This window comes from Salvelinus namaycush, chromosome 5, assembly GCF_016432855.1.
Source record: "Salvelinus namaycush isolate Seneca chromosome 5, SaNama_1.0, whole genome shotgun sequence".
In the NCBI taxonomy this organism is placed as follows: domain Eukaryota; kingdom Metazoa; phylum Chordata; class Actinopteri; order Salmoniformes; family Salmonidae; genus Salvelinus; species Salvelinus namaycush.
This window is the reverse complement of record NC_052311.1, coordinates 50,306,199-50,378,287: the sequence shown is the minus strand read 5'-3', so window position 1 is coordinate 50,378,287 and position 72,089 is coordinate 50,306,199. Positions and strand designations below refer to the sequence as shown.

The following is a 72,089-nucleotide window of genomic DNA, read 5'->3' as shown; positions in this document are numbered from 1 at the left end:
ATTCTTTAACCCATACGGCATGACGAGGTACTCATAATGACCCGATGTGGTACTAAACACGGTTTTCCACTCGTCTCCCTCCCGAATACGCACCAGATTATACGCGCTCCTGAGGTCCAGTTTTGTGAAAAACCGCGCTCCGTGAAATGATTCCACCACCGTAGCGATGAGAGGTAGCGGGTAACTAAACCCCACCGTGATGGAATTTAGACCTCTATAATCAATGCACGGACTCAGACCTCCCTCCTTTTTTTTCACTAAAAAGAAACTCGAGGAGACGGGTGAAATGGAGGGCCGAATGTACCCTTGTCCCAGAGATTCCGTGACATATGTCTCCATAGCCAACGTCTCCTCCTGTGACAATGGGTACACGTGACTCCTGGGAAGCGCAGCGTTAACCTGGAGGTTTATCGCACAATCCCCCTGTCGATGAGGTGGTAATTTAGTCGCCTTCTTCTTACAGAAGACGATAGCCAAATCGGCATACTCAGGGGGAATGCGCACAGTGGACACCTGGTCTGGACTCTCCACCGACGTGGCACCAATGGAAACTCCCAAACACCTACCTGAACACTCCTCTGACCACCCCTGGAGAACCCCCTGTCTCCATGAAATCCTGGGATTATGACTGGCTAGCCAGGGAACCCCCAGCACCACTGGAAATGCAGGTGAATCGATAAGGAAGAGACTAATCCGCTCCCTATGATCCCCATGCGTCACCATGTCCAGTGGAACCGTGGCCTCCCTGACCAGCCCTGACCCTAATGGCCGACTATCTAAGGAGTGCACGGGGAAGGGGGGATCTATCGGCACCAGCGCAATTCCCAGCTTGAGGGCGAGTCCGCGATCCATAAAGTTCCCAGCTGCACCTGAATCGACTAGTGCCTTATGCTGGGAAGAGGGAGAAAAATCAAGGGAAAAAATTTATACAAACATGTGACCAACAGGGGGCTCTGGGTGAGTTTGATGCTGACTCACCTGGGGTGACCGAGAAGTGTTCTGCCTGCCCTCTCGACTCCCAGAGGGACTCCTCCAGCACTGGTCGGCCGTGTGTCCTCTCCAACCACAGCTGGTGCAGGAGGAGCCTCCTCCTCCAGTACCCCTCGAAGCAGCCCCCCCTAACTCTATAGGAATGGGAGCGGGAGGGCTAGGAGGTGGAACTGACAGGACCCTTTCTGAACGCCCGCGGGCAGCTAGCAGATTGTCCAGCCGGATAGACATGTCTATAAGTTTGTCTAGGGAGAGAGTGGTGTTCCGACACGCTAGCTCCCTGCGGACGTCCTCCCGGAGGCTGCACCGGTAGTGGTCCATCAGGGCCCTGTCGTTCCACCCGGCTCCAGCGGCCAAGGTCCGGAACTCCAACGTGAAGTCCTGCGCACTCCTCGTCTCCTGCCTAAGGTGAAAGAGTCGCTCACCCGCCGCTCGGCCCTCCGGAGGGTGGTCGAATACAGCCCGGAAACGGCGGGTGAACTCCTGATAGTGATCCCTCGCCGAGTCTGGGCCATTCCAGACCGCGTTGGCCCACTCCAGAGCTCGGCCCGTCAGGCAGGAGACGAGGACGCTCACACTCTCCTCCCCCGAGGGAGTCGGCCTCACGGTAGCCAGGTATAACTCAAGCTGGAGGAGAAACCCCTGGCACCCAGCCGCCGTTCCATCGTACTCCCTCGGAGGCGCAATACGCAGTGCGCTGGAGCCGGACGCCGGGGGTGGAGTAGGTGGACTCGTCGGAGGCGCCGGAGGTGAAGTGGGGAGACCACTCCTCTCCCATCGGTCCATTCTCTCCATCATCTGGTCCATCGCAGACCCTATCCGATGGAGGATGGTGGCATGATGGAGAACGCGTTCCTCCATCGATGGAAGAGGGGTGGCCGCTGCTCCTGCTGACTCCATTAGACGGTGCGGGCTTCTGTAACACACTAGGCGTAGTGGGTGTGGAGTCAGGTGCAGGAGGCAGAAAGTTCAGAATAGCGCTTTATTACGCACAGGGAAAAGTAGTACTCTCCACGAAACTGGGCGTAATCAAACAAATGCCCAAAACAGGTAACTAAACAACACGCACTACCACACGTCAACACAGTGGGAAAAATAATCAAGCCCGCACAAGAGCAGGCGGGCCTACCGGCTTAAATAGCCCAACTCAAAATCTAAACAAGAAACAGGTGAAACAAATCAGACAAAACCAACAGAAAAGGGAAAAGGGATCGATGGCAGCTAGTAGGCCGGTGACGACGACCGCCGAGCGCCACCCGAACAGGAAGAGGAGCCACCTTCGGTAGAAGTCGTGACAACCTAAAAGTCTAGACGAGCCTAAAGTAGCTGAAAGCAAAATATAAAAAATGTGTTGGATGGGCATCAATTTTGTTCACTTTACTTTGAAATCAATAATCTCACATTCTCAAGCACTTTAATTAAAAGACAATAGTATTTGGACAATAGTCAACAGGTGAGAGGGAGCGCGAGAGACAGGCAGAAAGATAAAAGGCAAAAGGACAAAGAAAATATGAAGATGGAAGTCATGATGTCATACAGTTGGAGATCAGATGCGTTATCAAGGACGGTGACGCAAAGCACCAGTAGGTTATATGCACAAAAACAGATGATATCATAAAATGAAAAATAAATCAACAAAAGCAACATAACAGACAAGAGACAAGTCTATACAGAATATGATTAAAGAATGAAACACAGAAAGTGAAAGTGAAAGGGTGACATCATGATTGAGAAAACAACAACGAAACAAAACAGAAAATGCAAAAGTTGGCTAATGAAGGTATGGAGTGCAATCCTCCTCAAATTCCGTCACCTAATTATCTCATCATGGTGAGCTGTTACGGCATGTTTCGAAACTAACGCACATCATCTTCTGTCTGGAACAAACTGTCCGCTTTACCACTTTACATTTAGTTCCATAATACTGTCCTCATTCTGTAACAGCATGACATATGACCCCTGAAATGGAATGAAGTAGGATTACAGTGTCTGAATAAGTACATTAAACAAGTTGATGGGTTACAAAAGAATGATTTGCTCTAATAATAGCCGTGTTTGTTTTGCTTCAGTGGTATGCCATCATAGGTGACATACCACTGCCTAACGTTGGAGTCACGCCAACGTTTGACCCCTTCTCTGTGTTGTTCTGAGGATAAACTGACCATGTCATTTCAGCATTGCGTAATGTCTGTTAAAGGGGATGACGCCTCTCTGTTATGTAAGATTTCTCCTGCAAGCCGGGGCATGCTCCCCATGCAGGCACAGCCTAAAGTTGGATTCCTAACTGCTGTTTGCAACATGGTGTTCCTCCCTTGGCCAGTGATGCAAACGTTCCATTAGGCATCCATTAGTCTGAAGACAAGCTGAAACAAGTTCCTTTTCTATAATATTTGTCTTTGTCACACAGCTGGTCTCGTGGTCACTCCTTGGTGCAGGACAATGCACAGTAACAGTGCTGTCATATTAAGATTTACTTTATTTGTCAATTGCACACAAGGTCCAACCAAAATGTGGTTGTTTTGCAGAGGTGTGGAGGGCTGCCACACTGGGCGCCCAGGGAGCCAAAATTACAGGTTTTGGAGAGGTGTGGAGGGCTGCCACACTGGGCGCCCAGGGAGCCAAAATTACAGGTTTTGGAGAGGTGTGGAAGGCTGCCACACTGGGCGCCCAGGGAGCCAAAATTACAGGTTTTGGAGAGGTGTGGAGGGCTGCCACACTGGGCGCCCAGGGAGCCAAAATTACAGGTTTTGGAGAGGTGTGGAGGGCTGCCACACTGGGCGCCCAGGGAGCTGTTGTTGTTGGGGGGTTAAGAGCCTTGCTCAAGGGCACATATGGTACAGTGACAGTGCAGGCATAGACTAGGAGGAAAGATGGGTTGTGTAATAACATTGTATGTTTACTGTAGCTACATCTGATAGTCTATGTAGGTCATAGATATTAGACCCTGACCTGACCACTGAAATGACATTTTCGGCTCATGTCGTGTTCCTTTTTAGAGGGTTAATACTGGAGAATTGGGTAAACATAATTCCATGGGTTTGTGTCTGGTTTGAGGGCTGTGTGACTTGTGAATGTAGGGAGGTAGATCTTCCAAAGCAACACAATCTGTGGAACCTTGCCAAAATACCACAGAAATCTACCCATAATCCACCAGATGCACCAGATAAATCCTATGTAACTCCCAGCTGCAGCCTTGGGCACAATTGAAAAAGCATCACTAATAAAAACAATGAATCAAGTGAAGTGCTGGATGGATTTCAGGCAGAGCTCGTTAGTCAAAATTGCACAAGATTAGCCATAAAAAATTATGAGTATATTCAACACTGCACAAAATGAACAATTTCATTGCAATTAAGAAACCAGGAAAACATCCTGGTCCATCAATCTAAAAACAAAAAATCATGCCTCTGCAGGTGATTTGAAGGAACTGTGAGCTGCATGACTGCCACATGACTAAGAAGGTGTGTGCTCCATTCATTGTTCAATCTTTCACTTAAGAACATTTCAACCATTCCTGGACAGCCAATCCTTAGTTTGTTTTAATGGGTGTGGCGTGGCATAATAGCTCGGTTGCTATGTAAGATTCTAACCTTAAACTCAATATTAGGAGGGTGTCCTTAATGTTTTGTACACTCATTGTAGGTCTGGTTATATTTACTGAATAACATATATAGCCCATAAAGTGTGTTCATGTACTGTATGGTCTTGGATACTAAAAACTTTGAGATAAGAGGGTAACCCTTAGACACAAACCCATACCTTCATATAAGACATAAACCCATATATCTTTATTGACGACCGGAACACAACACACATTAACATTATTGAGACCATATCAAAATCTTGGGTTTGAATGTCTACACACATCACCTTGGCTTGGAGACCATATGAACATAGATGCACTCTACAAACCACTTTTCAGAGCCTTCATCCGCTCTTTTTGTGCATCTGTCCATTTACATTTGGTCACTGTGGGGCTCACGCAGGTTTAACTTCTTCTTTTTTTCAGCTCTAATCCTTCTCCCAGCTGTTGTAAACATGGGATCTGGCAGAGTGTCAGAGTAACTTACACAACAGACAGCAACACTGGGCTAAAGGTGCAGTGCTGTACCCGGAGACAGATACACAATTATGGTCCTTTATAGCTCTTCACAAACCTTTGAATATCCCTTAACTGGTTTATGTTTTGTAATGTGTTTTATAATCTGATGAAATTGGTCTCTACAATATGGTGATAATTTTCTGTAGTGAAGTATTAATGTTTGAAATATTTTTTCTACAGTTTCATGTCATTTAAAGATTGAATTTGCATTAGGGGAAACAGTGCCACTGCTCGCCCCAGCGCCGCTGTTATTGTTTTTGTTTTGTTAATGAAAATGGAGGATTCGGCAGTGTGGTATAAAAAATTGTGGTGCATATTCATATAGTCGCACTCTAACTCCTCACAATCCATAAAATATTTCTTCCTTACTGGTAAAAAAAATAAAAAAATGCTAATGTTTATTATCTGATCAAATTGGTCTTTATGATATGCTCACAATTTCCAGTAGTGGTGAAGTATTAATATTCTAAATATTTTAATTGTTTTCATACCATTTTATGTACTTAAGCACTTGAAGAGTTTATTTACAAAACACTTAATCCACAAATTTTTCACATTTGTGTTTTTTCATCAGAAATGATTGCTTCTGGGTACCTTCATGTGTCTGTAAAATATTGCTGTTCTCAGATTTTTTAATCATAGATTTTAGAGGTGTATGCTTTTTTTCCTTATATATACATTGTACATGTATATCCATTGTTTAGCTTAAATGGAATGTTCTTATCCTGTATATTTGTCACGATCGTCTAAGGGAGAAGACCAAAACGCAGCGTGGTAAGTGTTAATTTTAATTTAATAAATAAACTGAACACTGAAACAACAAAAAACAACAAAGAGAGTGAACGAAACGAAACAGTCCTGTCAGGTGCAGACACAAAACAGAAAACAACTACCCACAACACACAGGTGGAAAAAGGCTACCTAAGTATGGTTCTTAATCAGAGACAACGATAGACAGCTGCCTCTGATTGAGAACCACACCCTGTCAAACACACAGAAAAGAAAACATAGAACACCAGACATAGAATGCCCACCCCAACTCACGCCCTGACCAAACCAAAATGGAGACATAAAAAGGATCTCTAAGGTCAGGGCGTGACAATATTTGACAATATTTGAGTGATATGTGGTTGTCTCACCTAGCTATCCTAAGATGAATGCACACTTACTGTAAGTACTGTAAGATAAGAGCATCTGCTAAATGACTAACATGTCAAATGTAAATGTTTTACATACAGATATCATATTACTGTATTGAAGTATAAAAATAGATGTTGCTGTCACAAATGTATCATTTGTAAATGTCTTTATTAAAAACATAGTTATTTGTTACATTTGACCGTGTAAAACCTAGCAGTACTACTTATTTCTCTGATAGTGAGGCGGATATATAGCATTTAGCAAAACAGTTCATGTCTCTCTGACATGAAACCATCATGTGATTTTTTATATTTTGTACTTTCACCCCTTTTTCTCCCCAATCTCGTGATATCCATTTGGTAGTTACAGTCTTGTCCCATCGCTGCAACTCCCCTACAGACTCAGGAGAGGCGAAAGTTGAGAGCCATGCGTCCTCCGAAACAAGACCCTGCCAAGCCACACTGCTTCTTGACACACTGCTCGCTTAACCAGGAAGCCAGCCGCACCAATGTGTCAGAGGAAACACCGTCCAGCTCAAGTGATAGATTTTTGTCATTGAACAACCCCATGCCATGATTGGATTTATTTTATAATTTCTTTAAAAAAGAAAGCAAATTTACCTACATTTGTGAGAATATTTAAGAAATAAGGCCAGAGGGGGTGTGGTATATGGCCAATGTACCACGGCTAAGGCCTGTTCATGGGCACAACGCAATACGGAGTGCTAGGACACAGCCCTTAGCCGTGTAATACTGTGTCCTAGCACTCCGTATTGCGTTGTGCCTATGAACAGCCCTTAGCCGTGGTATATTGGCCATATTCCACACCCCCTCGGGCCTTATTTCTTAAATATTCTGGGTACTGGGCAAAATGGGTACTTTCTGGGCACGCATGGGTACTTTCCTCTTGTAAAAGCACAACTACCAAATAGGTATATGGGTCACTAACTTTTCCTGCTCCACCTCATAGCTTTCTGTGACATGATGGTTGATCTGAAACCTCTCGCTAACTAACTGTACACTCTCATACACTAATAGCGGTTTGCGTTACCGCATTCTACCCCTTTCGGAAATGTCTCTTTCAATTCCGTTGAGGGACTTTTTTCAGATTTCCAGCTGTCTTAACTGGTAGAACAAGCTGGCCCCCGTCCAGGACCCTGCCCTGAACTTTAGTCACTGTCACTAGACAGCTACCACCTGGCTACTCTACCATGCACCAGAGGCTGCTGGCCCTATGTACATAGTCATGGAACACCGGTCACTTTAAATAATCTTTACATACTGTTTTACCCACTTGATATGTATATACTGTATTCTAGTCATGGCCTATCCTATTTAACTATTGCTGTACATATACTATTCTTAGATATACTACATTCTATCCATAGGCTGTCTATATCGTCTATGCATCCCATCACATATATACAGTACCAGTCAAAAGTTTGGACAAACCTACTCATTCCAGGGTTTTTCTTTAGTGTTACTATTTTCTACATTGCAGAATAATAGTGAAGACATCAAAACGATGAAATAACACATATGGAATCTTGTAGTAACCAAAAAGGTGTTAAACAAATCAAAATAGATTATTCAAAGAAGCCACCATTTGTCTTGATGACAGCTTTGCACACTCTTGGCATTCTCTCAACCAGCCTCATGAGGTAGTCACCTGGAATGCATTTCCATTAACAGGTGTGCCATGTTAAAAGTTAATTTGTGGAATTTTTGAGCCAATCAGTTGTGTTGTGACATGATAGGGTTGGTAGACAGAAGATAGCCCTATTTGGTAAAAAACCAAGTCCATATTATGGCAAGAACAGCTCAAATAGACATGAAGGTCAGTCAATAATGAACATTTCAAGAAAACCATCAAGCGCTATGATGAAACTGGCTCTCATGAGGACCGCCACAGGAATGGAAGTCCCAGAGTTACGTCTGCTGCAGAGGATACGTTTATTAGAGTTACCAGGCTCAGAAATTGTGGCCCAAATAAATGCTTCACAGAGTTCAAGTAACAGACACATCTCAACATCAACTGATCAGAGGAGACTGCGTGAATCAGGCCTTCATGGTCGAATTGCTGCAAAGAAACCACTACTTAAGGACACAAATAAGAAGAACAGACTGCTTGGGTCAAGAAACACAAGCAATGGACATTAGACCGGTGGAAATCTGTCCTTTGGTCTGATGAGTCCACATTTTTGGTTCCAACCGCCGTGTCTTTGTGAGATGCAGAATAGGTGAACGGATGATCTCCGCATGTGTGGTTCCCACCGTGAAGCATGGAGGAGGTGTGATGGTGTGGGGGTGCTTTGCTGGTGACACTGTCTGTGATTTATTTAGAATTCAAGGCACACTTAACCAGCATGGCTACCACAGCATTCTGCAGCGATACGCCATCCCATCTGGTTTGTGTTTTGTGGGACTATCATTTGTTTTCAACAGGACAATGACCCAACACACATCCAGGCTGTGTAAGGGCTATTTGACCAAGGAGGAAAGTGATGGAGTGCTGCATCAGATGACCTGTCCTCCACAATCACCCAAACTCAACCCAATTGAGATGGTTTGGGATGAGTCGGACTGCAGAGTGAAGGAAAAGCAGCCAGCAAATGCTCAGTATATGTGGGAACTCCTTCAAGACTGTTGGAAAAGCTGGTTGAGAGAATGGTGAAGCTGGTTGAGAGAATGCCAAGAGCGTGCAAAGCTGCAAAGGGTGGCTTTGAAGAGTCTAAAATATAAAATCTATTTTGATGTGTTTAACACTTTTTTGGTTACTACATGATTCCATATGTGTTATTTCATAGTTTTGATATCTTCACTATTATTCTACAATGTATAAAATAGTAAAAATAAGGAAAAACCCTTGAATGAGTAGGTGTGTCCAAACTTTTGACTGGTACTGTATATACTGTATTTATACTCTGGACTCTGACATTGCTCGTCCTAATATTTCTATATTTCTTAATTCCATTCTTTTACTTTTTAGATTAGTGTGTATTGTTGTGTATTGTTAGATATAACTGCACTGTTGGAGCAAGGAACACAAGCATTCCACTACACCCGCAATAATATCTGCTAAATATGTGTATGACCAATAAAACTTGATTTGAAGTGATTAGGATGGAGTCACTTCCTCCTGGCCATATATGGCACTGACTTCCTGAAACAAACCCTTGTAAGTATGGTGTGGTGTTGCTACCAGGACCTGCATAATCCAGTCAAATCTGGTCTTCACAGGATTCAGGACTACTCTCTCTCAGTGTCAGCTGACAGTGTTTTTCCCTAAGGTGCCAACAAAGCAAAAACAGCACATTTTCTGAGAAAGGCGTGGGAACACTGTATTTTAGGACCAGTTGTAGTTAGCTAACTATGAGCTCAGGCAGGACTATACCTCACATTGCACTAATCCTGCTCCTCCTACCTTGCTGGTTAGGAATAGGAATAACCCTCCTCCACCTGCCACCCATACCCAAAACAGAACCAACTGGAAAAACAGAATGGGTGATTACAACAACGAATTGAGCATGTTGGATCTTGAAAGAGGATGCTAATTGCAACGGCATTGCCAGCTGTTCGTTTGATTACTAATGTTTAAATGTAAGGCTGTGACATATAGACATTCAAAGTAGTAAGCATAGCCCAAGTGTAGATCATCGTACAACTCCAAGGAACTGAAATTAACCTCAACTCGGATTCATAACTGAATTAGCCTCCAAACATCCACTTTAATTGAATTTGTCCTGCAAATCTAATCCCTAATCCAAACTTTTTAACAAATACACAAAGAAAGAGCTTGTTTTCCTCCAGTACACTGTTCCATTGGCTTTTGCTGGCAGCCTGGACAGATACTTCATTACCACACAGTTACAGTAAATACTTACCATTCCAAGTATTACTCACTAAACAAACAGTCACAAAAACAGTGTCTATCTCTATGTGTGTCAGAGAGAATAAACTATTTTTTATTATATTCCGGATGGTTCGAGTCCTGAATGCTGATTGGCTGAAAGCTGTGGTATATCAGACCGTATTCCACTGGTATGACAGAACATTTATTTGTACTGTTTTAATTATGCTGGTAACTAGTTTATAATAGTAATAAGGCACCTCTGGGTTTGTGATATTTGGCCAATATACCACGGCTAAAGGCTGTATCCAGGCACTCCGTGTTGCGTTGTGCGTAAGCATCAGCCCTTAGCCATCGTATATTGGCCATATACCACACCTCCTCTGGCCTTATTGCTTACACATACTGTCCATCTTATTCAGTGGGAAGACTATGTGATCGAACATGGTTTATCAAGAGCCATAACCAGAAAACAACAACACATCAGATGAGAGAGGAGCTGTGTGCGCTAAAACTCATTTCCTGGTATATGGCTTCACCACAGACAAGCCTGCTCTTGTATGCCTGCCTGCTGGTAAACTAACCAGGGTATATTTGCTTTAGGAGGAAGCAAACATCATGTGCAAGGAGTGGGGAGAAGAACAGAAAGCCTATGGGAAGAATAGTGGAGGCTGTGGAGAGAAGGAGAGAATATTGACTGACACTTCAATTTCTGTAAAGAATATTATATTTACTGTCAGTATCAAATGTCACTGGCTTGTCACGGCAAGGACAAGACAGGTGACTGTGACAATGGAGGGGAAAGGTGAAAAAAATCAGGAAGTAAATATGAATCCAGGAACACACAATGGGAAGTTTATTTGTTGAAGTTTGTTGGTGTGAGCTGAAATAGGTTTAAAAGTACTACCAGGCAGGCATGTTAGCTAGAATAACCAAATTAAAATTATATATTTTTATATAGCTACTGTGACAGAAAAAGAGATCCAAAGAGTTGGCTAGCCTTAGCAGGAACACAGTAGATGATTCAGGAATTTTAGTTTCAGTGAAGTGCCACTGTGGCAGTCTGATGCTCATGAGACTTCAATATAACTTTTATGGTGTGCTGTTGTGTGGTCATTTCCTTTTTATAGATAGCTATGCTTACTCATCCAAACCATAATAACCCCACTGGAATGTTCAGGGGGAATCATAGAGACTGGCCTTTAGTGCCACGGAGACTCAGTAAGGTAAAACACTGAATAGTGTGTGTGTGTGTAGCATAGTGTGTCTATAAGCCTGAGTGTGTTTGAAACTTGAGAGCCGCTTCCTTAAGAGAATGTGCGTGGGAGGCGAAAGAATGCGGTGAGCCGAGCCAACCTGTCATTTTCTGTGAACGTAGACGTAAATTCTCAGTCGACAGACTCCAACACAATGGCCTTTAATAAAGATAGCACTGAGTGGGAGAGCCACAAGTTGATCAAAAACACCTGAAGGCGGGTTTCAGTTCAGAGGTAAATACCAGACCAGTCCAGATCATAAGGAGGGTGTTTTTCCTTTATCAAATGAAAGTGGGAAAATACTGGTGCAAAGTACAACTTCAATCAATTAACAGAGGAAAGATCCCCCTTCTTGAACAAATTGTAAACATACCAAAAGAAATTGCTCCATTTCACTATGTACTTTTGGGATTCTGCAAAAAACACTCCGTTCTGTTCTCATTCATGGGATTCTTTGACATTTTCTCCTGGCAGCTCATTCAAGAAGGGCTATCTACACCCCCTCCCCCTCCTTGAAATCTAGAGGCAAGGTCAAGGAAATTGGATATAGGGATAGTATGTTGCTGAACGATCATTGGCTAGAAAACAGTTCCCTTATCTACAACTTTCATCCTAGTTGACTTTTATATGTTAGAACTTTTATATTGTGGTTTTGCATTGAGTATTTCTTGTATCTGTCAGCCTATCCTCTCTGCAATGTAATGTGTTTCTCTTCCCCTCAAGTATTTACTTTGTTCCCACATTGTTGTAAATTGCTTGTCCTGGGTTGTTTGGTTTCGTTTTCAAGGACCTGCTAATCTGCTGAATTCGTGTGTTGAAAAAAGAGAGAGAGAAACAGAGTGAAACAGTGTCCCTGTCAAACAACCTAAGGTTAACATGCGGAAAACATATTATTTTCATTCTGAAAAATCTACAAGCAAGTGATGACACGTTCTCATCATACATTATATATACAAAAGTATGTGGACACCTCTTCAAATTAGTGGATTTGGCTATTTCAGCCAAGCACGCAGCCATGCAATCTCCATAGACAAACATTTGCAGTAGAAGGCCTTACTGAAAAGCTCAGTGACTTTCAACGTGGCACCATCATAGGATGCCACCTTTCCATTAAGTCAGTTTGTCAAATTTATCCCTTGCTAGAGCTGCCCTGGTCAACTGTAAGTGCTGTTATTGTGAAGAGGAAACGTAAAGGAGCAGCAATGGCTCAGCTGCGAAGTGGTAGGCCACACAATTCATAGTGCCCACTGTAAAGTTTGGTGGAGGAGGAATAATGGTCTGGGGCTGTTTTTCATGGTTTGGCTAGGCCCCTTAGTTCCAGTGAAGGGAAATCTTAACGCTACATCGTGTAATTACATTCTAGACGATTCTGGCCTTCCAACTTTGTGGAAACAGTTTGGGGAAAGCCCTTTCCTGTTCCAGTATGAAAATGCCCTTGTGCACAAATCGAGATCCATACAGAAATGGTTTGTTGAGATCGGCGTGGAAGAACTTGACTGGTCTGTGCAGAGCCCTGACCTCAATCCCATCGAACACCTTTGGGATGCATTGAAACGCTGACTGTGAGCCAGCCCTAATTGGCCAACTTCAGTGCAAGACCTTACTAGTGCTCTTTTGGCTGAATGGAAGAAAGTCCGTGCAGCAATGTTCCAACATCTAGTGGAAAGCCTTCCCAGAAGAGTGGAGGCTCTTATAGCAGCAAAGGGGGACCAACTCCATATTAAATCCCATGATTTTGGAAAGAGATGTTCGATGAGCAGGTGTCCACATACTTTTGGTCATGTAGAGTATTTTGACATGATGTAATTTCACCAAAGTGTAAACATCAACTAAACAATATGATTTGGATCCATTCGAGATAGAGAAGACCAAGCCAAGCTGTCAACATTTGATTTTTAAGAGTAGCTTGTAGCTTTCCACACTATGGCACCAACAACAAGCACAGTACCAAGCAAGCCAAAGAGTAATGGTTTGTCTTTATCAGTACCTCACCTTTGCAGGTGCAGCCCCTAGCTGTTATTAGTAGTGCCTGGTTAAAAGAGTGAGCTATTAGCCATTGTGCTGAAGGCTAAACTTTAAACACTGATGCCATTAATGTGTGCTGATAACATGTGCACGTGTACATGCATTTGCATGGCTCAGACCAAAACAAATTTGCTTCAAAACAATGAGTCAAAGGTCGAAAATATGCAGATTCTGCTCAAGGATGTTTGTTTGATACACTCAACTCAATTCAGGAATCATATAGGATTAGTTACCCACAGAAAAGGTGAGCGGGTGTGGGATTGGCTTGAATGGGCACACACTCATGTCATAAATAGAGCTTTAACTATCAAACGGGTACTGTATATGGGCATTAAATTGTGAAATACTTCCGGGTTTTGATACCTTATTTACATGAATAATACATCTTTAAAATAGATGGGTTGAGCAGCAGGATGACAACAGTAGACAGTGGTGTTCAGTTCCTCTGTTCTGAGGTAAGTGGGGGTCAATGAAACTGCTGTTTCTTTATTGACTGTCTTTCATGTGTGGTCTTTGGGGTTGTTGTTTTCCCCCAATCTATGTCCACTCCCATGGGTGGGAGCCCTCCAGGAAGCAAAGCTTTCAGTGTTACTGATGGGAAAACTACCTCCATGTAAACTAGGAGAGCCACAAATAAACAAACTACTAAACACACACACCTTTGGGATTAGGGTGGGACAGTACTCAACATTTACCTATTTTGCAGTCACCTTCACCAGATACCACCTCAGCTTCTAGATGGTCAAAACAAACCATTCTGCATTGCAAACTGAAACCATTATAATCAATATTGAAAGCAGTGAAGAAGTGAAGCTATCATGCTTTTGTCAAACATATTCAACACAAAGTTTCTGTGCTGCTATTGGATTTACCTCAATCCACAGAAAGGGCGACCAATATAGGTTATCTTATGTTTAGTAGTACACTTAGCTGTGAAAAGTAAGAGGTTAATGCAGGTGAGCAAGCAAACACCAAAGTCAGTTACCATAATTAACATAGATCAAATCCTGCCTACACAGTAATTTCCCACGGAATATGATCCTGATAACAGCAGTATTCCTCTCATCTCTTATCTCCCTAACTAACTTCAAGCACCAGCTGTCAGAGCAGCTCACAGATCATTGCACCTGTACATAGCCCATCTGTAAATAGCCCATCCAACTACCTCATCCCCATACTGCATTTATTTATTTTGTTCCTTTGCACCCCAGTATCTCTACTTGCACATTCATCTTCTGCACATCTATCACTCCAGTGTTTAATTGCTATATTGTAACTACCTCGCCACTATGGCCTATTTGATTGCCATACCTCCCTTATCTTACCTCATTTGCACACACTGTATATATACTTTTTTTGTTATTTTTTCTACTGTGTTATTGACTGTATGTTTGTTTATTCCATGTGTAACTCTGTGTTGTTGTTTGTGTCACACTGCTTTGCTTTATCTTGGCCAGGTCGCAGTTGTAAACGAGAACTTGTTCTCAACTGGCCTACCTGGTTAAATAAAGGTGAAATAAAATAGTTCAGGCAGCGTTCCCATATGGTCATTTCCCAATCAATTTAATTTCTTAAGTTGAATGCAATGCAAATACTTTTGGTTTATGATGTCATAACAATATATTTTATTTACAGTTATTTATTTCTGGGATTGTAACGGTTTTCTTCCAGGGGTGAAGGAGAGGACCAAAGTGCAGCGCGGCTAGTGTTAAACATGTTTAATAAAGAACAAGTAAAACACTACAAACAACAATACAAAATAACAAATGTGCAAAAAACGACACAGACCTATCTGGTGCAGACAATCACAGAGACAGGAAACAAACACCCACAAAATCCCAACACAAAACAAGCCTCCTATATATGATTCTCAATCAGGGACAACGATTACCATCTGCCTCTGATTGAGAACCATATTAGGCTGGACATAGAAACAGACAAACTAGACACACAACATAGAATTCCCACCCAGCTCACGTCCTGACCAACTAAACACATACAAAACAACAGAAAACAGGTCAGGAACGTGACAGGGATAGTATCCCTCTTAAGACTGTAATGTATATACATCTTTGCAGACAAATATTTAACTTTTGAGCATTCATTTAGATTTACACTAACACCTACACTATCTAGTAAGAAAAGGAAGGTTACCACTTTATTTAATGGTATGAAAATGAACAGCTATTTACAGTATAGGAATTACATGGCAACATGGCAAGTAAACAATAATAACCCATTAACCCCTCATATGATATTCATTAAAACAAACATCATAGGCACCATTTAGTAGCAGTTAAAAACCAATAGTGTTTCAATCTTTTGCTAAAAGTACCAGTTGATACGACACATTTCCTAGTAAATACCAGGTAAATACCAGGTAAATACCAGCTAAACTATGATCAAATAAAGTGTTACCAACAATGTGCTGTTGAGGTTGGATGTCTATATGACATTCTTCCAACCACGTATTTATGATGTTTATAACATAGCTTATGATAAAAACTAAATGAGGAAGCAATACATTTAAAAAAAGCACATGAGACAAGTACAGGCCTACTGCTTTCCATTGACCAAAACTACCAACAGATGGTTAATATAAGGCTATAGGGTAAAGAAATAACTGGTGGTGGTGAATCACCAGCATTCAGTTAATCAAAATGTCCTCCAGTAACCTTGAGTATAACCTTGACTGTAGTTTATAGTCGACAATCAACATTCTCATTGGCTGAAAAAAACACAAGATCTGTCAAAGGTTAACATGGTCATAAAACATGTAGCCCTATGCGCCAAACTGAAAAACCTTTCATCAATATTCATACCTCATTGTCACGATATATAACCAACTAGTACTATGGCACACAGATACACGGTGGAGGTTCGACTTTGAACAATAACCAATGCATTGGTGAATGTATTATATCATCGTTATTATACTGTATTAAAATCTAAACATATAGCCCAACGTTTGTTTCACAACTAAAGTTGTATAAATAACTTGAAATAAAGCATATAGGAGGACCTGTTTCTTTGTTAAACGCTCAACCCAGAATAGCCGCATCTGTGCACTTCCTTAGAAATCGTTTGGGGAAAATATGCTTTCAATTTTATTCAGCTCTCTTCAATTGTATTCTTCATACTATAAAATAATAAAAAAAGAATGCCATGTAATTCTAAGCAAATCTTGCCTGCTAAATGAACTAGTATAGCCCACAGCCATATCAGGGCCTAACATAAGGACAACTCAGAGTACGCTATTCTGTTCTTCTGAAATAGACTACATTTTTCTTCATAACATGTTTCTTTAGACATGTCTAAAATAAATAATGGACTTATTGTGACGTGTAGGCTATATTACATGGATTTATTAGAATTTTTAAATGCAGATGTTCCAAAAGGTCTGCATCAGTGGCTTGTAGGCTATGCGATGAAGCCAAGAGATGCTAAATGTGTTTAGGTTAATTAATAGTTAATTACCGTGAGCCCGGCAGTTATTTGCTTGACAATCCCCAGCTGACAAAAATGTATTGATCACCACAGCCCTAATGGTGACATGATGATGTCAAAACTATGAAGTGTTTCATGGTTAAACTGTTCAGCCAACAAACATCAGTATTAGCCTTTTAGAAGATTATGATTTTTCATGTTTTTCATCATGTGAAAAAAAACTGTCCTGTTTTAAACCTGTAGCTGATGTAAGATGAACAACAACATAAAAAGCAGCAGGCCAAAGTATAGGGATCATTTGTTAAACAGCACTCTTGGAAATAGCTGTTGACAACATCACTGTCTCGGTCAAGGAAACAGGCTTGAGCTGGTCTGGCTTTTTCTGTCACTTATCAGCAAAGCACTTATTTTGACTGTGTTGTAATCCCCCAGTCATCTACAGGGGGAGGATAAAAGGCTTAAGTGTTGACCCAAATTCATATGTAGGCCTATAGAGACAAAACACAAGCTAACAATAAGAAAGGGACCCTCTAATTACTGTCTTTATAAGGGTAAGGCCTATGAGGACACACTGATAAACCACATAACATTTGAATGCATGTTAAACTTGCTGAATATAGACTACAGTGCTGAAATATATCACGAATAAGGCTGACATTTGGATTCCCAATAGATCATAGATGTTGAGAGATGTGTTAGTCATGTTTTGATGTTTTGAGATTAAACCAAGACCATTGATGTTTGATTTGTAGTCACAATTAAGGCCATTGCCATTTCTGTCTTCACTTGTATAAATGCCTTACGATATTACACATTGAAAACACGCTATAATAGTGTATGCTCAGCAGCTCTAATGATTCCAAATAAAGAGTAATAATTATACTGGTTCTTGTGAAACCACTTCTACTTTTGGGGGACATGCCCATAGCTCATCATAATCCTTGATCCCTATGCTAAAGAAGAGATGTCCCAACACTTGGTCATTCAGACTGAGTCACATCCTGTGACACATAAAGACATATGACCTTGTTCCTGCTGAATGGAACATGCGGTATGTACCGTTAATGGTGGAAAAAGTACCAAATTGTCATATTTGAGTAATGGTGGAAAAAGTACCAAACTGTCATATTTGAGTAAAAGCAAAATATACCTTAATATAAAAGGACTCAAGTAAAAGTAAAAGTCACCCAGTAAAATATTACTTGAGTAAAAGTCTAAAAGTATTTGGTTTTAAATATACTTAAGTATCAAAAGTACATGTGATTGCTAAAATACTTAAGTATTACAAATAAAAATAAATTCCTTATGTATTTTTTTTTAATTTACAGATAGCTAGGGGCACACTCCAACACTCAGCCATAATTTACAAACAAAGCATTTGTGTTTAGTGAGTCCGCCAGATCAGAGGCAGTAAGTTGAACAGGGATGTTCTCTTGATACAGTTCAAGTTTACATACACCTTAGCCAAATACATTTAAACTCAGTTTTTCACAATTCCTGACATTTAATCCTAGTAAAAATTCCCTGTCTTAGGTCAGTTACGATCACCACTTTTTTTTTTTAAATGTGAAATATCAGAATAATAGTAGAAAGTGTAACGGCTGTCCTCCTCCTCTTCGGATGAAGAGGAGGAGTAGGGATTGGACCAAAGCGCAGCGTGGAAAGTGGACATAATGAAGTTTATTAAAGAAAAGACGAAAACCGAAAACACTTCAACAAACTACAAAATAACAAACGAACGTAGACAGACCTGAACTATGAGAACTTACATATAACACGAAGAACGCACGAACAGGTACAGACTACAACAAACGAACGAACAAACCGAAACAGTCCCGTATGGTGCAACATACACAGACACGGAAGACAATCACCCACAAACAAACAGTGTGAACAGCCTACCTTTATATGGTTCTCAATCAGAGGAAACGTCAAACACCTGTCCCTGATTGAGAACCATATAAGGCTAATTACCACTAACCTAAACATAGAAACACAAAACATAGAATGCCCACCCAAACTCACGCCCTGACCAACTAAACACATACAAAAATAACAGAAAACAGGTCAGGAACGTGACAGAAAGAATTATGTATTTCAGCTTTAATTTCTTTCATCACATTCCCAGTGGGTCAGAAGTTTACATACACTCAATTAGTATTTGGTAGCGTTGCCTTTAAATTGTTAAACGGGTCAAATGTTTCGGATAGCCTTCCACAAGCTTCCCACAATAAGTTGGGTGAATGTTGGCCCATTCCTCCTGACAGAGCTGGTGTAACTGAGTCAGGTTTGTAGGCCTCCTTGCTCGCACACGCTTTTTCAGTTCGGATCACAAATGTTCTATAGGATTGAGGTCAGGGCTTTGTGATGGCCACTCCAATACCTTAACTTTGTTGTCCCTAAGCCATGCCACAACTTGGACGTATGCTTGGGGTCATTGTCCATTTGGAAGACCCATTTGCGACCAAGCTTTAACTTCCTGACTGATGTCTTGAGATGTTGCTTCAATATATCCACATAATTTTTCTTCCTCATGATGCCATCTATTTTGTGAAGTGCACCATTCCCTCCTGCAGCAAAGCACCCCCACAACATGATGCTGCCACCCCCGTGCTTCACAGTTGGGATGGTGTTCTCCGGCTTGCAAGCCTCCCCCATTTCCCTCCAGACATAACGATGGTCATTATGGCCAAACAGTTATATTTTTGTTTCATCAGACCAGAGGACATTTTTCCCAAAAGTACAAACTTTGTCCCCATGTGCAGTTGCAAGCTGTAGTCTGGCTTTTTATGGCGGTTTTAGAGCAGTGGCTTCTTCCTTGCTGAGCGGCCTTTCAGGTTATGTCAATATAGGACTCGTTTTACTGTGGATATAGATACTTTTGTACCTGTTTCCTCCAGCATCTTCACAAGGTCCTTTGCTGTTATTCTGGGATTGATTTGCACTTTTCGCACCAAAGTACATTAGTCTCTAGGAGACAGAATGCGTCTCCTTCCGGAGCATTATGACTGCTGCGTGGTCCCATGGTGTTTATACTTGCGTACTGTTGTTTGTACAGATGAACGTGGTACCTTCAGGCATTTGGAAATTGCTCCCAAGGATGAACCAGAATTTGATGAATTCTGGTTGAACCAGAACTTGTGGATGTCTACAATAGTTTTTTCTGAAGTCTAGGCTGATTTCTCTTGATTTTCTCATGATGTCAAGCAAAGAGGCACTGAGTTTGAAGGTAGGCCTTGAAATACATCCACAGGTACACCTCCAATTGACTCAAATGATGTCAATTAGCCTATCAGAAGCTTCTAAAGCCATGACATCATTTTCTGAAATTTTCCAAGCTGTTTAAAGGCACAGTCAACTTAGTGTATGTAAACTTCTGACCCACTGGAATTGTGATACAGTGAATTATTAGTGATATAATCTGTCTGTAAACAATTGTTGGAGAAATGCTTTGTGTCATGCACAAAGTAGATGTCCTAACCGACTTGCTAAAACTATAGTTTGTTAACAAGAAATTTGTGGAGTGGTTGAAAAACAAGTTTTAATGACTCCAACCTAGGTGTATGTAAACTTCAGACTTCAACTATAAGTGTGTGAACTGGACCATTTTTCTTTCCTGATAACCATTCAAAATGTAACGAGTACTTTTGGGTGTCAGGGAAAATGTATGGAGTAAAAAGTACAGAATTTGTTTTTGGAATGTAGTGAAGTAAAAGTAAAATTTGTTCAAAATACAAGTAGTAAAGTACAGATAACCCCCCCCAAAAATTATTTAAGTAGTACTTTAAAGTATTTTTTATTTAAGTACTTTACACCACTCTATACCGTCACACAACTTTTTTCCCTTGACCATGTGGGCAATTCCGTCTGTGTTATTTATCACAATGTGCCCTATTCAATTGGATGAGTTGATGTCATACATGCTCCATAGATAGAATGAAGCTTCCAGGAATGTTAGCTAGGGGCAAATAATATCAAACCTGACCATTTGATCCCAATCAATCCCTGGTGATGCTTTGGGTGGTTTTTATCACTGTTTTGAAACACAGGTGAGGAGAGACACAAAACCCTTTGACCCCCACCCACTTAATGGACTCACCATATTAACAACATCACACCTGAGAGCGTCGAGGGCAAACAGCTCTTGGCCTGTTGCAGCTTGACCTCAAGAAGCTAAAAGCCATGGAAGGGGTCTACAAGTCTATTTAAATGTTTGCCATATAAACTCTATGCAAACATGACACCAAGACACCATTACAAAGGCACAAACTGTTACAGTGCAATGGGTTCATATGAGTTTCTGTGAAGTCAAACGGTGTCTAGTTTAAAAACTGCATTTTCACCTAGTTTCATTGTAATTCTCTGGTCTTTAACAAGTACACATAGCAAAGCGTCAATACAGGATAAAGATTGAATCCTACTACACTGGCTCTGATGCTCGTCGGACGTGGCAGGGCTTGAAAACTATTACGGACTACAAAGGGAAAACCAGAGGCGAGCTGCCCAGTGCCGCGGGCCTACCAGACGAGCGAAATGCCTTTTATGAACGCTTCGAGGCAAGCAACAGTGAAGCATGCACGAGAGCACCAGCTGTTCTGGATGACTGTGTGATACCGCTCTCGGTAGCCGTTGTGAACAAAACCTTTAAACAGGTCAACATTCACCCCGCGGGGCCAGACGGATTACCAGGACGTGTACTCAAAGCATTCGCGGACCAACTGTCAAGTGTCTTCCCTGAGGTTGAAAAGTCTGTAATACCTACATGTTTCAAGCAGAACACCATAGTCCCTGTGCCCAAGGAAGCAAAGGTAACCTGCCTAAATGATTACCGCCCCATGGCACTCACGTCGGTAGCCATGAAGTGCTTTGAAAGGCAGGTCAACAGCATCAACAGCATCCTCCCGGACACCCTAGACCCACTCCAATTCGCATACCGCCTCAACAGATCCACAGATGACGCAATCTCAATTGCACTCCACACTGCCCTTTCTCACCTGGACAAAAGGAACACCTATGTGAGAATGCTGTTCATTGACTACAGCTCAGCGTTCAACACCATAATGCCCACAAAGCTCATTACTAAGCAAAGGACTCTGGGACTAAACACCTCCCTCTGCAAGTGGATCCTGGACTTCCTGACGGGCCGCCCCCAGGTGGTAAGAGTAGGCAACAACACATCTGCCACGCTGATCCTTAACACTGGGGCCCCTCAGGGGTGTGTACTTAGTCCCCTCCTGTATTCCCTGTTCACACACGACTGCGTGGTTCATTAAGTTTGCTGACGATACAACAGTGGTAGGCTTGATCACCGACAACGATGAGACGGTTTATAGGGAGGAGGTCAGAGAACTGGCAGTGTGGTGCCAGGACAACAACCTCTCCCTCTATGTCAGCAAGACAAAAGAGCTGATCGTGAACTACAGGAAAAGGTGGGCCGAACAGGCTCCCATTAACATCGACGGGGCTGTAGTGGAGCGGGTTGAGAGTTTCAAGTTCCTTGGTGTCCACATCACCAACGAACTATCATGGTCCAAACATACCAAGACAGTCGTGAAGAGGGCGCGACAAAACCTTTTCCTCCTCAGGAGACTGAAAAGACTTGGCATGGGTCCCCAGATCCTCAAAAGGTTCTACAGCTGCACCATCGAGAGCATCTTGACCGGTTGCATCACCGCCTGGTATGGCAACTGCTCAGCATCTGACCGTAAGGCACTACAGAGGGTAGTGTGAACGGCCCGGTACATCACTGGGGCCAAGCTTCCTGCCATCCAGGACATATATAATAGGCGGTGTCAAAGGAAAGCCCAGAAAATTGTCAGAGACTCCAGTCACTCAAGTTTTAGACTGTTTTCTCTGCTACCGCACAGCAAGCGGTACCGGAGCGCCAAGTCTAGGACCAAAAGGCGCCTCAACAGCTTCTACCCCCAAGCCATTAGACTGCTGAACAATACATAAAAATCACCACCGGACAATTTACATTGATCCCCCCCAACCCCCTGTACACTGCTGCTACTCGCCGTTTGTTTGTTACCTATGTACAGTCACTTCGCCCCCACCTACATGTACAAATTACCTCAACTAGCCTGTACCCCTGCACATGGACTCGGTACCGGTGCCCCTGTATGTAGCCTCATTATTCTTCTTCTTATTGTGTTACTTTTTATTATTACTTTTTATTTTAGCATTCTTGATAAATATTTGCTTCTTGAACTGCACTGTTGGTTAAGGGCTTGTTAGTAACATTTCACGGTAAAGTCCACACTTCTTGTATTTGGTGCATGTGGCAAATAAAGTTTGATTTGACTGTGTATAGACACACATTACACTGTGGCAGTTGAAATAATGCATTTGTGACTCTCAAAATAGTTACACAGTAAATGGAATGACCACCTATGCATGCATGCAACGTGAAACTAATTATTAAAGGTAAAAGTAAACCATTGACATTAAACACAATGGTGGATGTCAAAACACTAGAGTAGCCTATAACCACTGCAAGGGGTGGAATTGTCCTCAAAGATGGGTGTTGCCTGGTCTCCAAGTTAGAATCCACAAAGAACGCTGTGTTCTGGCTGGATTGGTATTCTTAGTAACATAACATGCACCACCCACTGCTTCCTTCCGGTATGTTATGAGTTGGAATTCTTGGGAACATGTTACACCCCTACTGTAGGGAATATTTGTCTCTGGACTGCACTGTTGTCCTCTCAGAGAGGGTGAGAAAACAGGCCCTATCTGGAATGGCCCACTATGCCCTCATATCTGAGGTTACTGCCCTCCCTGAGACTACAATGTACTGAGAAAAGGGACAGTTAAAATGTATCTCTCGTGTCAATAAGTTTGAAAAAGTAAACTTATACTGAACAAAAATAAAAACGCAACATGTAAAGTGTTGGTCCCATGTTTCATGAGCTGAAATACAAGATCCCAGAAATGTTCCATACGCACAAAAATCTTATTTCTCTCAAATTTTGTGCACAATTTGTTTATATCCCTGTTAGTGAGCATTTCTCCTTTGCTAAGATAATGCATTCACCTGACAGGTGTGGCATATAAGATGATTAAATAGCATTAAATAGCAGATTGTAGACAGCATGTATGTCATTGTGTGGGCAAGCGGTTTGCTGATGTCAACGTTGTGAACAGAGTTCCCCATGGTGGTGGTGGGGTTATGGTTTGGGCAGGCATAAGCTACGTACAACGAACACAGTTGCATTTATCGATGGCAATTTATGCACAGAGATACTTGACGAGATCCCGAGGCCCATTGTCGTGCCATTCATCCACCGCCATCACCTTATGTTTCAGCATTATAATGCATGGCCCCATGTCGCAAGGATCTGTACACAATTCCTGGAAGCTGAAAATGTCCCATGGCCTGCATACTCACCAGACATGTCAGCCATTGAGCATGTTTATGATGCTCTGGATCGACGTGTACGACAGCACGTTCCAGTTCCCACCAATATCCAGAAACTTCGCACAGCCATTGAAGAGGAGTGGATAAACATTCCACAGGCCACAATCAACAGCCTGATCAATTCTATGCGAAGGAGATGTGTCAGGCTGCATGAAGCAAATGGTGGTCACACCAGATACTGACTGGTTTTCTGATCCATGCCCCTACCTTTCGTTTAAGGTATCTGTGACCAACAGATACATGTCTGAATTCTCAGTCATGTGAAATCCAAAGATTAGTGCTTAATGCATTTATTTCAATTTACTGATTTCCTTATACGAACTGTAACTCAGCAAAATCTTTGAAATTGTTGCATGTTGCATTTATATTTTTGTTCAGTGTAAAATTAATTTGGCCTTAATGTTGGTAAATGTGGAACAAGTTATTCAGTTGAAGGCAAGGTAGTCCAAAAGTGGAACAGCAAATTATTCCTACAAAGGCAAGACAGTCCAATGCAAGATTAACAGTTCAACTGACACAGAAAATGAATGTGCTTTACATTTGAGGACATGACACAGTGTACCAAGTGGATGAGATGTGAGCTCAGCCCCATGGCCATGCAACTCTGAGTGTGTGGGATTGGGTTCAGAGTTCACACTGAGGTGGCATGTATTACAGCACTACGGGAACTGGGCAAACTCTAGAATTCCCAAGGCTATACTTTGTCCCTGCACTACATCTCATGTCATATTAATCCAAAGTACCAGTGAACCATTTGATTCAGAAGTAAAATGGACTGCGTAGAAGATTAGACTCCATTCTCTCTGCTCTCACAGATAAACGTCTGTGTCAGCTGACTTCTGGGAAACTGTTGCTTTTTAAGTTTCAGGGGCAGGACTCAGTTGGCTGTTGCTAAGGGGAAGTGGAGAAACTTTCAGCCAATCCCCAACTTTGCTTTATTGAAAACTGCAGTTAAAGCCAGCCCACTTGTAGAAGTTACATAAACTTGCAAATAGCCTAAATCCCAATCTTGTTGTTGAGAAAAAAAACGTTTTTTTGTGAGAGAAGCTTTAGTGAATTAAAGATAGTGACCTGATTTGAAGAAAAAAAAGCCTGTTGTGGTTATAGTCTGAGACATTCCTTGATGTTGAAGCTAGGCCTGAACGGGGAGGGTAAAACTTCCACATTCCAGAAAGAGAAGACTACAAACTTTTTAAAACATGTACAAATACAAAGTAGTTGATGGCATAGAAACAAACCTGTTTACAACATGCTCTAAACCTGTACAACTTTACAGGTGACAAACCTCTGCTGTGCAGTGTTGACTTTATGCACAGGCAGGAAATGGCGATAGAGAACAAAGGTAAAATCTGGGACACCTTATCTAGTGCACTACCTATTTTTCTTTCCTCCGGCATAAAGTCTGCTTTAGCATACTGTAGGTAAACATGCCCTCAAAAGGCACATTTATAGAATGCTTCTCTTGCAACCACTGGGTGAAGAGAGGAACATCACATATATGCTAGTAGTCCACTCCTGAGCTACAGGTATTTGATTCTGTGTTGGTAGTTGGCTAGTTTCATGGGTGTGACCAGGCAGAGATGAGGCATGATTAAGAAACACCCTAGACAAAGCAAGAACAGAGATAACAAAATTTTAACACAGTTATTACACAAATACCAAAAGATACCAGTTAACACTTGTGTTAACAAGAGTTTTCCAGGCTGGTCCTTGTGCGTGCATATGAAGATGCACATAGGGTTTTATATGACGCACATTTATTTCAAAAAACGTTATGCCTGTATGATCAAACATTCAAAATAATCATAAAGACTATAGGTCACAGTGTGTGCACTAAATTAACAGGTATGACACAACATGTCACCTGACTGAGCACTTCAGTTACATTCCAGTACAAGGGAAGTGTTCATTTAGCAAATTCACTCATATACAATTCACTCTCCCACTATGAGCAGCTTCTTCTCAAATGATGCCATTACTGGCCAATAGATAGCTAGATGGTTGTTTCCAGATAACGTCTCGGTCTCACGCTTGAATTGCATGCCAGTTAGTTAACGTTAAGGCTAGATCCCAACAGTGTTTGAGGGGGCGGACTGTGTTAGTCTGCAAAGTCCTCCTGACTTAAGAGTCTGGAAAGTCTTTGTGTCTTTATCACTCAAACACCAACATGACCATCAACTCACAGCCCCCCCGAGCGCCGCCCCCTTCCAAAACAACTTTAGGAGTTTTATCCAGATCAGTGTGTCACAGCTCTCCCTAGCTGTCTACCACTTGAGTCGCATCAGGCAGGCCAGGACTACGTAGGGTGGATGGCCTGAACACTGAAGTATGTGTGACATGAAGCCAATCTGTTACAAGTTACAGTGGAACTCGGCCCGGCTCCACAAGGGGGGAAAGGAGGCTCAGTCCCCTCAGTTGAAACTTGTGCCCCCCCTCAGTTTTAGTTTTATGTCCCTATATAAAAATAACAAAAAAGGTCAAATGATTGTTTGACAGGTTGGCACAAAATTTGTATCTCTGCTGCAATGTGTCAGCACAATGGACACATCGCACCGCAGTGTGTATAGGGGGGCCATGGAAAGCCACTGGGGTCGTTAGGTTTGACTCCTTTGGGTTTCCATAAAAAGCGTGGAAAATGCTTCTCATCTCTGGTAGGCTAAGTGAATAACGTGATGCGCCTCCGTCTGTAATATTAGATTTTGATATATAAGGGCAGGGTCAAATTTACCATTGAAGCTGCTTCACTCACCCCTGCCTCACGCCCCACCACCACAGTTTAGTTAGTTTCTAAGCTAGCTGTGAAAAGCGTCAGTATTATTTGCCTTAGCCTATTTAGCTAGCTCTAACCAGATAATTTGCCACTGCCACAATGGATATTATAAATTGGCTTCGCCAAAGAGAAAAGGAGAGCAAGGACCCGCAGCAGCATCAAACCACTGAAGCTGCCACCAAGCCCAGCAGCAATGATGCTACCGAGCGCCAGGTGCAGAGCCTACCCACCATTCCACAAGCTCCGCCAGGATAATGGCTCCACAGCCCCATCCAACTCTGACTGTTCCTGACGATCTTGGAAGAGAAGCCAGCCCAGGTAAGTCTACACTCTTAGAAAAAAAGTTTGCATGTTACATGTTTGCATGCATGAATAACTAGGCTACTACTTGCAGCATTTAGTTTATAATATTTTGGTAAGACAGCTGTGTGTACTGCTGCATTCACGTAGGCTGTTTGTAATAGGTGAATTATTATATAAATATTCACTACCAAAACGGCCTCGCTTTAGTGTATAGGGCATTGTCCATTGTGCTGATACAACGCAGCGGGGGCTACAGATTTCACGCCAACCTGTCACTTCAAAAGCACTCGATGGTCTCGGAGTCTCGGAATTTGGACTTTATGTTTATTGTGGCATAGCGTGATAAGTAGAATTCAATAGAATTCCAAATGCAAGAAACCCCCAAAATTATGCCCCTCACTGATTTCAACTGCCCTAAGACTTCCGCACACATCAGCCGATCTTGGCAGGTGAACTGAACAAGTGTGCTCGCATACGCCCTTAAACAACCTTTGCTAGAAAAGAGAAACGAGGCAATACTGTTTGTCCATTTTGAGACACCATAGCCAAAATACACTTCCACATACATACATACATAACCGTTTGGAGTCACTTAGAAATGTCCTTGTTTTCCATTAAAACATACATGAAATTAGTTGCAAAATGAATAGGAAATATAGTCAAGACGTTGACAAGGTTATAAATAATGATTTTTAATTGAAATAATAAATTGTGTCCTTCAAACTTTGCTTTCGTCAAAGAATCCTCCATTTGCAGCAATTACAGCCTTGCAGACCTTGCAGAATTATAGTTGTCAATTTGTTGAGGTAATCTGAAGAGATTTCACCCCATGCTTCCTAAAGCACCTCCCACGAGTTGGATTGGCTTGATGAGCACTTCTTACATACCATATGGTCAAGCTGCTCCCACAACAGCTCAATAGGGTTGAGATCCGGTGACTGTGCTGGCCACTCCATTATAGACAGAATACCAGCTGACTGCTTCTTCCCTAAATAGTTCTTGCATAGTTTGGAGCTGTGCTTTGGGTCATTGTCCTGTTGTAGGAGGAAATTGGCTCCAATTAAGTGCCGTCCAGAGTATGGCATGGCGTTGCAAAATGGATTGATAACCTTCCATCTTCAAGATCCCTTTTACCCTGTACAAATCTCCCGCTTTACCACCACCACGAAAGCATCCCCAGGCAATCACATTGCATCCACCATGCTTGACAGATGGCATCAAGCACTCCTCCAGCATCTTTTCATTTCTCTGCATCTCTCGAATGTTGTTCTTTGTGATCCGAACACCTCAGACTCATCTGTTCATAACACTTTTTCTGTCCAGAGTCTGTGTTCTATTGCCCATCTTAATTTTTATCGGTGTGTAAGAGATATGGCTTTTTCTTTGCAACTCTGCCTAGAAGGCCAGCAACCCGGAGTTGCCTCTTCACTGTTGACGCTGAGACCGGTGTTTTGTGGGTACTATTTAATGAAGCTGCCAGTTGAGGACTTGTGAGGTGTCTGTATCTTTAACTAGACACTAATGTACTTGTCCTCTTGCTCAGTTGTGCACCGGGGCCTTCCACTCCTCTTTCTATTCTGGTTGGAGCCAGTTTGCACTGTTCTGTGAAGGAAGTAGTACACAGCGTTGTACGAGATCTTCAGTTTATTGGCAATTTCTCACATGGAATAGCCTTCATTTCTCAGAACAAGTATAAACTGACGAGTTTCAGAAGAAAGTTCTTTGTTTCTGGCCATTTTGAGCCTGTAATCGAACCCACAAATGCTGATGCTACAGATACTCAACTAGTCTAAAGAAGGCACGTTTTATTGCTTCTTTAAATCATCAGTTTTCAGCTGTGCTAAAATATTTGCAAAAGGGTTTTCTAATGATCAATTAGCCTTTTAAAATAATAAACTTGGATTAGCTAACACAACGTGCCATTGGAACACAGGAGTGATGGTTGCTGATAATGGGCCTCTGTATGCTTTTGTAGATGTTCCATTTAAAAAATCTGCTGTTTTCAGCTACAATAGTCATTTAAAACATCAACAATGTCTACACTGTATTTCTGATCAACCTGATATTTTAATGGACAAAAAAAATTGCTTCAAAAACAAGGACATTTCTAAGTGACCCCAAACTTTTGAATGGTACATATATATATATATATTTTTGAGCATCTTCAAAGTAGCCACCCTTTGCCTTGATTACAGCTTTGCACACGCTTGGCATTATCTCAACCAGCTTCACCTGGAATGCTTTTCCAACAGTCTTGAAGGAGTTCCCACATATGTGGAGCACTTCTTGGCTGCTTTTCCTTCACTCTGCGGTCCGACTCATCCCAAACCATCTCAATTTGGTTGAGGTCGGGGGATTGTGGAGGTCAGGTCATCGGATGCAGCACTCCATCACTCTCTTTCTTGATAAAATAACCCTTACACAGCCTGGAGGTGTTGGGTCATTGTCCTGCTGAAAAACAAATGATAGTGGAACTAAGCACAAACCAGATGGGATGGTGTATTGCTGCAGAAGGCTGGTTAAGTGTGCCTTGAATTTTAAATTAATCACAGACAGTGTCACCAGCAAAGCACCCCCACACTATAACAACTCCTCCTCCAAGCTTTATGTGGGAAATACACATGCCGAGACCATCTGTTCACCCACACCGCGTCTCACAAAGACGGTGGACAGATCAAAGGACAATTTTCCACCAGTCTAATGCCCATTGCTCGTGTTTCTTGGCCCAAGCAAGTCTCTTCTTCTTATTGCTGTCCTTTAGTAGTGGTTTCTTTGCAGTAATTCGACCACGAAGACCTCATTCACACAGTCTCCTCTGAACAGTTGATGTCGAGATGTGTCTGTTACTTGAACTCTGTGAAGCATTTATTTGGGCTGCAATTTCTGAGGCTGGTTACTCAACTGAACTTATCCTCTGCAGCAGAGTTAACTCTGGGTCTTCCATTCCTATGACGGTCCTCATGAGAGCCAGTTTCATCATAGCGCTTGATGGTTTTTGCGGCTGCACTTGCAGAAACGTTCAAAGTTCTTGAAATTCTCCAGATTAACTGACCTTCATGTCTTAATGTAATGCTGGACTGTCATTTCTCTTTGCATATTTGAGCTGTTCTTTCCATAATATCGACTTGGTCTTTTACCAAATAGGGCTATCTTCTGTATACCCCCCTTCCTTGTCACAACACAACTGATTGGCTCAAACGCATTAAGAAGGAAAGAAATTCCACAAATTAACTTTTAAGACGGCACACCTGCATTCCAGGTGACTACATTATGAAGCTGGTTGATAGAATGCCAAGCGTGTGCAAAGCTGTCATCAAGGCAAAGGGTGCCTACTTTGAAGAATCTCAAATATATTTTGATTTGTTTAACACTTAACACTTGGTTACTACATTTAACACTTGGTTACTACATGATTCCATATGTGTTATTTCATAGTTGATGTCTTCACAATTATTCTACAATGTAGAAAATAGTAAAAATAAAGAAAAACCCTTGAATGAGTAGGTGTTCTAAAACGTTTGATCGTTAGTGTGTGTGTGTGTGTGTGTATTATATACAGTTGAAGTCAGTAGTTTACATACACCTTAGCCAAATACATTTAAACTCAGTTTAGTATTTGGTAGCATAGCCTTAAAATTGTTTAACTTGGTTCAAATGTTTCGGGTAGCCTTCCGCAAGCTTCTTACAATAAGTTGGGTGAATTTTGGCCCATTCCTCCTGACAGAGCTGGTGTAACTGAGTCAGGTTTGTAGGCCTCCTTGCTCGCACACGCTTTTTCAGTTCTGCCCACAAATTTTCTATGACGTCAATTAGCCTATCAGAAGCTTCTAAAGCCATGACATCATTTTCTGGAATTTTCCAAGCTGTTTAAAGGCACAGTCAACTTAGTGTATGTAAACTTCTGACCCACTGGAATAGTGATACATTGAACTATAAGTGAAATAATCTGTCTGTAAACAATTGTTGGAAAAATTACTTGTGTCATGCACAAAGTAGATGTCCTAACCGACTTGCCAAAACTATAGTTTGTTAACAATACATTTTTGAGTGGTTGAAAAACGAGCTTTAATAACTCCAACCTAAGTGTATGTAAACTTCCGACTTCAACTGTATATTATATATAAACTATTTATTCATTGAATTTACAGAAAATGTGCTATATCGTGATATGTATCGTTATCGGGATATGAAATGACCTATAATCGGGATATGAGATTTTGGCCATATCGCCCAGCCCTACTAGCAAACACAACTGATTTAAACTAATTGCATTTTTAACTAAAAATCATGACTAGTTGATTATTAGAGTCAGGTGTTACCTGGAGCTGGGTCAAAAGTGTGACACCAAATCAAGCCCCGAGGACTGGAGTTGCCCAGGCCTGAGTAGCAAGTGCTTGGCAAGGCCCACATGAACTAACCCTTTGGTGACGGTAAACATGGTGGCTGCCAACGTCATTATCAGGAGGATTAGGCAAGGTCTGACGTGAGCACCAGTCACCATGGAGGGCCTACTATGATTCCTCATAAGACCTCTATGGATGTGTGTTTGTGCTGTAACCAGAGACGACAGAGGAGATCTGAACAAACAGAACTACCACACACACACATAGGGATCATTAATGACTAAGCGCAACATAACCCTTTGAAAGGATTCCCTTAATTGAGGCATGATATAGCTGCAGCCCTCCCCCACAACAACACTGTTCACATTAAATTAGATTAAAGTACATAGTATGTTTACTCTAGCACAGTGGTTCCCAAACGGTCTCTAGTCCCATACCCCTTCAAACATTCAACCTCCAGCTGCGTACCCCCTCTAGCACCAGTCAGCACACTCTCAAATGTTGTTTTGCCATCATTGTTAGCCTGCCACACACACACACACACACACTACACAATACATTTATTAAACATAAGAATGAGTGTGAGAATGAGTGTGAGTTTGCCACACAAAAAACGTGTCAATACTTTGCCCCTTGATAACCAGCGCACTTCTGTATGTTGTAAAAGCGTTACATGGCCGCTGCCCATATCATTGCATAGTGCAGAAAATACACGAGAGTTCAGGGGCCTTGCTTTAACAAAGTAACAAAGTTAACCATTTTCACTGTAGTGTCCAAAACATATTTCAAGCTGTCAGGCATTCCCTTGGCAGCAAGAGCCTCTAGGTGGATGCTGCAGTGTACTCAAGTAGCGTTGGGAGCAGCTGCTTGCACGCACGTTACCACTCCACTATGTCTCCCGGTCATGGCTTTTGCGCCATCAGTACAGATACCAACACGTCCATTTGATGTCACAAAGCTGTACAGTACTTCCAAAATATCCTCTCCTGTTATCCAGAGGAGGATGTCTTCCTTAATTGACCCCCCATAAACATAACAGACATATAGCAGGAGCTGTGCCAGGCCTGCCATGTCTGTTGACTCATCCAGCTGTAACGCATAGAATTCACTGGTTGTATGCAAAGCAGTAATTGTTTCAAAACATCTCTTGCCAGGTCACTGATGCGTCATGAAACAGCGTTGTTAGATGAAGGCATTGTCTGTATAGTTTTTGTTGGCTTTTTCCCCCAGCCATATCCACGGCAGCAGGAAGAATTAAGTCCTCCGTAATAGTATGGGGCTTGCCTGTCCAAGCCACTTGGTAGTTCACCATATAGGATGCTTCTAGCCCCTTCTTATTAATGGTATCTGTTGCTTTTCTACACATCTTCCTACTCAAAAGTAGTCTTAATTCTAGCTCAAAAAACTCGTGGCCTATTTTTCAAATTGGCATGTTCTGTTTCTAAATGTCTGCGCAAGAGTGAAGGTTTCATCGAGTTGTGAGATATGAGCAAATGTACTAACACACTGTGGCTGAGGAAAGGCACTACTCCCAATATAAGTGAACCCCAAATCAATTAAGTTCTCATCATATTTGCCCCTCTACAATGGTCCAACGTCTCAACAGGTTTGGTGCTTTCCCGGGTAAGGGGGCAGAAGCGCTTTGGTTGCATCAGATTCACAACTGGCAGTGTCCATGCTAGCTGGGCTAACAACAAAATGTAGAATTACTGATGCTAGCATTGGATGTGCTCCCGGAATCTCCTCTTCACTGTTGACGTTGAGACTGGTGTTTTACGGGTACTATTTAATGACGCTGCCAGTTGAGGACTTGTGAGGTGTCTGTATCTTAAACTAGACACTAATGTACTTGTACTCTTGCTCAGTTGTGCACCGGGGCTTCCCACTCCTCTTTCTATTCTTGTTAGAGCCAGTTTGTGCTGTTCTGTGAAGGGAGTAGTACACAGCGTTGTACCAGATCTTCAGTTTCTTACATGGAATAGCCTTCATTTATCAGAACAATAGACTGACAAGTTTCAGAAGAAAGTTCTTTGTTTCTGGCCATTTTGAGCCTGTAATCGAACCCAATAATGCTCCAGATACTCAACTAGTCTAAAGACCAGTTTTATTGCTTCTTTAAAACAGCACAACAGATTTCAGCTGTGCTAACGTAATTGCAAAAGTGTTTCCTAATGATCAATTAACCTTTTAAAATTATAAACTTTGATTAGCTAACACAACGTGCCATTGGAACACAGGAGTGATGGTTGCTGATAATGGGCCTCTGTACACATATGTAGATATTCCATTAAAAATCAGCCATTTCCAGCTACAATAGTCATTTACAAAATGAACAATGTCTACACTGTATTTCTGATCAATTTGATGTTATTTTAATGGACAAAAAAGTGCTTTTCTTTCAAAAACAATAACATTTAAGTGACCCCAAACTTTTGAACAGTTGTGTATATATACACACACACACACTTGTTTTTTGTTAAAGTGAATCACATTTTTATTTGGCGTACCCCGGACAGCATTGAGCATACATACCCCAGTTTGGGAATACCTGCTCTAGCATATTGTTGTTTCCATACCACCTTTCATTACCAAAGAAAATCCTCTTTATCCGAAGTACGGCATGCTCTGACACAGGAAATGTGAATTTGATCCAAAATTAGCCTAGGTGAGACTAGTGAGTCTTCTACAGTGTAGTCATGTTATTTTCCTCATTGACAACCTCATAAATTACACATTTTACATTTGGAGAACTGTTCTTATGAGACGGAGTGCAAACACAAAAATGAACTCTCATTTCCCCTCAACTTGCGTCACTACCCTCTGTGATATCTCCAACTTCCCTCGGGCACAGCAAAGGTCAAACAATACCTGCTCTGTGGCTGATTTCCATAGCTGTCTAAAAGCATGCCTGATAAGATAGGCCAGCAATGTGCAATGCTTCCTTCCGCCATGAGCCCCCCCCCCCCCGCTCCAGTTCCCCTCCTTAAGCTTTAGGTGAAAGCCTCAGCTACAATAACCAGTCTGGTTCTGACCGTTCTACATGTATACACTATCAGTGACGGACATATGCAAAGAAAGAACATGGGTAATTTCCGGGCTGTCGCTCAGTCATTTTACGGCCTATATGCAAGAGGATTTCAATGGCATGTCATTTTATTTTGCATATCATTAAATTAATTGAGACTGGATGCATTACATCTTGTGGTACTCGGAGATAAAATACTGCCTTGGTATCAAGACCTGATTAAATAGGCAGAAGAAACTCAAGTTGGTAAAATAGTGTGAGCAACAAAGGATGTGGTTAATATTTGCTTCAACTGTTGCACCGCTATGATTGTGGCGCAGTCAGAGCTGTCAGATGCATTATGTGGAAAAATCTCAAACTAAATAGCTAAAAAGGTGGTCACTGACATTATGCAACATTGTAAAAGATCTTTGGACTGCTGTTAACTGATTTTTATTGGCAACTTAGAGGTTGAGGCACCCAAGTGGTTCTGGTGGACTTAGTTTAATAGTTATGTCTCTGACAACTGAGGCTGCAGCTGAAGTGATACCGTGCTGGTCTGCCTATGACACACATATAGGCGTGGTTACCACAGAAGTTTAATTTCTAGGAAATAACCTCACAGTGCATGTTCGGGGGATATGGTGTGAATAAACACATTTGACTGTGTGTATGTAGATGACTATGAACAACACAGGAATTCATTTGTGTATGGGTTTACTTTTCAGCACCAGAAACTAGCACAGTGCAGACGTCACTGCTGTCTTTTCACAAAATCTCCCTCCCTTCCGAGAAGTAGAGTCTCAAAGTTCACAGCAGGTTAACAGTCAAACTTCTGCTTTGAGACAATTGCAGCCACAAAGTGAATAAAGTCACATCCTTTATTCATTGCAGTCACAAAAGTGAATAAAGTTGCATGATTTTATCCTTTAAATCATTTAACTTCAGGACATTACAGGAATTTGCCTAGCAAGATGCATCAGGAGGGTTAGTGCTAGTTTGTTGGGTGGAACTGCTGTACACATTCACTGTCCAGATGATCTTGCCTCTATTGAACCAATGCCAGATACCATGTGCAATCTTTATGCTCATATTTAAAACATATACCTGCGAGCACATTTCATTTACATGGATATAATTTGGAAATGAAACACTTCAAATACAAATCAGCATAGTCTTGAGAATGGAATTTTCAATTGACTTTCAAACAGGTCCCCCCTTCCCCCTCCCAGTAAAGCCTAGTGCAACAGCCACAAGATTTCCTTAACCAGGAAGTCACATTGCATCCACGCAAATGCATTGCCAGGCAAGACTGGCAAATCTACCCCAAGGAACAGGAATATGGACTTATGAATGTGGTGTAGGAGTAATAGGGGATTTATGACATACATGCATGTCATAAAGCCCCTAAGGCAATTAATTGCATGTAAAATAAAGCCTTTCTGCTATAAGCACTTTCCATTTTCAATGCCCACAACCTGGGTATACCTTCTTAGTTGAATTCTAAGGCCCTCAGTGGTCAGTTCAATGCAGGTTCTGCCTTTCTTACACCAATCCCTGTATGTACATGTATGACTAATATCACAAGGAATAGAAACAAGTCATTTGAGCCAACTTTATGGTCAGAGGCGGAACTTTGCCATTGTGAATTATAGCTATTAGCTAGTGCTTTTCCATCTTGATTACTTAAAAAGAGAGGTGAAAATTTGCAGATGAATTAACTTTGTACGAGTCTAAATTCAACTATACATTTATTACAAAAATAAAATGTCTGTACTTTTTACATTAAATAAAAGCGCCATTTAACAGGTCCATTAGATTTAAGTAGTCAGATGAATATATTTGGAGACTGTTTCCGACAACTACCAAATACCCTCAAATGGCCTCAAACAAAAAAAGACACCAAAACATTGATGCGGGGAAAAAGCAAACTTGAGCTTGACACCAAAGCGCCGTCCCAATTCAGTCCGTCACTATAATCCAACAGACTGACCCTCTTCTTTGACTAAGCAGGACATCACTGGGTAGTCATTCCAACCATGGTGATATTAAGGATTTCAGAGAACTTGCGGAAATAGTCCATTTTCTTCATTGGAAAAAAAGTAACAGGTAAGTCTTTTATAGTTCAATTCACCTGATCAACATGGCGAGTGTTGCCCCAATCCCAGCAACTCCAGCAAAGGCTAGGAGGGTGTTCCTTACTGAGGACTCAGGATCTTGTACATGAAAGAACTCTACAAATCCATCCTGAGAAAGAGACAAAAGGCAAAGTTAGGTTCATGATTAGCTATTGAACAAGTAAACTAAATAAGATTTAACTGTCCTCAGATTAGCTCACATTTTCAAATGACTCATGGACCACATAGATGACTCACCCAAGCATTGTTTTTGACCAGCCAGTCCCTTTGGTCAGAGAGGAGGTATGTGGCAATCTCTTGGCCCACCAACTCAACGCAGTGTCCCCTGCCCCTCTCCTTCAGGTGCTGGCTCACCACTGCGCCAAATGCCACCAGGCTGACGACGCGACCCCAGTTTGTGATCCCATCACTGAACATGGTCTTGGCCACAGAATTGATGACGCTCATGTCATCGCATCGCTCATCCAAGTCAAGTTTGGCGATCATACCTATAAAAAATAATAATAATCTAGGTCTGAGTAAAACGAACTAAACATATTACTGATAATATTGCTATGTTATTAACCAAGTTAGCGCATTATGAGCTCAGTACTACCTTTAAACAGAAAATTAGGATATACAGTACCATAAGGACCTATAGAGATCATTACTGTAAATCTACGTACCATTGTATGCGTATCGGTGCTTTGCTATTACGTCCTCCACCACTCGCTTCATCGTCGTAAGAGGCTTGCTTTGCTTCCATCGAGGCTGAGACAGTCCAGTGTATTCCACCAAAAAATTATCAATGAGTTGTCTGGTATCATGTTCCAATACTTCATCGCCCGATGGACAATTCGATAGTTCAGGCCCACATTCTGACGCCGTCTGAGGAGTGCAGGGCAAAGAGTCGTCATTGTTGCTTCGGTCTGACAAATGATTGTCGAGGACGTTGCTTTTCACGACATTCACCCCTAACGTTGTGGGTCGTGGTGGAGTATCGCCAGTCCCATTTCCCAAGTCCACTTTAGACTTCGGTGACGCCAAAGCACATACGGCACCGTCGAAATAGTACAAAGGGCTAGCATCATCAGCTAGGTACGAAGATCCTCCATTTTGAAAATGCAACATCGTAGTGGCTCGTGCAATCGACTTCGACAGACTCATCTTGGCTTAACGTTTAGATAAATAAACAAGCGTTTGAAAAATAAAATATACACTTCGAGCTGTTATTTTACGAAAAGCTAGCGGTTAGCTACTTTGTTGCTCAAATATCACCCATCGTTGACTGCTAACTACAACAGTGAGTCTGGTGCGAAAATGACCAACCTTTTGTCGTGTAACGTTTGAAAAGCCAAAAGTGGGAGGGACTTCGACTGCCTATCCCATTGGGCCCCCTCTTCCTTGAATTAGCTTTACAAATATATCTGGGATGTTTTTCCAATAACATTCAGATAAATACATCCACGAAGAGAGGATATAAAAATGCATTTTCTCTGCATTGAACGGTACAGATAAATACATTTTACGTTTTGATTGGCTGGGGACAGTGTGTACACTTTGCTATATCCCTTCAGAGACCATTGATAAATAGTGAATGCGGAGTTCTGCTGTCCCCTGGTGGCCAATGACGGATTGTGATCATATACTTTGTATGTAATTTATCAACATATAAAGTGGAGGTATCCTGCCCTGTGTAGCTAGAGACAGTGTGTGTGTTGGTTATTGGTTTCTGTTGTAAACGTCAACAGGACTGGTGATCAAATCAATAATGTGAGAAGAACATTGAAAAGAGCAAAAAGCAATTGATATTCATGTAAAAGTTTATTTCAAATACTGACAAATTCACGCCATTACTTCCACACAACTGAAACATTATTAGTACTCATGTACTTTCAAATTTCTTAAAATCAATATTTTGTTTTGTCTCCAGCTCCACAATCAGCATATCCTGATGTAAAACCCCCAGTTTTTGGGAGCAAGGGTGCTCCAGATATCCCTGCAGTTATCTTGGGCCAGGATAAACTTTTGTTGTAGTTATGCAGTGAGTAAGATAACATTAAAACATCTTTACTGTATGCTAAACAAAAACAGGTTAGGTAAGCAGCACAAGGTATTTTAGAGCACACAGTCATTTTCATTTGTTTACATTCTGGCACATACTTATCATGGTTGAACAGGAGACATGGTATTTTAACATACCCTCCTACAGTTGAAGTCGGAAGTTTACAAACACTTAGGTTGGAGTCATTAAAACTTGTTTTTCAACCACTCCACAAATTTCTTGTTAACAAGCTATAGTTTTGGCAAGTCGGTTAGGACATCTACTTTGTGCATGACATAAGTCATTTTCCAAACAATTGTTTACAGACAGATTAATTCACTGTATCACAATTCCAGTAGGTCAGAAGTTTACATACACTAAGTTGACTGTGCCTTTAAACAGCGTGGGAAATTCCAGAAAATTATGTCATGGCTTTAGAAGCTTCTGATAGGCTAATTTACATAATTTGAGTCAATTTGAGGTGTTCCTGTGGATGTATTTCAGGGTCTACCTTCAAACGCAGTGCCTCTTTGCTTGACATCATGGGAAAATCAAAAGAAATCAGCCAAGATCTCAGAAAAAACTATTGTAGACCTCAAAAAGTCTAGTTCATCCTTGGGAGCAATTTCCAAACGCCTGAAGGTACCACGTTCATCTGTACAAACAATAGTACGCAAGTATAAACACCATGGGAACACGCAGCCATCATACCGCTCAGGAAGGAGATGCATTCTGTCTCCTAGAGATGAACGTACTTTGGTGCGAAAAGTGCAAATCAATCCCAGAAGAGCATCAAAGGACCTTGTGAAGATGCTGGAGGAAACAGGTACAAAAGTATCTATATCCACAGTAAAATGAGTCCTATAGAGACATAATTTGAATGGCCGCTCAGCAAGGAAGAAGCCACTGCTCCAAAACTGCCATAAAAAAAGCCAGACTAAAGTTTGCAACTGCACATGGGGACAAAGATCGTACTTTGGAGAAATGTGCTCTGGTCTGATGAAACAAAAATATAACTGTTTGGCCATAATGACCATCGTTATGTTTGGAGGAAAAAGGGGGAGGCTTGCAGGCCGAAGAACACTATCCCAACCATGAAGCACGGGGGTGGCAGCATCATGTTGTGGGGGTGCTTTGCTGCAGGAGGGACTGGTGCACTTCACAAAATAGATGGCTTCATGAGGAAGAAAAATTGTGGATATATTGAAGCAACATCTCAAGACATCAGTCAGGAAGTTAAAGCTTGGTCGCAAATGGGTCTTCCAAAAGGACAATGACCCAAAGCATGCTTACAAAGTTGTGGCAAAATGGCTTAGGGACAACAAAGTCAAGGTATTGGAATGGCCATCACAAAGCCCTGACCTCAATCCTCTAGAAAAGTTGTGGGCAGAACTGAAAAAGCGTGTGCGAGCAAGGAGGCCTACAAAACTGACTCAGTTACACCAGCTCTGTCAGGAGGAATGGGCCAAAATTCACCCAACTTATTGTGGGATGCTTGAGGAAGGCTACCTGAAACGTTTGACCCAAGTTAAACAATTTAAAGGCAATGCTACCAAATACTAATTGAGTGTGTAAACTTCTGACCCACTGGGAATGTGATGAAAGAAAAATCTTTCTACTATTATTCTGACATTTCACATTCTTAAAATAGTGGTGATCCTAATTGACCTACGACAGGGAATTTTTACTAGGATTAAATGTCAGGAATTGTGAAAAACTGAGTTTAAATGTATTTGGCTAAGGTGTATGTAAACTTCTGACTTCAACTGTATATCCCTCAATACATTGCTCCATACAAAGCCAGACAGTGCACAAAAACTTAGGAGAGGAATTCTTGATTGCTGTTGTTTCAACAACCTTCATTTCAGCATATCCAATTATATTATTTGACACTTTAATAAGCCATGCTACAAATATTTAGAATTCTGCACGGTCTTTGTTCAGATTCAAGTAACAAGTTGGTGTCAATTAAATTTCAACTCCAGCTGGCTAGTTCCCAAAATGGATTGCATTGATCATGGGTACAATTCCAATTCATATCCTAATTGAAATGTAATTAGACCCCCAACCCTGGAGTGGTTAGTGAGTCTCCCATTAGCAGATATTCACGATAGGAATGGGTCCGATAGTTTGAATCCTAGGACAGGCGTTCTTTATTAGGGTAATATCTCAGTTTAAAAGATTTGTCATCGACTGAATCAGCAGCATTTACACACATTCATATTATACAGATTAATGTCTCTGTAGTAAAAAAAATATATATATATGAAGCTTAAGTAGTGTATTCAATGACAGGAGAAAGGAAACATTGAATCAGAGAACTACAAGTAGTGAAATCAACAGAAAGAAAAAAATCCTCAACCCCCAAAAGCCTATTTACACCTGTTGGGACAGAGAACAGTAGCACATTCATACTAACCCAGACAAGCACACCCAATGCCAATGATCTTCTTCCCTGCAATTAGACACAGGGAATATTCAAAAGGTGCCAAGAAAGGAGTGATCAAGTGTGTATTGTGTGATACATTGAGATAGGACAACTAATTCAGGTGATAACATAGCCTACAACCTCTGACCTTTAAACCAGAGTACAAGCATTTTACTTTTGTATGATTTATCTAACACACCTCTGACCATAATTATTTGGCAAGTTGTACCATACCAACACGTGTGAGCAGGGTCAACTAAGTCCACACTCACACTTTTCCCCCCCCTCTCCTGTCATAAAATCCCTTCCCTTTGCCATTCGTCAAGTAAGCATATCTCTAAAACACGCTGTGTCCCAGTTAGGTCTGTGTGAGCCAGGGGCCAGTCAGGGCCAGTTTATCCGGTGGCCGACTGTTTACCCCATTACTGACGTCACAGATTTTTATATTTAGAATGTCAATACGTAAGGCTATATGCTTTAGCAGTACACTGGGAGGCTCCTACTATGTTGAATTTGAAGGAGAGACCGAGGAGAGGTTTAGCAAGTAATGTAATTGGGAACTAGGCAATAATCTTCTATTACTGGAAGAGTTTCTCAACAGGAGCTGCCATTAACAGTGAAAAGAGCCAGATTGTAGTAAATGGCTAATACGTGACAATGAACAAACAACCCTTTATGAAGACACAAATCATAACAAAATGTCAAATTTCTCAACACAATACAGAAATTTACACCGAATTGATCCCCTACAAATCATTTAGGCTTTTTGATGTGATGCAATAGCCACAGAACTGAGATTTAACTTGAATATTAAACAGTTGCTTCTTTTCCCAGCCTTAAAAATTATACATGGGTATTCAGTTTGCTTTGCCATTGCTTTCGCCATGGGCAGCCTACAGACAGAGTGTGTGGATTGTCAGGACATTGAGAGGGAGGGAAGGTGTGGAGAGTGACCATGGACATTCCAGGGCTCCATTTGGTTGCGTGCTACTTCCTATCAGTCGTCTAACCCCTCCAGATTTGCACATTTCGTTACATGTTACAATCATGCAGCATATTTAAAAAAGAAGAGCAACAGGGAGTCAAGAATTAAAGCGACATGAGCAGAAAATGTGCAGTTTCATATCTGTTCGTTCAGGTCAGCGTGGACGACCTTGGATTTTTGTTTGACAGAACATGAGATAAAGGAAACCACAAATCAGTTTCCACATTTCCCTCTGATTACCACTCCCTTCCTTTTGGATACTTCACCATGGTTCCCTTCCCTCCCAGATTTGGTGTGCAAGCAAAATACGCAAACATCTACACCCAGCTTTGACGAGAACACAACATCGAAAAATGTGGAGCGATCATGGTTCCCAACTCCCTCGTCAACAACATATTTTGGTGTCGTTCGGGATGCAAAAACGTACTGTACATAATACAAAGTGCATTAAACTCAGCCTCCCCGATGGCACATCTACTTTATGTACCTCTGAACACCAAACCAAGACATAAGGGAGGCGGTAGAGCAGAGTGCGCAGAGGGCAGAGCTGTGTGGAGTGATGGTAGAAAAGGTCCCAGCTCACCTCCCCTCCCCACCATACAAGCAATATGTACTGACTTTCACAGCTCTCCCCGATATGTTAAAGCCAAGTGGAGCCTGGAGATGACTGGGGGGGGGGACATTGTTGGGGGACAGGTGAGGAACGTTAGCTGGGGGCCTGGTGGATGGGTGGAGGCTAGGCTAGCCTGCTAGTTTGCTGGTCACCAAGGAGGACCTCCTCTGGGGCAGGTCCTGTGGCGTGGGAATGTGGTCCCCTGTGACGAGGTTCTTGTCGGGGCCCGCCACAGGCAGCTGTTTGTTCTTCATCTTGGCCTTGGCCATGTTGTAGTCACCTGAGTCAAAGTATTTTTGCTAGGGGGGGGCAAAAAAGAAGGAATTCAATTCAGGTTGTCTTGAGTAGTTCTGCTCGTTAAAATTAATAAAAGGCAGATTTTCATTGAAGCTGGTTTATTCAACAAAAGCAATGTCACAACAAAAAAAAATTGCGACGTGTCATGGAAACGGCAGAAATAGTAGAAACGTTCTAAAGATCTTCAATTTTTATCCGTTCGACAGGGGTGGATTTTCTTTTGTCTAACTTTCTTTATTGCGACAAATGGAAACAATGTTTTTCGAATAAATGTAGTTACAGTGGCAAGAAAAAGTAGGTGAACCCTTTGGAAATACCTGGGTTTCTGCATAAGTTGGTCATAAAATTTGATCCGATCTTCATCTAGATCACACCAATAGACAAACACAGTCTGCTTAAACTAATAACACACAAACAATTATACGTTTTCATGTCTTTATTGAACACACCGTGTAAACATTCACAGTGCAGGGTGGGAAAAGTATGTGAACCCTTGGATTTAATAACTGGTTGACCCTTCTTTGGCAGCAATAACCTCAACCAAACGTTTTCTGTAGTAGCGGATCAGACCTGCACAACAGTCAGGAGGAATTTTGGACCATCCCTCTTTACAAAACTGTTTCAGTTCATCAATATTCTTGGGATGTCTGGTGTGAACTGCTCTCTTTAGGTCATGCCACAGCATTTCAATCGGGTTGAGGTCAGGACTCTGACTGGGCCACTCCAGAAGGCCTATTTTCTTCTGTTGAAGCCATTCTGTTGTTAATTTACTTCTGTTTTTTGGGTCGTTGTCCTGTTGCGTCACCCAACTTCTGTTGAGCTTCAATTTGCAGACAAATAGCCTAACATTCTCCTGCAAAAAATGTTTTTATTTATTTTTTATTTCACCTTTATTTAACCAGGTAGGCTAGTTGAGAACAAGTTCTCATTTGCAACTGCGACCTGGCCAAGATAAAGCATAGCAGTGTGAACAGACAACAACACAGAGTTACACATGGAGTAAACAATAAACAAGTAAATAACATGGTAGAAAAAAAGAGAATCTATATACAATGTGTGCAAAAGGCATGAGGAGGTAGGCAATAAATCGAATAAATTACAATTTAGCAGATTAACACTGGAGTGCTAAATCATAGATCATGTGCAAGTAGAGATACTGTAGAGATACTGGTGTGCAAAAGAGCAGAAAAGTAAATAAATAAAAGCAGTATGGGGGTTAGGTAGGTAAATTGGGTGGGCTATATACCGATGGACTATGTACAGCTGCAGCGATCGGTTAGCTGCTTGGATAGCAGATGTTTAAAGTTGTTGAGGGAGATAAAAGTCTCCAACTTCAGAGATTTTTGCAATTCGTTCCAGTCGCAGGCAGCAGAGAACTGGAAGGAAAGGCGTCCAAATGAGGTGTTGGCTTTGGGGATGATCAGTGAGATACACCTGCTGGAGCGCGTGCTACGGGTGGGTGTAGCCATCGTGACCAGTGAACTGAGATAAGGCGGCACTTTACCTAGCATAGCCTTGTAGATGACCTGGAGCCAGTGGGTCTGACGACGAACATGTAGCGAGGGCCAGCCGACTAGGGCATACAGGTCGCAGTGGTGGGTCGTATAAGGTGCTTTAGTAACAAAACGGATGGCACTGTGATAAACTGCATCCAGTTTGCTGAGTAGAGTATTGGAAGCTATTTTGTAGATGACATCGCCGAAGTCGAGGATCGGTAGGATAGTCAGTTTTACTAGGGTAAGTTTGGCGGCGTGAGTGAAGGAGGCTTTGTTGCGAAATAGAAAGCCGATTCTAGATTTGATTTTGGATTGGAGATGTTTGATATGAGTCTGGAAGGAGAGTTTGCAGTCTAGCCAGACACCTAGGTACTTATAGATGTCCACATATTCTAGGTCGGAACCGTCCAGGGTGGTGATGCTAGTCGGGCGTGCAGGTGCAGGCAGCGAACGGTTGAAAAGCATACATTTGGTTTTACTAGCATTTAAGAGCAGTTGGAGGCCACGGAAGGAGTGTTGTATGGCATTGAAGCTCATTTGGAGGTTTGATAGCACAGTGTCCAAGGAAGGGCCAGAAGTATACAGAATGGTGTCGTCTGCGTAGAGGTGGATCAGGGAATCGCCCGCAGCAAGAGCAACATCATTGATATATACAGAGAAAAGAGTCGGCCCGAGAATTGAACCCTGTGGTACCCCCATAGAGACTGCCAGAGGACCGGACAACATGCCCTCCGATTTGACACACTCTGTCTGCAAAGTAGTTGGTGAACCAGGCAAGGCAGTCATTAGAAAAACCGAGGCTACTGAGTCTGCCGATAAGAATATGGTGATTGACAGAGTCGAAAGCCTTGGCCAGGTCGATGAAGACGGCTGCACAGTAATGTCTTTTATCGATGGCGGTTATGATATCGTTTAGTACCTTGAGCGTGGCTGAGGTGCACCCGTGACCGGCTCGGAAACCGGATTGCACAGCGGAGAAGGTACGGTGGGATTCGAGATGGTCAGTGATCTGTTTGTTGACTTGGCTTTCGAAGACCTTAGATAGGCAGGGCAGGATGGATATAGGTCTGTAACAGTTTGGGTCCAGGGTGTCTCCCCCTTTGAAGAGGGGGATGACCGCGGCAGCTTTCCAATCCTTGGGGATCTCAGATGATACGAAGGAGAGGTTGAATAGGCTGGTAATAGGGGGTGCGACAATGGCGGCGGACAGTTTCAGAAATAGGGGGTCCAGATTGTCAAGCCCAGCTGATTTGTATGGGTCCAGGTTTTCCAGCTCTTTCAGAACATCTGCTATCTGGATATGGGTAAAGGAGAAGCTGGGGAGGCTTGGGCGAGTAGCAGCGGGGGGGGCGGGGCTGTTGGCCAAGGTTGGAGTCGCCAGGAGGAAGGCATGGCCAGCCATTGAGAAATGCTTGTTGAAGTTTTCGATTATCACGGATGTATCGGTGGTGACCGTGTTACCTAGCCTCAGTGCAGTGGGCAGCTGGGAGGAGGTGCTCTTGTTCTCCATGGACTTTACAGTATCCCAGAACTTTTTGGAGTTAGAGCTACAGGATGCAAATTTCTGCTTGAAAAAGCTGGCCTTTGCTTTCCTGACTGACTGCGTGTATTGGTTCCTGACTTCCCTGAACATTTGCATATCGCGGGGACTCTTCGATGCTATTGCAGTTCGCCACAGGATGTTTTTGTGCTGGTCGAGGGCAGTCAGGTCTGGAGTGAACCAAGGGCTATATCTGTTCTTAGTTCTGCATTTTTTGAACGGAGCATGCTTGTCTAATATGGTGAGGAAGTAACTTTTAAAGAATGACCAGGCATCCTCAACTGACGGGATGAGGTCAATATCCTTCCAAGGTACCCGGGCCAGGTTGATTAGAAAGGCCTGCTCGCAGAAGTGTTTTAGGGAGCGTTTGACAGTGATGAGGGGTGGTCGTTTGACCGCGGACCCGTAGCGGATACAGGCAATGAGGCAGTGATCGCTGAGATCTTGATTGAAGACAGCAGAGGTGTATTTGGAGGGCAAGTTGGTCAGGATAATGTCTATTAGGGTGCCCATGTTTACGGATTTATGGTTGTACCTGGTGGGTTCCTTGATGATTTGTGTGAGATTGAGGGCATCAAGCTTAGATTGTAGGACTGCCGGGGTGTTAAGCATATCCCAGTTTAGGTCACCTAACAGAACAAACTCTGAAGCTAGATGGGGAGCGATCAATTCACAGATGGTGTCCAGGGCACAGCTGGGAGCTGAAGGGGGTCGGTAGCAGGCGGCAACAGTGAGAGACTTATTTCTGGAGAGATTAATTTTTAAAATTAGAAGTTCGAACTGTTTGGGCATAGACCTGGAAAGTATGACAGAACTTTGCAGGCTAACTCTTCCCCCTTTGGCAGTTCTATCTTGACGGAAAGTGTTATAGTTGGGTATGGAAATCTCCGAATTTTTGGTGGCCTTCCTAAGCCAGGATTCAGACACGGCAAGGACATCAGGGTTGGCAGAGTGTGCTAAAGCGGTGAGTAAGACAAACTTAGGGAGGAGGCTTCTGATGTTGACATGCATGAGGCCAAGGCTTTTTCGATCACAGAAGTCAACAAATGAGGGTGCCTGGGGACATGCAGGGCCTGGGTTTACCTCCACATCACCCGAGGAACAGAGGAGTAGTAGGATGAGGGTGCGGCTAAAGGCTATCAAAACTGGTCGCCTAGAGCGTTGGGGACAAGGAATAAAAGGAGCAGATTTATGGGCGTGGTAGAATAGATTCTGGGCATAATGTGCAGACAGGGGTATGGTGGGGCACGGGTACAGCGGAGGCAAGCCCAGGCACTGGGTGATGATAAGAGGTTGTATCTCTAGACATGCTGGTCTCAATGGGTGAGGTCACCGCATGTGTGGGAGGTGGGACAAAGGAGGTATCAGAGGTACAGAGAGTGGAACTACGGGGTCCATTGCAAACCAAAACAATGATAACTAGCCTGAACAACAGTATACAAGGCATATTGATATTTGAGAGAGACATACAGTAAGGCATAAAGTGATTGCAGGTCTTGATTGGGAGAGCTAGCTAAAACAACAGGTGAGATAACAGCAGCTAGTCAGCTAACACAGCAACAGCAGGTACAAATGGCGACGACTAGGCAGAGAGGGTCGGATTAACTACACACAGAGCCTGAGTTAAAACACAGAGCCGACAGATAAAACACAAATAAACAGAATGGAGTACCGTGAATTAATGGACAGTCCGGCAAGCATCAGCTATGTAGCCAAGTGATCATAGTGTCCAGGGGGCAGCCGTAGATGGAGCAGGGAAGCCGCCACTAAGCTAGCACGCGGCGTTTAAAGTTAGTAGCCCGGGGGGTGGTCTGCTCAGACGGAGGGGGTCTGCTCAGACGGAGGCCGGTTGAGGGCACAGCGGATGGGGTATTCGTCTGCAGACCAGACGTGGTCGTGTCGACAGAGAATCCAAGCCGGATGGCGATGGCGAAAGAGAGGTTGTGATTGTAGAATTGTGTTTGCTAACTGGTGCTAGCTTCGTGGCAGTGGCGCTAGCTGCGCTAGCAGCAAGCTAGCTGTGAGGATCAGAAGTAGTGGCTCAGGGATTACGGCAGGAATCCGGCGTTGTTGTCGAGAGACAGTCCGATGCTGGTAAATTGGTGAGTAATATCCAGGCTAATAACAGGGCTGGTGTCTGTGCAGAAGGTAAAAGCTGCTAGCAGCGGCTAAAAATGGCTAAATAGCTTGTAGCTGATTAGCTGGTTAGCTACTGGGGGTTCTTGAATGTGTTTCAAAGTTAAAAAATAATAGCGATTCCGTATCACATTGGGTGAGGTAGGTTACCGGAAGGTATAATCGAATTAAAAATAGAAAAGAGAAGTAAAAAAAAAGTAAAATATATACAAGAAATACTAGAAATACAAACGTACACGAGAGGACTAAACAAACACGTCTACACTGCTACGCCATCTTGGAACCAAAATGTCTTGATAAACTTGGAAATTCATTTTTCTGTCCATGATAGCAAGCTGTCTTGGCCCTGAGGCAGCAAAGCAGCCCCAAACCATGATGCTCCCTCCACCATACTTTACAGTTGGGATGAGGTTTGGATGTTGGTGTGCTGTGCCTTTTTTTCTCCACACAGTGTTGTGTTCCTTCCAAACAACTCAACTGTAGTTTCATCTGTCCACTGAATATTTTGCCAGTAGCGCTGTGGAACATCCACTTTTGCAGACTTCAGATGTGCGGCGATGTTTTTTTTGGACAGCAGTGTCTTCTTCCATGGTGCCCTCCCATGAACACCATTCTTGTTTCGTGTTTTACGTATCATAGACTCGTCAACAGAGATGTTAGCATGTTTCAGAGATTTCTGTAAGTCTTTAGCTGACACTAGGATTATTCTTAACCTCATTGAGCATTCTGCGCTGCGCTCGTGCAGTCATCTTTGCAGGACGGCCACTCCTAGGGAGAGTAGCAACAGTGCTGAACTTTCTCCATTTATAGACAATTTGTCTTACCGTGGACATCAAGGCTTTTAGAGAAACTTTTGTAACCCTTTCCAGCTTTATGCAAGTCAACAATTCTTCATCTTAGGTCTACTGAGATCTCTTTTATTCGAGGCATGGTTCACATCAGGCAATGCTTCTTGTGAATAGCAAACTCAAATTTTGTGAGTGTTTATAGGGCAAGGCGGCTCTAACCAACATCTCCAATCTCGTCTCATTGATTAGTTGACTACTGACTCTAATTAGCTTTTGGAGAAGTCATTAGCATAGGGAGGGGGGTCACATACTTTTCCCAACCTACACTGTGAATGTTTAAATTATATATTCAATATATACAAGAAAAATACAATAATTTGTGTGTTATTAGTTTAAGCACACTATGTTTGCCTATTGTTGTGACTTAGCTGAAGATCAGATCAAATTTGATGACCAATTAATGTAGATATCCAGGTAATTCCAAACGGTTCACATACAGTGGCAAGAAAAAGTATGTCACAAGTAACTATAAAGCTCCACTACACATTTGAATTCTAAATGCCTACTGCTTAATCAATATTTTCAACTATAAAATAATGTTTCTTTGCAGGACAAGGATTGTCCTGACTTTCAAGAATGCCTAAATTGCTTCGTCTTGCTTTTCTGGTTGGCTGGATGCAAGTTTCAATATCCAGTTATTTCAGCTCTACAGGAGTGCAAGTTTCACCATGGCGATACATTGGCACATGAGAATTATTAGAATATGGAAATATTAGTCAATTATTGCATTCTATACATGCTGGCTTTCACTGGCTATACCCGAGACATGAAACCGATGTGTGGGAGGGCAGAGGCTGTCGCCAATTAATGCGCAATTTGCCTAAATGGGTAATGGAAACACTTCAACCACTATTGTCATTTGACACTAAGTTTTTGCTCAAAAAAAATATACACTGCTCAAAAAAATAAAGGGAACACTTAAACAACACAATCAAACTGTCCACTTAGGAAGCAACACTGATTGACAATAAATTTCACATGCTGTTGTGCAAATGGAATAGACAAAAGGTGGAAATTATAGGCAATTAGCAAGACTCCCCCAATAAAGGAGTGGTTCTGCAGGTGGTGACCACAGACCACTTCTCAGTTCCTATGCTTCCTGGCTGATGTTTTGGTCACTTTTGAATGCTGACGGTGCTTTCACTCTAGTGGTAGCATGAGACGGAGTCTACAACCCACACAAGTGGCTCAGGTAGTGCAGCTCATCCAGGATGGCACATCAATGCGAGCTGTGGCAAGAAGGTTTTCTGTGTCTGTCAGCGTAGTGTCCAGAGCATGGAGGCGCTACCAGGAGACAGGCCAGTACATCAGGAGACGTGGAGGAGGCCGTAGGAGGGCAACAACCCAGCAGCAGGACCGCTACCTCCGCCTTTGTGCAAGGAGGAGCAGGTGGAGCACTGCCAGAGCCCTGCAAAATGACCTCCAGCAGGCCACAAATGTGCATGTGTCTGCTCAAACGGTCAGAAACAGACTCCATGAGGGTGGTATGAGGGCCCGACGTCCACAGGTGGGGGTTGTGCTTACAGCCCAACACCGTGCAGGACGTTTGGCATTTGCCAGAGAACACCAAGTTTGGCAACATCGCCACTGTGCTCTTCACAGATGAAAGCAGGTTCACACTGAGCACATGAGCACATGTGACAGACGTGACAGAGTCTGGAGACGCCGTGGAGAACGTTCTGCACCCTGCAACATCCTCCAGCATGACCGGTTTGGCGGTGGGTCAGTCATGGTGTGGGGTGGCATTTCTTTGGGGGGGCCGCACAGCCCTCCATGTGCTCGCCAGAGGTAGCCTGACTGCCATTAGGTACCGAGATGAGATCCTCAGACCCCTTGTGAGACCATATGCTGGTGCGGTTGGCCCTGGGTTCCTCCTAATGCAAGACAATGCTAGACCTCATGTGGCTGGAGTGTGTCAGCAGTTCCTGCAAGAGGAAGGCATTGATGCTATGGACTGGCCCGCCCGTTCCCCAGACCTGAATCCAATTGAGCACATCTGGGACATCATGTCTCGCGCCATCCACCAACGCCACGTTGCACCACAGACTGTCCAGGAGTTGCGGATGCTTTAGTCCAGGTCTGGGAGGAGATCCCTCAGGAGACCATCCGCCACCTCATCAGGAGCATGCCCAGGCGTTGTAGGGAGGTCATACAGGCACGTAGAGGCCACACACACTACTGAGCCTCATTTTGACTTGTTTTAAGGACATTACATCAAAGTTGGATCAGCCTGTAGTGTGGTTTTCCACTTTAATTTTGAGTGTGACTGCAAATCCAGACCTCCATGGGTTGATACATTTTATTTACATTGATCATTTTTGTGTGATTTTGTTGTCAGCACATTCAACTATGTAAAGAAAAAAGTATTTAATAAGAATATTTCATTCATTCAGATCTAGGATGTGTTATTTTAGTGTTCCCTTTATTTTTTTGAGCAGTGTATAATTTTGTAGGTGCGAGGTCATTACGTCCAACTGTATTTATTGACACAAGATAGTTAAACGGAAAGTTAAATCTCTTTTCTTTGTGAACTTTCTAAAATGTTAAAAATAACAAATATCTGGACAAGTTAATTCAAACATCGCTACTGCCACAGACATACCAAGGCAATCTGAGATCCTCAAATGCAGAACGTATTGAAATGTCTTAAAGAGGAGTATTCGAAGCCTATGCGATTTCCTAGTCAAGTGGTCAACAAGGGTGTGTAGGCGTTTGTTCCAGCCTCACTAACATGCTGAATCAAAAGCATATATTATCTGTGGCTCTCCAGGAGAAGGGTTCCACCTACCCCTTTCTGTAGCCTCTTCATGAGGAAGTCGGAGCCTCCAGGCTTTTGGCCCAGGCCGGGGTACTTGGCCTTCAGCTTGACCTCTTCACCCTTCACAAGGTTGGCATTCTTTTCCTGAGAGTCCTGTCCAGACAAAGAAAACATTTCGATGTGCTGTCATATGGGTGCGACTTGCTATGTGCAAGGAATTTAGCTAGAGGGGAAACATCTAAATAGGCCTATGTAGCCGACGCCTATATATCCTTCATCATAATGTCAGCCATGATGCGCAGAGAAGAACAAGCATAGGCTTTTAAAATAGACATTCTCCATTTAACTGTCCTGATGCCTAGTCACCTTACCCCTACAATTATCTACCTCTATTACTCAAGTATCCCTGCACATTGTAAATATGGTACTGGAACTGACTGACCCTGTATATAGAATGCTTACTTACTTTCTCGTGTTATTCTTATTTCTATTTCTTGTGTGTTTATGTTCTACCTTATGTTGTTTTTAGTATTACATTGTTATTGATTACTGCATTGTTGGGTTTAGAGGTTGCAAAAAGGACATTTCACTGTACTTGTGACATTAAAACTTGAAACTAATAAGAAGGTTATAAGATGGTCTGATGATGACAAAACAAAAAGATTACTGGGCTGGCACTGTGCACTTCAGAAAGGATTGCATCTGAATCATATAGCCTAACCCTACTCATATTCAGCTGTGAAGTGGGCTAACGCCATGAAAATGACTTGAGGGAGTTGAAGCGTCTTCATAGTATGAGTCACACTCTGCACGCTCTCCTGCAACACTCTCTCTCACGCCCTCATGGTTGCCTGCGATAAACAACTCACTCAGAAAACGAGTGTTATGATTGAGTAAGAATTAAGTGACTAAAAAGCAGCTTCACATCCATTATTTCCCCGTATCTCACACACTTTTCCTCAGCTAATGTGGATAAAACAGCCTTGTTACCCGTTTTCCCATCCCTGACATGTTATTGGTGCCATGAAAAAACAGATGGCTTTATGAGGGGGAAACAGTTTGTCTGCAAATATGTACAAGCCATGGTTATTTATGGTTATTGAGAAAAATATTATACAGAAACAGGCCTTGAGTAATTGCTGACCAAAGTCTAGGTACACAGAGCTTGCAGAGTGGTTCTAGTGTTCACATGACACCTTCATGCTAAAGCTTTTTGTAAGGTGTAAGCCTATGGTTTTACTGGAGGCAACTCCTGCACTGGACAAACTGGTTTACCCTTTACTGCCAGTGTGGAGTCCATGGACAGATGTCAGTGGAAAGTAGGCTAACAGGACACACCTTGTTATTGCCCACAGTCCAGAGACTCTGGGCAGAAGTCAGCAAAACATGTATTCTCTATCGGGGCAATTCCACAGTAACAGAGTGAAGCTGAGACTGATTTTTCACTTTAAAATGTCAAAACAAAACCCAATGATTACAAAGTTAAACAAACCATACAACTCTATGCACAAGGACTACTTATAACAATTTCCACAGAAAATGTTGCAATTTTTATTTTATTTTTTTTAACTTACAGAACAGTGCAGATGCAAAGTTTGGTAACAGAATGACAGCACAAACCATCATTATTTTTGTATCTGCACTGTTCTTCAAGTAAATGTGTTTTGCAATTTTTTTGTGTGGAAACTTAAAAGTAGTCCTTGTGGATGCATGTTTATTTTTTTATTATGCAATCATTGGTTTTTAGTTTGGCATACATTTTAATTGGAAAAATCTGAGTCTCAGCATCACTGTTTAGACATAACTTATCTGGCTAAATAAAGCTAAGAAAACATTGAGAAACCCACAAAACCCTGCAATCGAAGTACAGGAGAATATCTGCCATTCCATGCAGAGGACAGTAAACACAAAGCTTGCTGGAGCAGTGATAATAGGTGACTCAGGGTAGAGAAGCAGATGAACAGATTCCCTAGCTGATTCACTTGGATCCATTACAAAAATGTAAAAGTTGCTATATTCAGCCCCAATGAGGGAAAATGCAAGAGTGGACTGGATACTTTTCACTCCCTCAAACGGTTCCAAACTGCTAGACCCATAGTAGCTAGCTACCATGAAATGTTATTTTCTCACATGACCAGTTTCACTTCTAGTCATTGTATCAAAATACCATTGCATTAAAAGCACCCATTATCATTGATAAGACAAAGTATAGCATCAGTACCTTCCCTATACCTAATAGTCAATGAATATTGATGATATGAACAGTGGATTTGTCAACAGACCTCTGACCTTCACCAGCATCCACTCAGGATGCTGCCTGTACAAGTGACTTTTCATCAGTTGAAGTCGGAAGTTTACATACACCTGAGCCAAATATATTTCAAATCAGTTTTCACAATTCCTGACATTTAATCCAAGTAGAAATTCCCTGTCTTAGGTTAGTTAGGATCACTACTTTATTTTAAGAATGTGAAATGTCAGAATAATAGAGAGAATGATTTATTTCAGCTTTTATTTCTTTCATCACATTCCCAGTGGGTCAGAAGTTTACATACACTCAATTAGTATTTGGTAGCATTGCCTTTAAATTGTTTAACTTGGGTCAAACGTTTCAGATAGCCTTACACGAGCTTCCCACAATAAGTTGGGTAAATTTTGGCCCATTCCTCCTGACAGAGCTGGTGTAACTCAGTCAGGTTTGTAGGCCTCCTTGCTTGCACATGCTTTTTCAGTTCTGCCCACAGATTGTCTATGGGATTGAGATCAGGGCTTTGTGATGGCCACTCCAATACCTTGACTTTGTTGTCCTACAGCCATTTTGCCACAACTTTGGAAGTATTCTTTGGGGTCATTGTCCATTTGGAAGACCCATTTGTGACCAAGCTTTAACTTCCTGACTGATGTCTTGAGATGTTGCTTCAATATATCCACATAATTTTTCTTCCTCATGATGCCATCTATTTTGTGAAGTGCACCAGTCCCTCCTGCAGCAAAGCACCCCCACAACATGATGTTGCCATCCCTGTGCTTCACGGTTGAGATTGTGTTCTTCGGCTTGCAAGCCTCCCCCTTTTTCCTCCAAACATAACAATGGTCATTATGGCCAAACAGTTATATTATTGTTTCATCAGACCAGAGGACATTTCTCCAAAAAGTACAATCTTTGTCCCCATGTGCAGTTGCAAACTGTAGTCTGGCTTTTTTATGGCAGTTTTGGAGCAGTGGCTTCTTCCTTGCTGAGCGGCCATTCAAGTTATGTTGATATAGGACTCATTTTACTGTGGATATAGATACTTTTGTACCGTTTCCTCCAGGTCCTTTGCTGTTGTTCTGGGATTGATTTGCACTTCTCGCACCAAAGTACGTTCATCTCTAGGAGACAGAACGCGTCTCGTTCCTGAGTGGTATGACAGCTGCGTGGTCCCATGGTGTTTATACTCCCGTACTGTTGTTTGTACAGATGAACGTGGTACCTTCAGGCGTTTGGAAATTGCTCCCAAGGATGAACCAGACTTGTGGAGGTCTACAATGTTTTTTCTGAGGTCTTAGCTGATTTCTTTTGATTTTCCCATTATGTCAAGCAAAGAGGCACAGAGTTTGAAGGTAGGCCTTGAAATACATCCACAGGTACACCGCCAATTGACTCAAATTATGTAAATTAGCCTATCAGAAGCTTCTAAAAGCCATGACATCATTTTCTGGAATTTTCCAAGCTGTTTAAAGGCACAGTCAACTTAGTGTATGTAAACTTCTGACCCACTGGAATTGTGATACAGTGAATTATAAGCGAAATAATCTGTCTGTAAACAATTGTTGGAATAATTACTTGTGTCATGCACAAAGTAGATGTCCTAACCGACTTGCAAAAACTATAATTTGTTAACAAAACATTTGGGGAGTGGTTGAAAAATGAGTTTTAATGACTCCAACCTAAGTGTATGTAAACTTCCGACTTCAACTGTATATATAGCTAAGCCTAATATCAGTGCAACACTGCAAATAACATTCACAAAGCATAGGGGACTGAAAACGAGTATGAATCAATAGATCTAGCTTATACATCATTAAAGCTTTGTGTGACTGATCCGCTAGCATATAAGTAACTGTGATGATTGACCCTGGTTTCCATTGAAACACAGATTTCAAAGGATAGGCTATAGTAGTATTGTTTGTATTTGTCTCGAAAAGCCGGAAGACTCAACCTCAACTACTGCAGTGTCAGGATAGACCAATACGGCCCAGGCATATTTTATAACCTATGGACCAGCGAGCCACAATGGCACAAGGGAAAACGGAATAAATAACTCAATAATACAGTACATACGTTATTATTGATTATCGGGAGACACGTAAATCTTACTCAATACCTTTCCAAAACACTTATACACACTGTCATTGTTGGTAAACGAGACGTTTACAGGTTTGATGCTATACCGAAAGCTAACTAGCTAGCTATCAAATCAAACACTTTACTTGTAACGCGTTACAACGAGCTAGCGTTATAGTTAGCTGGCCAACTCAAGATAGTGTCATGATATTAAACCCACCTGTTTTTCATCCTCATATTCCATCTGAGTATCTGATAGATTTTCGGAGGACATTACGCAGCTATAATGGACTGGAAGTCCGATTTGCTTGAAAACGCAGGTTAGAATGTATGCAGGGGAGCTCCTCTAGCTTCCACAAATCTAACCTGCCTCTTGTGACAACAAAAAAAGCTACATATTTTGTGACGCCGTCGTGTGGGATTGCCATTTGTGACATACATATACAGTAACCAATGGTATAAGGAAACACGTGGTATTAGATACCGGGAGAGCCAATGAAATGCTACTATGATAGAGAGATACTGATTGACAGAGCTGTGTCCAATAGAGTGCGGATATTCAATCTGTGCGCAGCGTTGCATCAAACTACACTAACAACAGAGCCACAACATAATCAACTTAATTTAAAACTGATGTTTACCTCGGCCAGGACATATCACTACCTTTGATATCACTAATCACTCAATGCATGATGTGGGGGCAAGAAAATGTACGTTATCTAAGCTTCCCTCTGATTGGCTACTTTAGCTGTCAGGTTTGGCGGGTAAATGTGTGTGTCTGGCGCGAGTTTGGCCCACCACCCAACAGTTTCTTAGTAAATTCGATCTGGCTAGCTAGCTAGATTTTTTTTGTTTGTTATTTTTTTAACAAAAAAAACAGATTGAGTGACTGCGCTCTATCTAGGTAGTAATTGCTAGCTATGTGAGTTATACAATTTCATACTATTCACAATGGGTTGTAGAGTAAAGTCAGTGTCATGATCAGTAGGTGTGTGTACTTCTAGCTACGTTAGCTAACAAATGTAATGTAGATAGCTAGTTAGCTAACGTAGCTAGCCAGATTAGTATAACATATTTCTGTATCTGTGTAAACTAGTACTTAGCTAGCTAGTTACATATTTCAACATATCTTTACCTTGATAGCTAGCTACCTGGCTTCTGATTAATCTTAATTTTGTAGATTTGACAACTTGTTATCAACTATTACTACCATGGCCTGTGAACAACGTTTGCGGGCTGCTCAGGTAAAACCTCTGGCAATCCATAGCCAGACCTTGGTCCTATTGAATTGCTGTTTTATAGCTAGCAAATGGCATGTTCTAATAGCATGTTCTATGAATATCTACATGCGTCTATTTATTCAGACATCTTCAAATTGCCTTGGTGTAACTGCCTGTCTTTGTTATATTATATAGGGTACCCAGTTGCTGCCAAATGTAGTTTCAACAGAGCAGCAGTCCTTGATTGTTGTGAAGAAACTGCTGGCCATTGCAGTCTCCAGCATCACTTATCTCAGGGGTCTTTTCCCAGAAAAAGCTTATGGGAGAAAATATGTTGAAGGTCAAAACACAATTTATGTTCTTTTTAAATGAACTCAATTGTTATTTAAATGATGATGCCCTAGCCGAGATCTTCAAGAAGTAGCCTTACACTTCTGTTTCTATGCCACAGAGCAGAAAGTTATGATCCTCAGGGAGGAGCGCACCTGCCCTGGTGCCAGTCAGATTGTACAGTGGTTAGTATACACCACCAAGCCTCAGTGGGAAATTCCAGTACAGTACAGTACTCTGTGGCCAAATCCTTTCCCTTTATCCTAGTTAGATTATTAATTCAGTGTTGATTAATTAAGACTCTTTTATACACCTCCCAGGATGCAGGGATGCTTTGATGCCCTTCAGAGAAAATACGTAAGTGAGATGCTAGCATTTAGTTGTTTATTCATTATCTGCATGTTATTAATGTTAATTAATTACAAATAATGAATGTCTTGTATTCCAACAGTTGCGGACGGTCGTTATGTCTGTGAGTATATCTTATCGAATATTTTCTTCAGCATATAAAGCATTTACATTTTTCGTTTCTAAAGTTTGTAGTCTCCTTCCACTTTCTATAGATATACACAGACCCAGAGAATCCAAAGGTAATAGACTACTTTTTAACCCCATAGGCATCGATCATAGTAATGCTTTGATTCTCTGGACTAGAACAAACTCTACAGTATGTGTAACCTCTTGAATCAAGTCGTTTCTCATTGTGACACTGGTCTTTCTTTACAATTTGCAGAAGGTTACTGAATGCTACCAGTTCAAAGTCCAATACACTGAAAAGGGACCCAAAATTGACTTTGAAAGGTATAGCTTTGGGAATGTGTATTAGGGTTGAATGGCGGGAACCCGGTTACTGAGATTTACTGCCCAAAACCACTCCCTTTTCCCAGGATAAATAACTGTGAGAAACCGGTAAATTATAATAAATTATTTATATGAACAGCATGACTTGAAATGGAACTGTTCAATTATATGCAATGTCTAAATCTGGATTCAGTAAGGCCTTCCCTCTGGTCACTGCATAATGAATCATCAACGCTCAGGGTGGGAACCGACAGCCCATCTCAGTATGTAGACACTCCCTTGGTAACTTTGTAACTTTTTTTATTGTGATAGGTTGACCTACATTTGCTGCAGCATAGCCTATGCTACAGTAATATAAAGACCGAATGCGCATCTAATTTGCACACCTCCATCTGGCTTTCGGGATCACCTTATTTTTTTATTGTAAAGATGATATATTTCTTTAATTGCAGTGGTTAAAACACTCCTTTATCATTTCTTTAAATCGGTGCATAAGTGAATGCTCTCTGGCAGTCTTTCTTTCTTTCCATCAATTCCATTCAAATTGCATCCAAAATAGATAATCGTGTTCAAGATTGATATACAGTTGAAGTCGGAAGTTTACATACACTTAGGTTGGAGTCATTAAAACTAGTTTTTCAACCACTCCACAAATTTCTTGTTAACAAACTATAGTTTTGGAAAGTCGGTTAGGACATCTACTTTGTGCATGACACAAGTAATTATTCCAACAATTGTTTACAGACAGATTATTTCGCTTATAATTCACTGTATCACAATTCCAGTGGGTCAGAAGTTTACATACACTAAGTTGACTGTGCCTTTAAACAGCTTGGAAAATTCCAGAAAATGATGTCATGGCTTTAGAAGCTTCTGATAGGCTAATTGACATCATTTGAGTCAATTGGAGGTGTACCTGTGGATGTATTTCAAGGCCTACCTTCAAACTCAGTGCCTCTTTGCTTGACATCATGAGAAAATCAAAATAAATCAGCCAAGACCTCAGAAAAAAAATGTAGACCTGCACAAGTCTGGTTCATCCTTGGGAGCAATTTCCAAACGCCTGAAGGTACCACGTTCATCTGTACAAACAACAGTACGCAAGTATAAACACCATGGGACCACGCAGCCGTCATACCGCTCAGGAAGGAGACACGTTCTGTCTCCTAGAGATTAAAGTACTTTTGTGCAAAAAGTGCAAATTAATTCCAGAACAACAGCAAAGGACCATGTGAAGATGCTGGAGGAAACAGGTACAAAAGTATCTATATCCACAATAAAACGAGTCCAATATTGACATAACCTGAAAGGCCGCTCAGCAAGGAAGAAGCCACTGCTTCAAAACCGCCATAAAAAAGCCAGATTACAGTTTGCAACTGCACATGGGGACAAAGATCGTACTTTTTGGAGAAATGTCCTCTGGTCTAATGAAACAAAAATAGAACTGTTTGGCCATAATGACCATCGTTATGTTTGGAGGAAAAAGGGGGAGGCTTGCAAGCCGAAGAACACCATCCCAACCTTGAAGCACGGGGGTGGCAGCATCATGTTGTGGGGGTGCTTTGCTGCAGGAGGGACTGGTGCACTTCACAAAATAGATGGCATCACGATGAGGAAAATTATGTGGATATATTGAAGTAACATCTCAAGACATCGGTCAGGAAGTTAAAGCTTGGTCGCAAATGGGTCTTCCAAATGGACAATGACCCCAAAGCATGCTTCCGAAGTTGTGGCAAAATGGCTTAAGGACTACAAAGTCAAGGTATTGGAGTGGCCATCACAAAGCCCTGATCTCAATCCCATAGAAAATCTGTGGGCAGAACTGAAAAAGCGTGTGCGAGCAAGGAGGCCTACAAACCTGACTCAGTTGCACCAGCTTTGTCAGGAGGAATGGGCCAAAATTCACCCAATTTATTGTAGGAAAGCTTGTGGAAAGCTACCCGAAATGTTTGACCCAAGTTAAACAATATAAAGGGAATGCTACCAAATACTAATTGAGTGTATGTAAACTTCTGACCCGCTGGGAATGTGATGAAAGAAATAAAAGCTGAAATAAATCATTCTCTCTACTATTATTCTGACATTTCACATTCTTAAAATAAAGTGGTGATCCTAACTGACCTAAAACAGGGAATTTTTACTAGGATTAAATGTCAGGAATTGTGAAAAACTGAGTTTAAATGTATTTGGCTAAGGTGTATGTAAACTTCAGACTTCAACTGTATATAGGCCTATATGTACAGTGCATTCGGAAAGTATTCAGAGCCCTTGACTTTTTCCACATTTTGTTAGTTACAGCCTTATTCTAAAATTGATTAAATCGTTTTTTCCCCTCATCAATCTACACACAATACCCCATAATGACAATGCAAAAACAGGTTTTAATAGTTTTTTGCGAATGTATATATAACATTAAAAAAAAAATGAAATATCACATTTATTTAAGTATTCAGACCCTTTCCTCAGTACTTTGTTAAAGCACCTTTGGCAGCGATTACAGTCTCGAGTCTTCTTGGCTATGACACTACAAGCTTTGCACACCTGTATTGGGGAGTTTCTCCCATTCTTCTATGCAGATCTTGTCAAGCTCTGTTAAGTTGGATGGGGAGCGTTGCTGCACAGCTATTTTCAGGTCTCCAGAGATGTTCAATCAGGTTCAAGTCCAGGCTTTGGCTGAGCCACTCAAGGACATTCAGAGACTTGTCCTGAAGCCAATGCTGCATTGTCTTGGCTGTGTGCTTAGGTTCGTTGTCCTGTTGGAAGATGAACATACGCCTCAGTCTGAGGTCCTGAGCGCTCTGGAGCAGGTTTTCTTCAAGGATCTCTCTGTACGTTGTTCCGTTCATCTTTCCCTCGAACCTGACTAGTCTCCCAGTCCCTGCTGTAGAAAAACATCACCACAGCATGATGCTGCCACCACCATGCTTCCCCGTAGAGATGGTGCCAGGTTTCCTGCAGATATTACGGTTGGCATTCAGGCCAAAGAGTTCAATCTTGGTTTCATCAGACCAGAGAATCTTGTTTCTCTGCTTCCGTCTGTCACGCCCTGACCGTAGAGATCTTTTTATTCTCTATGTTTGGTTGGTCAGGGTGTGACTCGGGTGGGAAACTCTATGTTCTTTATTTCTATGTTTTGGCCGGGTATGGTTCTCAATCAGGGACAGCTGTCTATCGTTGTCTCTGATTGGGAATCATACTTAGGCAGCATGTTTTGCCACCTTAGTTTTGTGGGATGTTGTTTTTTGTTAGCTCTGAAGCCTACAGAACGTGACGTTCGTTATTATTTTGTTGTTTTGTTTGGTGTTCTGAGTAAATAAAGAATCATGAACACGTACCACGCAGCACCTTGGTCCACTTCTTCCGACAATCGTTACAGTCTGGCCACTCTACCATAAAGACCTGATTGGTGGAGTGCTGCAGAGATGGTTGTCTTTCTGAAAGGTTCTCCCATCTCCACAGAGGAACTCTGGATCTCTGTTAGTGTGACCATCGGGTTCTTGGTCACCTCCCTGACCAAGGAACTTCTCCCTCGATTGCTCAGTTTGGTTGAGCGGCCAGCTCTAGCAAGAGTCTTGGTGGTTCCAAACTTCTTCCATGTAAGAATGATGGAGGCCACTGTGTTCTTGGGGACCTTTAATGCAGTAGAAATGTTTTGGTACCCTTCCCCAAATCTGTGCCTCAACACAATCCTGTCTCGGAACTCTGCGGACAATTCCTTTGACCTCATGGCTTGGTTTTTACTCTGACAGGCGCTGTCAACTGTGGGACCTTATATAGACAGGTGTGTGCCTTACCAAATCATGTCCAATCAATTTAATTTACCACAGGTGGACTCCAATCAAGTTGCAGAAACATCTCAAGGATGATTAATGGAAACAGGATGCACCTGAGATCAATTCCGAGTCTCATAGCAAAGGGTTTGAATACTAATGTAAATAAGGTATTTCAGTTTTTTGTTTTTTTACATTAATTTGTCCAAATTGTTTTGTCATTATGGGGTATTGTGTGTAGATTTATGAGGAACATGTTTTTTAAATAAATTTTATAATAAGGCTGTAATGTAAAAAAAAATGTGGAGAAAGTCAAGGGCTCTGAATACTTTCCAAATGCACTCTAGATGTGCTAGCCTACCTCTTTCAGGTAATACATCCAATGCAGTATTAGATTTATATTTAGGTAATAAATGATGATGGGTAATGCATAATAAGCTTCTAACTTATAGCCTCTGTCTCTTGTGCAATACGCACACACCTGTACTCCACTGTCTTCTTTCTGTAAAAAATGCTCCTTAGCTCTTGGAATCCCATGCAGGAAAACCTAGACTAGAATAGCGGCTGAACATAATTTTTTTTAGCATTTTTTATAGCAATAGACTATTCGAAGAGGGACACAAGCTCTTGTTTGCTGAATGTTAAATACAGCAGCCAATAGAACTCATGGGTAGTTTGTGTCACGTTCCTGACCTATTTCTGTTAGTTTGTTGTATGTGTTAGTTGGTCAGGACGTGAGTTTGGGTGGGCATTCTATGTTTTCTGTTTCTATGTTGGTTTAAGGGTTGCCTGGTATGGCTCTCAATTAGAGGCAGGTGTTTGGCGTTTCCTCTAATTGAGAGTCATATTTAGGTAGGTTGTTTCACAGTGTTCGTTGTGGGTGGTTGTCTCCTGTGTCAGTGTTTGTCGCACCATACGGGACTGTTCGGTTTGTTGGTACATCGGTTTTTTTGTGTAGTCTATTTTCCCTGTTCGTGCGTTCTTCGTGTTATATGTAAGTTCGTATAGTTCAGGTTTGTCTACATTTGTTTTGTTATTTTGTTAATTATTTCAAGTGGTTTCGTTTCGTGGTTTTCCCGTCTTGTTTTATTAAAATTATGTCATTTCACAACGCTGCGCCTTGGTTCAATCCATGCTCCTCCTCTTCGGATGAAGAGGAGGAGGACTACCGTTACAGAACCACCCACCAAATAACCAGAACCAAGCAGCGGTGTAACGGGAGGAACGGACAGCGCACGAAGCAGGATTTATGGTCTTGGGAGGAGATCATGGAAGGAAAAGGACCATGGGCTAAAGTGGAGGTGAATCGCCGCCCATGGGAACAGCTGGAGGCAGCTCGGAGAGCGGAGGAAACTGGAGAGAGGAACCGGCATTATGAGGGGACGCGTCTGGCACGGAAGCCCGAAAAGCCCGTGAGTACTACCCAAACATTTCTTGGGGGGGGGCTAAGAGGTAGTGGGCCAAGGGCAGGTAGGAGACCTGCGCCCACTTCCCAGGCTAACCGTGGAGAGCGGGAGTACGGGCAGACACCGTGTTACGCAGTAGAGCGCACGGTGTCTCCTGTACGTGTTCATAGCCCGGTGCGGGTTATTCCACCTCCCCGCACTGGTAGGGCTAGATTGGGCATTGAGCCAAATGTCATGAAGCCGGCCCTTCATATCTGGCCACCAGTACGTCTCCTCGGGCCGGCTTACATGGCACCAGCCTTACGCATGGTGTCCCCGGTTCGCCTACATAGCCCGGTGCGGGTTATTCCACCTCCCCGCACTGGTCGGGCGACGGGGAGCATTCAACCAGGTAAGGTTGGGCAGGCTCAATGCTCAAGGGAGCCAGTACGCTTGCACGGTCCGGTATTTCCGGCACTACCTCCCCGCCCCAGCCCAGTACCACCAGTGCCTACACTACGCACCAGGCTTCCAGTGCGTCTCCAGAGCCCTGTTCCTCCTCCACGCACTCTCCCTATGGTGCGTGTCTCCAGCCCAGTGCCTCCAGTTCCGGCACCACGCACTAAGCCACCTGTGCGTCTCCAGAGCCCTGTACACACTGTTCCTTCTCCCCGTACTCGTCCTGATGTGCGTGCACTCAGCCCGGTGCCCCCAGTGCCGGTACCACGCACCAGGCAAATAGTACGCTTTGAGAGTCCAGTGTGCCCTGTCCCTGCTCCCCGCACTAGGCTTGAAGTGCGTGTCTCCAGTCCGGTGCCTCCAGTTCCGGCACCACGCACCAGGCCTACAGTGCGTCTCAGCCGGCCAGAGTCTGCCGTCTGCCCAACGGCGCCTGAACTGTCCGTCTGCCAAGCGCCGCATGAACTGCTCGTCTGTATTGAGCCTTCAAAGCCGCCCGTCTGCCATGAGCCTGCAAAGCCGCCCGTCTGCCATGAGCCTACAGAGCCTTCCGCCAGACTGGAGCCGCTAGAGCCTTCCGCCAGACAGGAGCCGCTAGAGCCTTCCACCAGACAGGAGCAGCCAAAGCCTTCCGCTAGACAGGATCAGTCTGAGCCATCCGTCTCCTCAGCGCCGTCTGAGCCATCCGTCTCCTCAGCGCCGTCTGAGCCATCCGTCTCCTCAGCGCCATCTGAGCCATCCGTCTCCCCAGCGCCGTCTGAGCCATCCGTCTCCCCAGCGCCGTCTGAGCCATCCGTCTCCCCAGCGCCGTCTGAGCCATCCGTCTGTCCCGAGCCATTAGAGCCGCCCGTCTGTCCCGAGCCGTCAGAGCCGTTAGTCAGTCAGGAGCCGCTAGAGCCATTCGTCAGTCAGGATCTGCCAGAGCCGCCAACCAGACAGGATCTGCCAGAGCCGCCAACCAGACAGGATCTGCCAGAGCCGCCAACCAGACAGGATCTGCCAGAGCCGCCAACCAGACAGGATCTGCCAGAGCCGCCAACCAGACAGGATCTGCCAGAGCCGCCAGCCAGCCATGAGCGTCCAGAGCCGCCAGCCAGCCATGAGCGTCCAGAGCCGTCAGCCAGCCATGAGCGTCCAGAGCCGTCAGCCAGCCATGAGCGTCCAGAGCCGTCAGCCAGCCATGAGCGTCCAGAGCCGTCAGCCAGCCATGAGCGTCCAGAGCCGTCAGCCAGCCATGAGCGTCCAGAGCCGTCAGCCAGTCATGAGCTGCCCCTCAGCCCAGAGCGGCCATTAATCCAGAACTGCCCCTCAGTCCAGAGCTGTCTCTCTGTCCGGAGCTGCCTTTCAGTCCGGAGTTGCCCCTCTATCCTGAGCTACCTCTCTATCCTGAGCTACCTCTCTATCTACCTCTCTATTCTCACCTACCTCTATGTCCTGAGCTACCTTGTCCCGGAGCTGTCCCTTTATTTTGTGTTGCCTATATTAGGTGGGTGGAAGAGAGGGGTGGTCATTCTGAGGGGGATTAGCAAGTTGGGATTGACTATGGTGGGGTGGGGACCTCGTCCTGAGCCTGAGCCACCACCGTGGTCAGATGACCACCCAGACCCTCCCCTAAACTTTGTGCTGGTGCGCCCGGAGTTCGCACCTTAGGGGGGGGGTTATGTCACGTTCCTGACCTATTTCTGTTAGTTTGTTGTATGTGTTAGTTGGTCAGGACGTGAGTTTGGGTGGGCATTCTATGTTTTCTGTTTCTATGTTGGTTTAAGGGTTGCCTGGTATGGCTCTCAATTAGAGGCAGGTGTTTGGCGTTTCCTCTAATTGAGAGTCATATTTAGGTAGGTTGTTTCACAGTGTTCGTTGTGGGTGGTTGTCTCCTGTGTCAGTGTTTGTCGCACCATACGGGACTGTTCGGTTTGTTGGTACATCGGTTTTTTTGTGTAGTCTATTTTCCCTGTTCGTGCGTTCTTCGTGTTATATGTAAGTTCGTATAGTTCAGGTTTGTCTACATTTGTTTTGTTATTTTGTTAATTATTTCAAGTGGTTTCGTTTCGTGGTTTTCCCGTCTTGTTTTATTAAAATTATGTCATTTCACAACGCTGCGCCTTGGTTCAATCCATGCTCCTCCTCTTCGGATGAAGAGGAGGAGGACTACCGTTACAGTTTGAAAGAAGAGCGAATGTGCGATGGCGGTAGGCTATAGCAGTTATTTATGCAGACCCATAACCATCCAATCCTCATGAAGAGAAGTGAAAGCCTTTTGCATCTCATTCTAGTACTATATTATTCAAGCATGTCATTAGAATGATAAAGATAAGGACAACAAAACGTATTACATTTAACTGTTGAAAGCAAGGAAGGAATGAAGCAACACTAGAGAGAGAAAGAGGAGGTAGGCTAATAACATTTTGAGATATTATGAAAAATGTCAATCAAATTCACTAGCCTATACTTGTAACTTTGTAGACCGCATGTGCTGCACCAGGATCGCATGTTCTCTCCCTGCTTTATCATGATTTGAACGAGCTGCGTAATTCCAGTTCATATAATACAGTATAATACAATGCAGTACAGTAATACAGTTCACACTCAAAAAGATTACTGGAGCTTGTTTCATTTATTTACCCAAGAGAGCATATAGCTAGCTACATCTATGTGCTTTTATGTTTTTCTGTCTTATGTAATGTAAAGTAGCTGTATTGGATAACGGTACAATCATTTGGGCTTGGGCTCATTAAATGTCTTTAATGTAGGGCTCATAAAATGTATTTAATCAGGTTTAGGTTGCATCAGGCATGAATTTTCGATCAAAGCTCTAATAAAATCCAGACATAGGCCTATTTATATGCTTCGTAATGCTTTTGAATGACACATCCGGTCTTGGCGGGAAATACCGGCTTACCCGGGACAAAAGTGATTTATTCTCGGGATGGAACATTTGTAAAATTCCGGGGAAATATTCAACCCTAATGTGTATAACATAATGATAACATGGCAGAATTTAATTGAGAAACATTGAAGAAAGAAACTTTTAATTGTTTAAAAATGTTTACATTTATTTTTGTTTTAGCAAAAACAGCAAGAATCTGGGAAAGATGGCTTGCAGCAGCACAAAAAAGTCCAGCATCCTCCTGGTGCGTAAACTCTACACACTGATGCAGAACCTGGGTCCTCTGCCAGACAATGTCTGTCTTAACATGAAACTCTCCTACTACGATGACGGTAAAGACAACACAATGATGTAGAGTAAGCTAAAAGACAAGGGATGATGTGATGCAATACGCTGTTCCGGGGTCATGTCCCGGGTCTTTTGAATGATCAAATTAATTTAATTACACTGAGTATACCAAACATTAGGAGCCCTCAGAACAGCCTCAGTTTGTCGGGGCATGGACTCTACAAGGTGTCAAAAGCGTTCCACAGGGATGCTGGCCCATGTTGACTCCAATGCTTCCCACAGTTGTGTCAAGTTGGCTGGATGTCATTTGGGTGGTGGATCATTCTTGATACACACGGGAAACGGTTGAGAGTGAAAAATCCAGCTACGTTTCAGTTTTTGACACACTCAAACCGGTGCGCCTGGCATCTACTACCATATCCAGTCCAGTTCAAAAGCACATCAATCTTGTGTCTTGCCCATTCACCCTCTGAATCGCACACATACACAATCCATGTCTCAATTGTCTCAAGGCTTCAAAATCCTTTAACCTGTCACCTTCCCTTCTTCTACACTGATTGAAGTGGATTTAACAAATGACATCAATAAGGGATCATAGCTTTCACCTGGTCAGTCTATGTCATGGAAAGAGCAGGTGTTTTGTATACTCAGCGTATATTTAAGCAATAAGGCCCGAGGTGGTGTGGTACTGTATATGGCCAATATACCACAGCTACGGGTAGTGTCCTAGCACAACCCAGAGGTGCCTTAATGCTATTATAAACTGGTTACCAACTTAATTAGAGCAGTAAAAAATAAATGTGTTGTCATACCCATGGTATATGGTCTGCTATACTATGGCTTTCAGCCAATCAGCATTCAGGGCTCGAACCCCCCAGTTTATAATTGTGTATTGATTTGCTCATACCCGGTGCCTTTTATCAAAAATATTTGACGCTCAATAAGTAAGACATTACAAAAGTTAGAAAAGTCTCATTTGAACTACATCTCCTGCAGTGTTGTTAGCATGCTGGAGCATGCCTGCTTGAGCTGAGGACTTACAGGAAGGTAACAACCTGTTAGTTGCAGGCTGTTTGATGTGTTTTATATTAGATTAGGCTGGGAGTGTTTTTCACTGAACGTTGCCAACCACTGCCTTTTGATTTGTAGTTCATGTGTGTAGTTCAAATGAAACTTTTCAGCTTCGTGCTTCTTGAGCGTCAAATACATTGAAAACTGGCATATATACGATAAATATATCTTAAATTACCCAGTTTTTATGAATTTGACATCAACATTTGAAACCCATTCTTAGCCTACTAAACCCGGACGGAGTACGGAAGTAAAATTGAACTTTCATAGGGTATAACAAGTGTGTGTGTGTGTGTGTGTATATATCTCAGTCACTCCCCAGGACTACCAGCCCCCAGGCTTCATGGAGGGGGACAGCGATAGCATGCAGTTTGAGAAGGAGCCCGTCAACCTGACCATGGGCGAGGTGGTCACTCCCTTCCACACCCTGAAGGTGGACATGACCACAGAGAGAGAAAGGCTGGAGCAGGTATGAAGGAATGAAGGAAAGGGGGGAAATAACTAAAGAGTCAGAGTAATGTCAACCAGACTAGTGAGTGACACGTTGATTAACAGCTGTCCCCTTTTCTCTGTAGGTTGATGACGAGCAGCCCATCTGCGTGAGGGACAAGTGGGAGCTGAAGATGGAGGAGGGGGGGACAGTGACCAAGATCAGCGGTCAGCAGGTGAGAACTGAGGCTGACATAAATCTAGGCTAATTTGACTGGGTGCCTATGGCAGGGCGCTATTGTTTTAACCCAGTAGGGGGCATTGCTGTCTCTATCCCATGGGATATATCTACAGTATATAACATTTTTAATAATGGGGTTTCTACTTTCAGACCCGCATGATAAAAGTAATGGAAAATCCGGACAACGACGTTTACTTGGACAATTCCGGTAGGACCTCCTCTCTCAAAACTTAGTATAAAGAAGTTTCGCTGAACATTTTTTCTCTTTTAAGAAGTCAAATGCGGTCTGAAATCCATGTTTTGTTTTATTGTGTTTTCATCGTGTTTGATGCTCAAAGAGGTCCAGGTGAACTGCCAGGAGAAGATGGAGGTGTGTGAGGAGAGCACAGAGAACTCTCAGGTAAAATAACAGCAAAATGTACATTCTGCATAGTCACGACTAAGATAGGCCTTGTATCAACCAACTGCAAATACAGAACAATACAAATACATTGGTGGGATAGTACTGTAGGAATATAAAGTAATATAGGGGCTGCTTCAGTTGTGAAGGTAACGGTCTGTGGTTTGATTGACCTGTCTGTCTCAGATGGACACTTTGGGAAAGAGGACATCTGACCTGGAAGTGGTCATTAAGAGGACCAGGAGCGGACGCGTCACCAGGTCCACCCTGGTCAGTGCCCCTCAAACCCTATCACAACCCTATCTAACTCCTACTGGTTCTGTTCAAATGGAAGACATCTTTGTATAACGTCATGTAAAAATGACCACGGAGGATGTATATCTATGGGACTAGTGTATCTGACTAGCTTCATAAGCACTTCCCTGCAGTCTGCGATTTACTGTCTTTGTTCTGTGCGTGTGTGTGTGTGTGTGTGTGTGTGTGTGTGTGTGTGTGTGTGTGTGTGTGTGTGTGTGTGTGTGTGTGTGTGTGTGTGTGTGTGTGTGTGTGTGTGTGTGTGTGTGTGTGTGTGTGTGTGTGTGTGTGTGTGTGTGCAGGAGAGAAAGGCTGAGACTGAGGTGCACAGCGTCAACAAGAAGAAGCCCTCTCCCATCGAAGACAAAATGGTGGGAGACACGCCCCCTCGAGCATCATAGATTTCAGCCCCCAGTCTTACTCATGGAAGGAGTGATAATGTGCAAATTGTCTTTTAAAGATAAAACCTACATGTTTTTTTAACAAGTCAATATGACTCATTCAGTCCATCCCATCTAGATGTATACAGAATATTGTTTGGCAATCATTATTAATTTTAGAGTCTTGCATTAGTTAGTAAACTGTCTGTCACTCTCTGATTAGCAGATATCGCAGTTCGAGTTCCCCTGCAGTCAGGATGTCCAGGCCTCTGTGCCGAAAAAACGTAAGTTCAGCGAACCCAAGGAACGCTACTGACCTCTGACCTCCCCACCTTACCTATAAGATATCTGTCAAAACAAGAACTGATGTTCTAATTTGGATGGCATCTAGGCCTTTTAGTTGTTTTAAAGGAAAAGGTGTAGTGCCCACCGCCAACACCACAATAGTACCTCTGCATTCTGTTGCTACAATGGAAAGGATAAAGGAAATGGTTATTTCAAATCCACCTTGTTTATGTTTATACTTTTGTTTCCATTGTTGAGTTACATGCTAGTGTGTGATATGGAGACTGGGAAAAATGTATTTTCTACAATTGTATATTAGGGTCTGTGAAGTGCGAAACTCACAGTTTTATTTATTTCAAAGGATGACATTTTTATTGTGAGAATTCCTTCTTTTTTTGTCTTATGATTACCATAAACTTTATACTGTGCAAAATTGTGTTTATATTTTATATTGTTAAATAAAGTATCAATATACAGTACCCTCCAGTTGTAAGTTATTTGATATTAAAATATATATTAAAGTGCCTTATCTCAGTTTCTTATTTCGGTCTGTATGGTTAAGAGCAGATAGTTCTACACGCTAGTGCTGAACCTCAGATATAACTGCTTCCATCAGAAACAAACCTGGGTGCACCTGTTTTAGTGTCGCGGTTGGAAAAAGGAAACGCAAGTTCTTGCTACAATTCAAGATCAAAGAGCTTCAGCTTCCTGTCTGCAAGACCTGATGCTGTTAGCATGAGCGCCAAAAAATCTATACAATACTGTATCATCTTCTTGTTAAATAATAGCCAACCTTTAACAAAGGGACTGCCAAATGGCGGCATTAGCATGAGGTGTGACTTAAATTAAGCTGTTAAGTGAAAGTGGATTATATCTGTACACACTGACCTTTGGGCTGAGATAACCGGCCATCAGCAGCCTCCTGCCCGGCTGCTGTGTGCTTTTAATCAGCTGTTGTTTTTCCCAGAGAGAGGGACATTTGCTGATAGACTACCTTAACCCACTGCAGATCAATACTGCAGGAAGCCTTTGTGATGCATATCCAAACAGGCCCTCTCTCTTCTCTCCACCACACCGGCTGGCGGGAGAGGGAGAGTCCATCAAATCAGCTCCTACATCCAAACAGGGCATGTCTTCGACACTGGAGAATAACCTCATTTCATTGTCTCTTGTTTTTTATAGGCACTGGAGATAACATTCAAGTGGAAAGTGGAATGGACTGAAAAATCTAGTGCAATGCCCTCTGCGCCTTTGACAATACCCACTCAGCAGCAAATTGACAATCTTTATGAGCTGTGAAAAGCATTTTTCAACCATTTTTATTATATCGACAGCCCACTGTCATAAAAAGACAGTAAGAAAGTATCTCTCTAGTCATGTTATACTATATTGTAGTTACAGTACCATGGAAACGTGTTTCATTCCAGCCACTCTATTCCAGCCATTACTATCCCCTCACCAGCCTCCACTGCTTAGTAATTATTGGCAACTGGCTACTTGACGACATTGATGGGACTTAAAATGCAGCTACACTTTTAACATGTGTAGTTTCTAGTAAGGTTTATTTGCTCTTGTACACATTAGTGTCTAAAAGCTGAATTGCAGTGTATA

The 72,089-nt window shown here is 42.6% G+C and overlaps 3 protein-coding genes across 3 annotated transcripts; 1 reads left to right on the top strand and 2 right to left on the bottom strand.

Annotated features, from left to right (window-relative positions):
• Window positions 1–35,516: 35,516 nt before the first annotated feature.
• On the bottom strand, window positions 35,517–38,097 carry mcl1b (MCL1 apoptosis regulator, BCL2 family member b). Its single transcript, XM_038994374.1, has 3 exons — window positions 37,453–38,097; window positions 37,025–37,275; window positions 35,517–36,896 (listed from the first exon to the last, which is right to left on the bottom strand). Exons 1-3 carry the CDS (start codon window positions 37,931–37,933, stop codon window positions 36,780–36,782), a joined length of 849 nt encoding a protein of 282 aa, XP_038850302.1. The 5' UTR covers window positions 37,934–38,097; the 3' UTR covers window positions 35,517–36,779.
• Window positions 38,098–40,939: 2,842 nt separating this feature from the next.
• Window positions 40,940–56,608, bottom strand: ensab (endosulfine alpha b). Its single transcript, XM_038994373.1, has 3 exons — window positions 56,459–56,608; window positions 51,942–52,064; window positions 40,940–43,135 (listed from the first exon to the last, which is right to left on the bottom strand). The coding sequence occupies exons 1-3, from the start codon at window positions 56,510–56,512 to the stop codon at window positions 42,965–42,967; spliced, it is 348 nt and encodes a 115-aa protein (XP_038850301.1). The 5' UTR covers window positions 56,513–56,608; the 3' UTR covers window positions 40,940–42,964.
• An 841-nt stretch (window positions 56,609–57,449) lies between these two features.
• LOC120047168 (HORMA domain-containing protein 1-like) lies at window positions 57,450–70,791 on the top strand. The gene is made up of 15 exons (XM_038992701.1): window positions 57,450–57,482; window positions 57,654–57,798; window positions 57,910–57,973; window positions 58,109–58,145; window positions 58,240–58,260; window positions 58,352–58,378; window positions 58,522–58,589; window positions 67,271–67,422; window positions 68,761–68,918; window positions 69,025–69,114; window positions 69,270–69,327; window positions 69,458–69,519; window positions 69,706–69,789; window positions 70,116–70,208; window positions 70,420–70,791. Exons 1-15 carry the CDS (start codon window positions 57,450–57,452, stop codon window positions 70,507–70,509), a joined length of 1,182 nt encoding a protein of 393 aa, XP_038848629.1. The 3' UTR covers window positions 70,510–70,791.
• The last annotated feature ends 1,298 nt before the right edge of the window (window positions 70,792–72,089 follow it).

Excerpts from the sequence above, each read along its gene's own strand:
- mcl1b (XM_038994374.1), bottom strand. The coding sequence starts at position 37,933 with ATGAGTCTGTCGAAGTCGATTGCACGAGCCACTACGATGTTGCATTTT. Across the intron at positions 37,276-37,452 it reads GCACCGATACGCATACAATG|GTATGATCGCCAAACTTGAC; the intron begins GTACGTAGATTT and ends TATTTTTTATAG. Across the intron at positions 36,897-37,024 it reads TGGTCAAAAACAATGCTTGG|GATGGATTTGTAGAGTTCTT; the intron begins GTGAGTCATCTA and ends TCTCTTTCTCAG.
- ensab (XM_038994373.1), bottom strand. The coding sequence starts at position 56,512 with ATGTCCTCCGAAAATCTATCAGATACTCAGATGGAATATGAGGATGAA. Across the intron at positions 52,065-56,458 it reads AATATGAGGATGAAAAACAG|GACTCTCAGGAAAAGAATGC; the intron begins GTGGGTTTAATA and ends TTGTCTGGACAG. Across the intron at positions 43,136-51,941 it reads TGAAGAGGCTACAGAAAGGG|CAAAAATACTTTGACTCAGG; the intron begins GTAGGTGGAACC and ends GCCCCCCCCTAG.
- LOC120047168 (XM_038992701.1), top strand. The coding sequence starts at position 57,450 with ATGGCCTGTGAACAACGTTTGCGGGCTGCTCAG. Across the intron at positions 57,799-57,909 it reads TGGGAGAAAATATGTTGAAG|AGCAGAAAGTTATGATCCTC; the intron begins GTCAAAACACAA and ends TCTATGCCACAG. Across the intron at positions 70,209-70,419 it reads GAGACACGCCCCCTCGAGCA|ATATCGCAGTTCGAGTTCCC; the intron begins TCATAGATTTCA and ends TCTGATTAGCAG.